The sequence below is a fragment of the Sciurus carolinensis genome, chromosome 3 (assembly GCF_902686445.1).
Source record: "Sciurus carolinensis chromosome 3, mSciCar1.2, whole genome shotgun sequence".
Taxonomy (NCBI): Eukaryota; Metazoa; Chordata; class Mammalia; order Rodentia; family Sciuridae; genus Sciurus; species Sciurus carolinensis.
The window spans coordinates 21,397,863-21,469,669 of record NC_062215.1 but is presented as its reverse complement, the minus strand read 5'-3'; the positions used below and the strand labels follow the sequence as shown (position 1 = coordinate 21,469,669).

Sequence of the window (71,807 nt, the reverse complement as noted above, 5' to 3'; positions counted from 1 at the left end):
AATCCATTGGATTTATGAGCATTGATCTTATATCCCACTACTTTACTGAATTCACTTATGAGGTCTAAGAGTTTTCTGGTGGAATTTCTGGGTTCCTGTAAATATATAATCATGTATCAGCAAATAGGGATAGTTTGAGTTCTTCTTTTCCTATTCGTATCCCTTTAATTTCTTTGGTCTGTATAATTGCTCTGGCTAGAGTTTCAAGGACAATGTTGAATAGAAGTGGTAAAAGAGGGCATCCCTGCCTTGTTCCAGTTTTTAGGGGGAATGATTTCAGTTTTTCACCATTTAGAATGATATTGGCCATGGGCTTAGCATAGATGGTCTTTACAATGTTAAGGAATGTTCCCACTATCCCTATTTTTTCTATTGTTTTGAGCATAAAGGGATGCTGTATTTTATCAAATGCTTTTTCTGGATCTATCGAAATAATCATGTGATTCTTGACTTTAAGTCTGTTGATATGATGAATTACGTTTATTGATTTTCGAATGTTGAACCAACCTTGCATCCCTTGGATAAAACTCACTTGATTTTGGTGCACTATCTTTTTAATATATTTTTGTATGTGATTCGCTAAAATTTTGTTGAGAATTTTTGCTTCGATGTTCATTAAGGATATTGGCCTTAAATTTTCTTTCCTTGATGTGTCTCTGTCTGGTTTAGGTATCAGGGTGATATTGGCTTCATAGATTGATTTTGGGAGGGTTCCCTCCTCTTCTATTTCATGGAATACATTGAGGAGTATTGGAATGAGCTCTTCTTTCAAGGCCTTGTAGAACTCAGCTGAGAACCCATCAGGTCCCTGACTTTTCTTTGTTGGTAGGTTTTTGATGACTTCTTTTATTTTATTACTTGAAATTGATCTATTTAAGTTGTGTATGTCCTCCTGGTTCAGTTTAGGTAATTCGTATGTCTCTGGAAACCTGTTGATTACTCGAGATTTTCTGATTTGTTGGAGTATAGATTTTCAAAGTAGCTTCTAATTATATTTTATATTTCACTCATGTCTGTAGTGATATTTCCTTGTTCATTCCGAATTTTAGTAATTTGAGCTTTCTCTCTCCTTCTCTTTGTTAGTGTGGCTAAGGGTTTATCAATTTTGTTTATTTTTTCAAAGAACCAACTATTTATTTTGTTAATTTTTTCTATTGTCTCTTTTGTTTCAATTTCATTGAGTTCAGCTCTGATACTATTTCCTGTTTTCTACTACTTTTGCTGTTGTTCTGTTCTTCTTTTTCTAGGGCTTTAAGTTGTAGCATTAAGTCATTTATTTGTTGATTTTTTTCTTCTTTTATTGAATACGCTCCATGAAATAAAATCTTCCTCTAAGTCCTGCTTTCATAGTGTCCCAGAGATTTTGATATGATGTGTCTTTGTTCTCGTTTACTTCTAAGAATTTTTTTTATTTCCCTCCTGATGTCTTCTGTTATCCATTCATCATATAATTCGTATTATTTAATCTCCAAGTGTTTGAGTAGTTTCTGTTTTTTATTCTGTCTTTTATTTCTAATTTCAATCCATTATGATCTGATAGAATAAAAGGAAGTATCTCTGTCTTCTTGTATTTGCTAACATTAGCTTTATGGCATAAAATATGGTCCATTTTAGAGAAGGATTCATGTGCTGCTGAGAAGAAGGTATATTTGCTCTTTGTTGGATGGTATATTCTATAAATATCTGTTACGTGTAAATTATTGATTGTGTTATTGAGATCTATGGTTTCTTTATTCAGTTTTTGTTTGGAAGATCTATCCAGTGGTGAGAGAGGTGTGTTAAAATCGCCTAGTATTATTGTGTTGTGGTCTATTTGATTTCTGGAATTGAGAAGGATTTGTTTGCCATATGTGGATGAGCGAATGTTCAGGGCAGAGATATTTATGATTGTTATGTCTTGCTTATTTATGCTTCCCTTAAGCAGTATGTAATGTCCTTCTTTATCCCTTCTGACTAACTTTGGCTTGAAGTTCACATTATCTGAAATGAGGATGGATACTCCAGCTTTTTTGCTGTGTCCATGTGCATGGTATGTTTTTTCCCATCCTTTCACCTTTAGTCTGTGTGTATCTCTTTGTATGAGATGAGCCTCTTGCAGGCAGCATATTGTTGGATCTTTCTTTTTAATCCATTCTGCCAGTCTATGTGTTGTGATTGATGACTTTATGCCATTAACATTCGGGGTTATTATTGAGATATGATTTGTATTCCCAGTCATTTGGGTCATTTTTGGTTTTTACGTTGGCTTGGTTTCTCCTTTGAGTGGTTTTTCTCTAAGGTAGTTCCTCTCTTTGCTGACCTACATTGTTGGTTTTCATTTCCTCCTCATGGAATATTTTTTTGAGAACATTCTGTAGTGCAGGCTTTCTATTTATAAATTCTTTTAACTGTTGTTTATCATGGAAGGATTTTATTTCATCTTCAAATCTGAAGATTAGTTTTGCTGGGTATAGGATTCTTGGTTGGCAAACATGATCTTTCAGGACTTGAAATATGTTGTTCCAGGCCCTTGTAGCTTTTAAAGTCTGGGTTGAGAAGTAAACTGCTATCTGTATTGGTCTCCCCCTATATGTAATCTGATGCTTTTCTCTCATGGCCTCAAAATCCTGTCTTTATTTGGTATGTTAGGTATTTTCATTATAATGTGCCCTGGTGTGGGTCTGTTGTAATTTTGTGTATTTGGAGTCCTATAAGCCTCTTGTACTTGATTTTGCATTTCATTCTACAGATTTGGGAAATTCTCCGATATTATTTCATTGACTAGATTGTTCATTCGTTTGGTTTGTTTCTCTGTGCCTTCTTCAATCCCAATAATTCTCAAATTTGGCCTTTTCATGATATCCCATAATTCTTGTCAATTCTGTTCATGATTTCTTACCATCTTCTCTGTCTGGTCAACTTTGTTTTCAAGATTAAATATTTTGTCTTCAATGTCTGAGGTTCTGTCTTCCAGGTGTTCTATCCTATTAGTTATTCTTTCTATGGAGTTTTTAATTTGGTTTATTGTTTCCTTCATTTCAAGGATTTCTGTTTGGTTTTTTTTTTTTTTTTTTAGTATCTCTCTTTATTGAAATGATCTTTTGCTTCCTGTATTTGCTCTTTTAACTGTTGATTGGTGTGATCATTTAATGCCTGCATTTTCTCTTTCATCTCATCCTTCAATGCCTGCATTTGCTCTTTCATCTCGTTTCCTTCTCTGATTGTTTTAATTATGTACATTCTGAACTCCCTTTCTGACATTTCTTCTGCCATGCTGTCATTGGGTTTTATTGATATAGCATCTACGTTTGTTTGGGACATTTTCTTCCCTTGTTTTCTCATATTGGTCAGATATCAGTGGGACTCTGAGATATTGCAGATTTCCTCTATTGGCTTATGGTGTCCCTATAGATTTCCAGTATATCACCTCCTAACCTTCAGTAGCCTGAAGTCATGGAGGAACTTGATAATGCAGTGCTTCCTACAAAGCTGCCCCTAGCCCACCGCTGGTTGGGGGTTTGGGTGATGGGTGTGCTCTGAAAGCCTCTCACTAGGTGGGCCTGCTCTAAGAAGCCTGCTGTGGACCGGGCCTGCCACCGGATGGAACCGGGCTGCTCAGGAAAGCCTTAGGCTCCCCTGTCCTGGTCTGAGAAGCTGCCTGCAGACGGGACCAGAGCCCACCACTGGGGACTAGGTGTGTGCAGAAAGGCTCTCACTTGGCGGTTCTGTTCCGAGAAGCTGGCTGTGGACCGGGCCTGCCGCCAGATGGAGGTGGGCTGCTCGGGAAAGCCTCTCGCCCTGGTCCGAGATGCTGTCTGAGGACCAGGACCCACCGCAGGGTGTGGGATTCGGGGCTGGGTGTGCTCAGAAAGCCTCTCACTGGGTCTGCTCAGAGAAGCTTGCTGTGGGCCTGCCGCTGGATGGAGGTGGGCTGCTCGGGAAAGCCTCTCGTCACCCTGCCCTGCTCCAAGAAGCTACCCACTGTCTCGGCCTCCTGCCCAGGCCGAGCCTCACCCAGTGGGAGTGACTCACCCAGCGTCTCTGTGTTCATCGAAGTCTCTCAATAACTCCCCTTCTTGAATCCTGAGTTCCCTTTGTCCTCTGCTGGCAGCCTGTTAGTATGAATCACAGTACGCTTCTTGTATTGAGGAAATCCCACCAGCATTGTTGCGAAATCTCCAGTGAAATGTAAAGCTCCATAAAGAGTCTCGGTCTGTGTTTATAGTTGTTACTCTCTAGTGAAAAGAACAATGTTTAATGGGTCCGGCTATGTAACTGTGGGGCACAGACAGGGCACTGGGAACTCACAGGCTTATTCAGCTGGGCCTCGATGGTGAACAGCGCCTGGGCCCTTCTTGGGGAGTTTGTTTTCAGATCTTTTTTGTTCTCCCTCCGGCTACTCCTGGGTGGACAGGAGAGCCACACGTCTCTCCCTCCCCCACCTCCTCTAAGCTTGCGTGCCCAGCTGGCTTCTACTGGCCCCCAGACCCTCCCTGGTGAGTCTGCGGAGACCGCTCAGGCTTCAACCTTGAGGAGCTGGGCAATGTGCCCAGCGCCCATGCCGATGCGGCGAAGTCGAGTCCCAGTGGTCCCGCTGGCCCGAAAACAGGGTGCAGCGAGTTGTTTCCCGTTGCTTCTAACCGCCGTGTGCCTTCCGGTGCAAAGTGGGAAGGCTCCCCTGCCACTGGGCCCTAAGTTGAAAAATGACTCCCAGCTCCGGTCGTCCATGTGATTTAATTTTACATGCCTTTGGATTTTACATAAATAGAACCTTACTATATGTCTTTTGCATTTTATTCTTGGCTCCACATTATATACTAACTGAGAGTGGTAGCCCATATGGCAGCCCCAGTGATTTCCACCTCCCAGTGTTCATGGTTTTTTGCTTTGTATATGGATGGTGTACCGCCAATGTTCCATGTGGCTAAGGCTTGGCTACCAGGGTGGTCAAATTGGGAGATGATGCAGACATGAGGGTTCATGGTAGGCTCTTAGGTCATTGGGGGCATGCCCTTCAAAGGGATCTTTTTTTTTTTTTTTTTTTTTTTTTTTTTTTTTTTTGCGGTGCTGGGAATAGAACTCAGGGCCTTGTGTGCTTTGCAAGGCAAGCACTCTACCAACTGAGCTATATCCCCAACCCTCCAAAGGGATCTTGTGACTCCAGCCTTTTCTGTCTTTCTCATCTTCCTAGCTGGTGATGGGAGTATTTTACTCTAGGATGTGCTCCCTGCCACTGCCAACCAGTGCCCTCACCAGAGGCTGGAAGGACAGGGCCCTACCACATCTTGACTGAACCCTAAAGAATGGTGAGCAAAATGAAACTTTACTCTTTGTATTGATTTTGAATTGACTCAGGTGTTTTATTCCATTAATGTGAAGCTGACTGATACGGTGGTCTAAGTAATTGCCTCCCCCGGCAGAACTTACTTCTAACCAATAGCATATGGTGACATGCAGGGATTAAGTTACAAAACTCTCTGACTTTCCTCTAGCTAGTCAATCTTCTCTCACAGCTTCTACCTCCGTCACTGGCTGTGATGAATCCAGCTGCTGTGTGGGGGGTGATGCTTTTGGGAAAGAGCTGAGGACAAAACAGCCAACTGAGACTCCCATTCCCATGGCCTCCAGGATATTCTCAGCAACCACAGGAGTGGACTGAGTAGTAGATCCTTCTGAATCAATGCCTTCCATGAGACCCCAGTGTGTGCTAACTCCTTGATTGAGGCCTTGTAAATACTATGAAGTAGAAAATGCAACCTAACTGTACCTGGATTGTTGATGCACAAAAACTGTGAGATAACAAATGTATTTTAAGGTCCTAAGTTTTGAGATAATTGCATGAAAAACGAACAACTCATCCAGATTTACCTGTTTCTGCACAACACACAGAAGAGACAGAAAAGTCAAAGGGTGGAAAAAGGAGGATATTTTAGAACATATCTAATCATAAGTCCTGAAAATCCAACAGGCTTACTGTGTTCCCAGCTGAGACTCTGTTTACCAGCACAGTAAGGAAAGACCGAGCAAGAAAGTCACCGAAAATCATCCGTGACAAATTCAGTAGTGCCTTTTCTCTAAAATGGGAGCTTGTGGTAAGATTATGGTCAGAACTGAGCACCTCAAGGACAATGGGAATTGTTAAGATTAAAGAATAGCAAAGACCAGAGGGACTCATTTAAATGTAAGAATTAACATGGATATAGCCATGGGATGGGCAGCAAGTGAGGAATGGCAACTGGGGCAGCAGAGCATGTAACTTACAAGGATCCATGAGTAGCAATAACAGAATATGGGTTTCTTCACTATAGGATATAGGAGGCCCAGACTGGTACAGCTATAACCGTAGACTCTGTGACTCAGTATCTCTACTAGAGTATATGTATGTGTATATGTAAATGTAAAAGAATTTAAGATAAAATGAACAAAGGGTTCAAGAAAGTTGTCCCAATGGAAAGCCAGTCTGGCATCTTCATACAGTTGTCAGATCTATGACTCATTACCTGAAACAGAGGCCAGTCCTCTAGGAGAAAGGACCATAGCAAACATATATTAGCACTAACACCATTGCTAAGGTTCCTTCAGCAATCTATTCAGGAATACCCATATATATGGATACTTCCAGATGGCAAAGGGGGATTGATACTGACAACTGGAATCCAAATGCCAACATGGCTTCCATTAGAATATGGCTGTAATGGTCAGAAAATATATGGAGCCTTGCCCAGGTGAATGTCACATTTTGTCCACTGAATCCACAGAAACATCTGATGGTCATTTAACCTGTTCACAAACATAAACCCCAGCACATTCTTTCCTTGAACTACAGAGTAAGAATATTATACAGAGAAGGTAGATGAAACCTTAGGTACAGCCCAACCCTCACTACCATCCTACAGGAAAGCCAGGAAATAAGAATTGGAGATTAGTGCTACCATCAAAAATTTAAATAATGAAGGGGCATTGAAACCCATATTATTTGCAGAGAATTCACTAGTTCAGGATCCAAAAAAATCAGATTCATCATAATTACTTACAGTGCATGACCACAAGACTTGTCAAATAAAAAATCCAAGTGAAGGGGATGTGATGATGTAGAATCTTGGCTACAGTCGATTAATACAGTCTCTGGAATGGGTTATGTGGAAACTGAACTTGAAAATAAAACCTTCAGAATTCCTAAGGAAGGAGAGGTTGGAGTGGATCCAGTTCACATGGAACCAACAGCAGTATCAACTCACTGTCTTAACCCAGGGCTAGATGAATTCTCCTGGTTACAAGGCAGTTCACAATGAAGTGAGCATTCTGGACACAATACAAAACACCATACTGATCTATGATATTGAAGGCATCAGGTTATACCATAGACACTCCATAAGGTGCCCATACCCCTGAAGATGAAAGATAAATCTGACAAAGCTTTCAAGTCTTGCCACGTTCCTGCCATATTCAAGAGTCCCAACTGGAGAGAAAGCCAGGACATCTCATCTGAATACCTAACCATCCATCAAGAGTCCAACACAGAGACTCTAGTAAGGTACCACCCCTGGGACATTAGTCAGTTATTTGTTTCTGACTGATGTTGACATCTAGTGTGGGCAAGTGTCTGCCTTTTTGCTTTGGCCTCCTCAGTCAGCACCATGGTACTGGCCTTCAAAAGCATCTGCTTAGCACCATGGAATCTTAAATCACTGCATCTGAGATTAACATACCCAAATATATAGCAAAGGATGTAGGACAATTAATATGTGACCACTGGCATCCACTGTTCCTGTGTTATTCCTCACCACCTGGAAGCAGTTGAATGGATAATGTGATGCCAGCATTTCTGCATCATGGCTTTTGGTGATGACCTCCTTGGAGGAGGGAGACTTATTCTTCAGGATGAAGTAAACATGTAAACCAATGACCATCATGTAGGGCTATGTTTCCAATAGTTAGAATACACTAATACAGAAAAGCAAGGCATGGAAAGTTGACCTGTGCAGAGTCCAGCCACCTGGCATCTAGGAGAGTCAGAACTGTGTTCCCGCTCACACTCCAGAGCTTTCTTGTGGATAACGGGGAGATGAGGTAGAATTCACTGATAGCACACTTCGACTCAGCTGCTTCTATTGGTTTAACTTGCTTCCCACAGTTTCTTCCAGATTTCTCCAGAGAGCATTTCTTTGTTCAGCTTTTCTTCCAAAATACCTGTTTCTAATGCTGCCTTGAGTGAATTGCACTGAATGCAAAAACCACAGATGACACCTCCCTAAATACGGCTTTTCTTTTTTTTTTTTTTTTTTCGGATGGCGGTTGTTTCCTAGCCCTCAGATATACTGATGTTCTGGGCCAGGGATGTATCTCAATGATAATCCTGCATTTAATCTCCAGCACTACACACACACATATGCACATACCTACACACAAAAAAATATATACTGATAGGGAAAAACAACCACCAAAAGATCAAAGACAACTAGTGTAAAACTAATATTTTTACAAACGTTAGAAGAAACAGTAAGATTCAGACCAAGGTTAAGAGTTTATCATTCAGTAACCCAAGACTTGACCCTGACACTATGGCAACCATCCCTACAGTATGAAAAATATGTTGAAAGGCCGACATCGAGATTAAGGTGACTTAGTTGGGGTGCCCCTAGAGTAACCTAGGATACAGGGGTTTGACAGCAAGTAGTTTGGGAAATGATCCCAGGAAGCACTGTAGGACACTTGGGAAATGATCCAGGGCAGTGAGGGAAGCCAGTAGAGCATGCCATAATGAGCAGAACACCACAGGAGGTGCTGAGGCCCAATCCCATGGAGGACCTGTGAAGGACTGGAAGGACTCACTCCAAGGGATTTGAGCCAGACAGAACATTTGTTCACCAACACCCTGTCACTGGTTTAGCTCTGCTCCTATTGGCTTCACCTTCTCAGAGAAAGTCCTCAGGCAGGGAGTATACATTAGATGCATACTAATACATCTTCCTGTTTTAGGAAGCATGGTGCTCACAACACAGGTGGAGCACCTCAAGTTGTCTGCTATGGTCTTTTCATTCTTTAGAGATGAACTACCAAAAAACTGTCGGAGGACAACAATTGAAGAAGGAAAAATAAGGAGACACGATGCCATTAAATCTGTATGACTGCAAAATTCCGATTTATTTAAGATGGAGGAATATTATCATATGAGAAAATATGACAGAGAACAAATATTTCCATGGGAATATGATAATTGACAGGCTTTAGGGAAAATTCAAACTTGTGTTCAGCTGGGAGAGTGATAGTAGCCTGGCAGGGCAGAAGACAGCGTATTTGGAAACCAAAAAGTCAATCCTAGTTGAAACAGAGGTTTTACAATTGGCCTTTCATGATTGGCCTCATAAATGGATCACAAAGAGAATATTGGTTGATGAAGAACAGGAGAGGACATGTCAGAGCACTCAGCAGGAAGAACCACTAGAGCAGGTGGGGCGGCAGCAAGTAGTCTGGCAACAAGTAGGTCGACAGCAGCTGGACACACAGCAGCTGGGGCGGCAGCAGGTGGTCTGGCAGGTGGTCTGGCAGCAGGTGGGGTGACAGCAGCTAGAGCCACAGCCACTGGAGCCACCACAGCCACTGGAACCACCACAGCAGGGGCTGCAGCAGCTGGAGCCACAGCAGCTGGGGCGGCAGCAGGTGGTCCTACAGCAGGTGGTCTGGAGGCAGGTGGGGCGACAGCAGCTAGAGCCACAGCCACTGGAGCCACCACAGCCACTGGAGCCACCACAGCAGGGGCTGCAGCAGCTGGAGCCACAGCAGCTGGGGCGGCAGCAGGTGGTCCTACAGCAGGTGGTCTGGAGGCAGGTGGGGCGACAGCAGCTAGTGCCACAGCCACTGGAACCACCACAGCCGCTGGAACCACCACAGCCACTGGAGCCACCACAGCAGGGGCTGCAGCAGCTGGAGCCACAGCAACTGGGGCGGCAGCAAGTGGTCCTGCAGCAGGTGGTCTGGAGGCAGGTGGGGCGACAGCAGCTAGTGCCACAGCCATTGGAACCACCACAGCCACTGGAACCACCACAGCAGCTGGGGCGGCAGCAGCTGGACACACAGCAGGTGGGGCGGCAGCAGGTGGTCCTGCAGCAGGTGGTCTGGCAGCAGCTGGGCTGGCAGCAGGTCTCCTGGCAGAGACCTTGACCACAGCCCTGATCAGAGCTGATGGAACCAGAACAGGAGTTGACCATGGTGTCAGAGGGTGGAGGTTCTAGATGGATTTGCAGGAGGATGAGTTGTTAGTTTTGGAGTCTTCTTGGTACCTGTCTCCTTTTATACCCAGCTGAGGAATTTCTATGATTATGAAAAGATAATTTTCTTGTTTTTGTTTACATAACACAAATGCACTTAGTAAATTGTATTTTTTTTCTAGTAAAATTTCCCAACGTATAAAGATAATTATTTCCTCTTTCTCAAGTTCCCTAATGTTCCCCCATGAATCATCTCTTCTCTTTCCTCCTTTGGGTGTAGTGTCACATGACTTCAGACTCTGGGTATCATGTTACATAACTGAGTCTCTGGTCTGATTCTCATCTTGATGTGATTTTGGAGAGCTCCTGATAGGTCTAGGATCTCTAGTGGATAAATGCAAGATTCTATCAGATGGAATGCCAAAAGGAACAAAGGAAGTAGAAGCTCAACTTCCTCAGTAGGAGACATGAGGAAGCTCACTATTCATGTGATGTTTTAAGTGGTCAGTCAACTAATGAAATTCCTAGGACATTCTAAGCTGGGTTTATTCTCATCACCCAGAGATGCACCTTGAAACAGTTAACAGTGACTCAGTGTCTGAAGGACTACAGAGTCATCTGGGAGCAATCTGTGTCTATCATCAAAATTGTCCTCCAGGCTGAGATAGAGTAATTTAGACAGTAGTTTTTAATCTATGTTTTGGGAACATAAAACTATGTCATCATTATGCTTTATTGACATGTTATTAAGTATTTTCATATGTTCTGAGTTAAAAATTCTAGCAATTTTCTAGTATCACTTATTAATATATTTTAATTCTAATTCTAATAATTTTTTACACATTAAGGATAGTATAAAATTTTTTCATACCTTTATGAAGCTACAGAGAAATTGCATCCATGAAGGTTTGTAAATCAAAGCCTCATATGATTATGGTGCTATGTAAGGATTCTTTTTAGTGCCACAAGGATTCAGAGCAATATCTATCTATCCATCTATATGTACATATATGTATATGCTGAATATAGATATTGAATATATTGAATATATATTAACTATATATAGAATATAAATATATTGAATATATATTTATTTATTTTTTTCAACATATTATGAAAAGACAATTCCATATATATAGAAAAGAAGAAATTATCTTAGGAATATTCCCTTTGCCTGGAGAGGGGGTAACTTGTGAACACAGTATTTTCTTAGTTACCTTTTATTGGTGAATTTGAGTGCTGTTTTCCTTCAGTATCTTCCTTGGCCCCACACAAAACAAAGTCCTTTCTTCATTGCACTTTTTTGTGTTTTATGTATTTCATGAGTTCTATGATTTAGTTTTCTATCAGAAATGCAGAAAATAATAATAATAAAATAATATCAAGGAAAGATTTGGCAGAGGCTTGGAAGAAACAGAAAAGAGAGGTATGAGGAGGTGTGTTGGTCAGCTTTACATTATTATAATAAATACCTGTAATAATCAACTTATAAAGATAAAGAGGATCACAAGTTCAAAGCCATCCTCAACAACTTAGTGAGGCCCTGAGCAACTTAGCAAGACCCTTTCTCAAAATAAAAATAAAAATGGGCTGGGGATATAGCTTTTCTATATGAAAAGGACAGCAAAGTAAAATTTTAAGTATAATTTACAGGAAACAAAATCAGTACATCTATGGAATGATGTGTCAGTAATAAAGAAATTTAAACAACCTGGTTATACCATTTTACACCTCAGTGGTGACAAAAATTGAAACATCTGACCATATCAAATGTCAACAAAGACCTAGCAACAGAAAAAAAAAAAACAAAAAAACAAGCAAACTGCATGCTCTTAACTGGAGGTTAAATTTATAGGCTTATTGGAGAGAACTGTTTCCTAGTTTGCTATTGTTGGTTTTGTACACACTCTGACCCAACAATTCCACTTCTGAAAATATGCTTGAGAAATTCTTTCACATGTTCTTGAAAGGGTTGTTCACAGCTTCGTTGATTATGATTGCAACATCTGAGAACTAAGAACCCATGGAAGGGAATACAAATATAATAAATAGCACTGGAAATTAACAATTGGGGTTTACTTCTTTCCAAGTGGGTAAATGTCAAAGCACTGTTGAGTGAATAAAGGAAGTTCCACAATTAAAAAAAAAAAGTTATTTTGTTTCATCATCTTGGAGGTTCTAACCCATAATCAGTTGACCCTGTTGCTTTTGTGCCTATGGTGAGGCAGTACTTCATGGCAGGAGCACATGACAGAGCAAAAACTACTCACCCCGTGGACAGAAAGCAAAAGATAAAGGGAAAAGGGTTGGGGGTCCCACAGTTCCTTTCAGGAACAGCCCCCAATTATGAAAGAACCTCCCAATAGGCCCCATCTCTCAAAGATCCCACCACCTCCCAATGACAGCCCCACGGACACCAAGACTTTAACATATGGGTCTTTGGAGGTCATTCAAAGTTCAAACTACATAGCAAGAGGGTTCTTTGTAAGATATCCCAGTTTAACTGTTTGTTTATATATTTCATGACTAGGTATATGGTTTATAGCTCCTCCCTCCTAACAGCCAATAATCTAAAAATTTTAAAAAGATAAATAGATCGGAAAGGGAAAGTTGTGCCTAAAAAGGAAGAATGTAAAAAAAAAAAAAAAAAAAAGGCTACTTAGAGACAAAGAAGAAATAGTTACATCAAAAGATGAGAATGGGGTATTTGCATGGTTATTTGCTAACTCTGTTCTCCCAGAAGCCTAAGTCAAAGGGAAATACAGAGAGTGAAAGAAATCCTGCTCTTTTCTTCCCTTCTGCAGGCTCTGAGTGTTGTTGCCTGGGCACTTTGTTGTTGGCTGAAACCACAACATAACAACCACAATCTTTGCAGTTGTTCCAGTGTGTTACAGGTAGTGGTTCATTTACTAGTCTCAACAGTCCAGGACAGTGAATTCCATTGCAACCCTCTTCCAGATGAGGATCTGAGGCCCAGGGAAGATCAAAGCCAGTAAGTAGGAGAGCAGCAATTTGATCCCTGCCAGGCCAGCACTGGGTCCAAGTTTCCAATCACTTACAATACATTACCTTTCTGCAAAATTAGACGTGAAAGAAATTTTCTTTGCTTGCATCTGATGCAGTCAGATTTTATGGTTTCTGGGGTTTGTGTTCTATTTTGAAAAGCCTTTCCAGTTACAAACTTAGATACACAATGTCTCATAAAGTCTGTTAATTTCAAGGTTTGATGTTTTGTCTTTTTCAAATATTTTCTCCATCAGGAATGTATACAGGTATAAGATATGAGGTTTAAATATTTTGAAATTGGGTTTGACCACAACCCCAAACCACTCATTAAATAATACATCTCTTCCCTAATGATTTGAAATGCCACCTTTCCATATACTAAGTTCCTGTATGTATTTTGGTGTATTTCTGGAGTAAATACCTACAGAGTTCCTGGCCATGAGCATGTAACTTGCCTCTGACTGGATTGAACTGGTACAGCAGTTTTGCTGGGCTTCTCCTTCCTGTAAAGTTCCTACACATTAGGTCAACCTAACCAATCAGAGGAACCAACTTGTTGGTTCCATTAGTAATCTCCTTCCTTATCTCCTGGCCATACAGGAATATCAGTTATGAGTTTAAGGGAATTAAGACTCCTGCTTCAGCTGTTTCCTACACTTAAAGCATCTCTCATTGCCCTTCTGTAATTCTGTATGATTCAGGATGTAGTACTAACAGGACTTGAGCAAATTCCAAAGGTGCATGGCCAAATAAGAATGAGTGAAGGGCTGAATTAGTTCATGTTGTATTCAGTTAAAAATCAACCCCCATTATACATTTAGATAAAGTTTTTGTGAACATAAAATAATCACTTCACTTACTTTCCCTTTCATAACTTTATCTGTACCTTGATTTCCTCTAGCATCACGTTAACTCTCCCTGAAAGCAATTACTGTACTTAAGTGCCTGTATGTACTAATTCTAAGATACGTTGCATGCCACCCTCTGGCTACTTTACCCAAATTATGGCATAGGGCTTCTGGTCTCCTCCTTGTTATTATAAACTATCCTTGTTATTACTGAGCTTTCCCTTAACTGTATTGACACCTTTGCAAATGGATTCAGCATTTCTTCTCATTCCTGCTCTTGTAAAAATCAGGAAATTATAAGCCTTATATACTTTGATACTGAAAAGAACATATAAAACTTCTATTCTTTGATTTAGCTCAAGTTAATGATGCATCATGTTAAAACCAGAACTTGCACCCTATAATTAGAGGTTGTCAAAGAAGAACATAAGGAAGGATAAAAGATTTGTTAATTCTGGTGAATGCAAAGACTGGTCTGTTCTCTGTAGAACAATTTAGATCAAGTGGAAGGGGTGGAGCTGAAAATGACTATGAGACATTTCTTTGATATTCAAATAATATAACACCCAACTTGTGTTGAGGTGAAACCCACTTTATGCCAGTTTGTATTTGTTTGGTCTTTTGATACCTTAAAATTTATTTGTTTATTCATTTTTAAATTTTAGAAATAACAATCAATTCTTAGTTGATTATACTTGTTTTTTGGAAATATTACTCTGCTAATATATAATGTATGGAAACTTATTGTATTGCATTTAAAATGTTTTTATCATATTTTGGGTTATGGAACCCAAACTTAAAAACCCCTTTATTTGTATAAACATAATATTATTGTACATCTTGTGACACATTTTCCCAGCTAAGGAAGATCATTCTTACCTGAGTTTCAGTGATGAGAAAACTGAAGTCTCAAAGAAAAATATCCTGCCCATGTTCTCTTTTTATTGTGGGAGGTGTGCAAATTTTATATTTAAAGTGCTATTGAATATTGAATGCTTTACCACTCATACATCAGGCTACTGCAGACTGGGCAGTATGAATACTATATACTGTTATAGTGTAGATTTTCTTTCTTCTCCTTATTGAACAATTTTAAGTTTTTATTTCTGAACTTTTCTTGCTCTTTTTTCCTTTTGTTTACCTGTTCCCTCAGAGTCCTTTCTCACTTTTTGCTTGCTAACATCCTATTTCTTTTGATTATACACTTACCCTTTCTATTATCTGGAACTTCTGTATATTCTTTTCTTAACCCATTAACAGCTATATGCTATATCCCACTGCATCCTCTTTGTCCACCATTAGAAACTGCAGAACTTATTGCAAATCTGTTTGTTATACTGAAGATAATATTTGAACTCATTCTGTTTATTATGACAATATTGTTAATGTCCTCATAGGGGCTATTTGGTCTAGGACTGCATAGTGTCTGAATTGGGCACTGCTAATATTGATCTCCCCTTAAAGAAAAGGTTTTGGAAACCTATAGGGCCACTATAAGCCTATAGGGGGGAATCTGCAACACCCCAGATCTGCACTGCTAGAGGGGAAGATACATGAACAACACGAAAAAACAAGGGAAGAAAATGATCCAAACAAATCTAGATTCTATATTAATAGAATCCAATGACAGTATGTTAGAAGAAATGTCAGAAGAAGACTTCAGATTATACATGATTAAGATGATTCGCAAACCAAAGGATGAGATAAGAGAGCAAATGCAGGCAATGAATGTTAATACCAATAAGCAGTTGAAAGAGCAACTACAGGAAGAAAAAGATCATTTCAACAAAGAGATAGAGATTCTCAACAAAGAAACAAACAAACAAACAAAAACAAACAGAAATCCTTGAAATGAAGGAAACAATAAACCAAATAAAAAAACTCAATGGAAAGCATCACCAAAAGACTACACCACTTGGAAGACAGAGAATCAGACAATGAAGATAAAACATTTAATCTTGAAAATAAAGTTGCCCAAATAGAGAAGATGGTAAGAAATCATGAACAGAATCTCCAAGAACTATGGAACATCATGAAAAGACTAAACTTAAGAATTATTGGGATTGAGGAAGGCACAGAGATACAAACCAAAGGAATGAACAACCTATTCAATGAAATAATATCAGAAAATGTCCCAAACATGAAGAATGAAATGGAAAATCAAATACAAGAGACTAACAGAACACCAAATGCACAAAATCACAACAGATCCACACCAAGGCATATTATAATGAAAATACCTAACATTCAAAATAAAGATAGGATTTTGAAGGCCGCGAGAGAAAAGCATCAGATTATATATAGGGGGAGACCAATACGGATAGCAGCAGACTTCTCAACCCAGACTCTAAAAGCTACAAGGGTCTGGAACAACATATTTCAAGCTCTGAAAGAACATGGTCGCCAACCAAGAATCCTTTACCCAGCAAAACTAATCTTCAGATTTGAAGATGAAATAAATCCTTCTATGATAAACAACAGTTAAAAGAATTTAGAAATAGAAAGCCTGCACTGTAGAATGTTCTCAACAAAATATTCCATGAGGAGGAAATGAAAAACAACAATGTAGGTCAGCAAAAGGAGGAACTACCTTAGAGAAAAACCACTCAAAGGAGAAACCAAGCCAACTTAAAAACCAAAAATAAGCCCAAATGACTGGGAATACAAATCATATCTCAATAATAACCCTGAACATTAATGGCCTAAAGTCATCAATCAAAAGACATAGACTGGCAGAATGGATTAAAAAGAAAGACCCAACAATATGTTGCCTGCAAGAGACTCTTCTCATAGAAAAAGACATCTACAGACTAAAGGTGAAAGGATGGGAAAAAACCTACCATGCACATGGACTCAGTAAAAAAGCAGGAGTTTCCATCCTTATATCAGATAAAGTGGACTTCAAGCCAAATATAGTCAGAAGGGATAAAGAAGAACATTTCATACTGCTTAAGGGAACCATAAATCAGGAAGACATAACAATAGTAAATATTTATGCCCCTCCTTCTCAATTTCAGGAATCAAATAGAACACGCCACAATAATCCTGGGTGACTTTAACACACTGCTGTCACCACTGGATAGATCTTCCAAACAAAAACCAAACAAAGAAACCATAGAACTCAATAACAATCAACAACCTAGACTTAATAGACATATATAGAATTTTCCATCCATCAACGAGTGGACTCACTTTCTTCTCAGCAGCACATGGAAACTTCTCGAAAATAGATCATATGTTATGCCACAAAGCAGCCCTTAGGAAATGCAAAAAAATAGAGACACTGCCTTGTGTTCTATCAAATCATAATGGACTGAGAGTAGAAATCAATGACAAAATAAATAATAGAAATTACGCAAACACCTGGAGACTAAGTAATATGCTATTGAATGAAACATGGATAGCTGAAAACATCAGGGAAGAGATAAAAATATTCTTAGAGGTTAATGAGAATGGCAATACAACATATCAAAATCTCTGGTACACTATAAAAGTGGTACTAAGAGGAAAATTCATTGCATGGACTGCATTCCAGAAAAGAATGAAAAGTCAACAACTAAATGACCTAACATTACAATGCAAACCTTTAGAAAAAGAAGAACAGAATAACAGCAAAAGCAGTAGAAGACAGGAAATAATTAAAATCAGAGCTGAAATCAATGAAATTGAAACAAAGGAAACAATTCAAAAAATTGACAAAACAAAAAGTTGGTTCTTTGAGAAAGTAAACAAAATACAGAAACCCTTAGCCACACTAACAAACAGGAGAGAGAAAACTCAAATTACTAAAATTTGTGATGCAAAAGGAAGTATCACGACAGACACCAATGAGATACAGAAAATAATGAGAAGCTATTTTGAAAATCTGTATTCCAACGAAATAGAAACTACCGAAGACATTGACAAATTTCTGGAGACATATGCTCCTCCCAAACTGAACCAGGAGGACAACACAATTGAAACAGATCAATATCAAGCAATGAAATAGAAGAAGCCATTAAAAACCTACCATCCAAGACCAGGACCAGATGGATTCTCAGCTGAGTTCTACAAGACCTTCAAAGAAGAACTCATTCCAATACTTCTCAAAGTATTCCAGGAAATAGAAAAGGAGGGTACCCTACCAAACTCATTCTATGAAGCTAATATCACCCTCATACCCAAATCTGGCAAAGATGCATCAAGGAAAGAAAATTTTAGACCAATATCCTTGATGAATATAGATGCAAAGATCCTTAACAAAATACTGGCAAACCATATTCAAAAACATATTAAGAAAATTATACACCACGATCAAGTGGGATTCATCCCTGAAATGCAAGTATAGTTTAACATCCGTAAATCAATAAATGTAATCCATCATGTCAACAGACTTAAGTATAAGTATCATATGGTTATTTCAATTGATGCAGAAAAAACATTTGACAAAATACAACACCCTTCATGCTCAAAACACTAGAAAAAATAGGGATAGTAGGAACCTATCTGAACATTGTAAAGGCTATTTATGCTAAGCACATGGCCAACAGCATTCTTTTTTTTTTGTCTTTAGCATGATATTTTCCAACTTCATCCATTTACCAGTAAATGCCAGAATTTTACTGTTCTTTATGGCTGAGTAATATTCCATTGTGTATATATACCACAGTTTCTTTATGCATTCATCAATTGAAGGGCATCTAGATTGGTTCCACAATCTAGCTATTGTGAATTGATCTGCTATGAACATTGATGTGGCTGCATCACTGTAGTATGCTGATTTGAGTCCTTTGGGTATAGGCCAAGGAGTGGGATAGCTGGGTCAAATGGTGGGTCCATTCCAAGCTTTCTGTGGAATCTCCATACTGATTCCCAGAGTTGGTGCACCAATTTGCAACTCCACCAGCAATGTATGAGTGTGCCTTTTCCCCCACATCCTCGCCAACACTTATTATTACTTGTGTTCTTTTTTTTATTGTAAACAAATGGGATACATGTTGTTTCTCTGTTTGTACATAGAGTCAAGGGATACCATTTGTGTAATCATACATTCACAAAGGGTAATGTTGTTTGATTCATTCTGTTATTTTTTTCCTTCCCCCCACCCCTCCCACCCCTCTTTTCCCTCTATACAATCCTTCCTTTCTCCATTCTTGCCCCCCTCCTTAACCCTAACCCTAAACCTACCCCTAACCCTAACGCTAACCCCTTCCACCCCCCATTATATGTCATCATCCACTTATCAGCGAGATCATTCATCCTTTAGTTTTTGAGATTGGCTTATCTCACATAGCATGATATTCTCCAATTTCATCCATTTGCCTGCAAATGCCATACTTTTATCATTCTTTATGGTGAGTAATATTCCATTGTATATATATACCACAGTTTCTTTATCCATTCATCAATTGAAGGACATCTAGGTTGGTTCCACAATCTGGCTATTGTGAATTGAGCAGCTATGAACATTGATGTGCCTGTATCTCTGTAATATGCTGATTTTAAGTCCTTTGGTATAGGCCAAGGAGTGGGATAGCTGGGTCAAATGGTGGGTCCATTCCAAGCTTTCTGAGGAATCTCCATACTGCTTTCCAGAGTGGCTGCACTAATTTGCAGCCCTACCAGCAATGTATGAGTGTACCTTTTTCCCCACATCCTCTCCAACACCTATTGTTGCTTGTATTCTTGATAATCGCCATTCTAATTGGGGTGAGATGGAATCTCAGGGTAGTTTTGATTTGCATTTCTCTTATGACTAGAGATGTTGAACATTTTTTCATATATCTGTTGATTGCTTGTACATCTTCTTCTGTGAAGTGTCTGTTCATTTCTTTAGCCCATTTGTTGATTGGATTATTTGTATTCTTGGTGTACAGTTTTTTGAGTTCTTTATAGATTCTGGAGATTAGTGCTCTATCTGAAGTATGAGTGGCAAAGATTATCTCCCACTCGGTAGGTTCTCTCTTCACATTGCTGATAGTTTCCTGTGCTGAGAGAAAGCTTTTTAGTTTGAATGTGTCCCAGTTATTGATTCTTGCTTTTATTTCTTGTGCTATGGGAGTCCTGTTCAGGAAGTCTGATCCTAAGCCAACAAGTTGAAGATTTGGACCTACTTTTTCTTCTATAAGATGAAGGGTCTCTGGTCTGATTCCGAGGCCCTTGATCCATTTTGAGTTGAGTTTTGTGCAGGGTGAGAGATAGGGGTTTAATTTCATTATGTTGCATATGGATTTCCAGTTTTCCCAGCACCATTTGTTAAAGAGGCTATCTTTTCTCCATGGCATATTTTTGGCACCTTTGTCTAGTATGAGAAAATTGTATTTATTTGGGATTGTGTCCATGTCCTCTATTCTGTACCATTGATCTACCTATTTTTGTACCAATACCATGCTGTTTTATTACTATTTCTTTGTAGTATAGTTGAAGGTCTGGTATTGTGATACCCCCTGCTTCACTCTTCCTGCTAAGGATTGCTTTAGCTATTCTGGATTTCTTATTCTTCCAGATGCATTTCATGATTGCTTGTTCTCTTTCTTTTTTTTAAGGTTCATCATTGGGATTTTAATTGGAATTGCATTGAATCTGTATAGCACTTTTGGTAGTATGGCCATTTTGACACTATTAATTCTGCCTGTCCAAGAACATGGGAGATCTTTCCATCTTCTAAAGTTATCTTTAATTTTTTTCTTTAGTGTTCTGTAGTTCTCATTGTAGAGTTCTTTCACCTCTTTTGTTAGATTGATTCCCAAGTATTTTATTTTTTTCGAGGCTATTGTGAATGGGGTAGTTTTCCTAACTTCTCTTTTTGAAGATTCATCACTTATATATAAAAATGCATTGGATTTATGAGTATTGATCTTATATCCTGCTACTCTACTGAATTCACTTCTGAGTTCCAAAAGTTTTCTGGTGGAATTTCTGGGTTCCTCTAAATATATAATCATGTCATTAGCAAACAGGGATAGTTTGAGTTCTTCTTTTCCTATTCATATTCCTTTAATTTCTTTGGTCTGTCTAATTGCTCTGGCTAGAGTTTTAAGGACCATATTGAATAGAAGTGGTGAAAGAGGCATCCCTCCCTTGTTCCATTGTTAAGGAGGAATGCTTTCAGTTTTTCACCATTTAGAATGATATTGGCCATGGGCTTAGCATAGATGGTCTTTACAATGTTGAGGAATGTTCCCTCTATCCCAATTTTTTCTAGTGTTTTGAGCATGAAGGGATGCTGTGTTTTATTGAATGTTTTTTCTGGATCTATCGAAATAATCATGTGATTCTTGACTTTAAGTCTGTTGATATGATGAATTATGTTTATTGATTTTTGAAACTTGCATCCCTGGGATAAAACCCACTTGATCATGGTGCACTATCTTTTTAGTATATTTTTGTATGTGATTTGCTAAAATTTTGTTGAGAATTTTTGCGTCGATGTTCATTAAGGATATTGGTCTGAAATTTTCTTTCCTTGATGTGTCTCTGTCTCGTTTAGGTACCAGGGTGATATTGGCTTCATAGAATGAGTTTGGGAGGGTTCCCTCCTCTTCTATTTCATGGAATACTTTGAGGAGTATTGGAATGAGCTCCTCTTTCAAGGCTTTGTAGAACTCAGCTGAGAACCCATCTGGTCCCTGACTTTTCTTTGTTGGTCCGCTTTTGATGACCTCTTCTATTTCATTACTTGAAATTGATTTATTTAAGTTGTGTATATCCTCCTCATTCAGTTTAGGTAATTCATATGTTTGTAGAAACTTGTTGATGTCTTCGAGGTTTTCTGTTTTGTTGGAATATAGATTTTCAAGATAGCTTCTAATTATGTTCTGTATTTCACTCATGTCTGTTGTGATATTTCCTTGTTCATTCCGAATTTTAGTAATTTGAGTTTTCTCCCTCTTTCTCTTTGTTAGTGTGGCTAAGGGTTTATCAATTTTGTTTATTTTTTCAAAGAGCCAAGTATTTATTTTGTTAATTTTTTTGACTGTTTCTTTTGTTTCAATTTCATTGATTTCGGCTCTGATTTTAACTATTTTCTGTCTTCTACTATTTTGGTGTTGGTCTGCTCTTCTTTTTCTAGGGCTTTGAGCCCTATTTTGAAGAGAAAATATTTAACCTTGAAAACAAAGTTGAACAAACAGAGAAGATGGTAAGAAATCATGAACAGAATCTACAAGAATTATGGGATATCATGAAAAGACCTATTTTGAAGACAAAATATTTAGCCTTGAAAACAAAGTTGACCAAATAGAGAAGATGGTAAGAAATCATGAACAGAATCTACAAGAATTATGGAATATCATGAAAAGGACAAATTTAAGAATTACTGGGATTGAGGAAGGCTTAGAGAAACAAACCAAAGGAATGAACAATCTATTCAATGAAATAATATCAGAAAATTTCCCAAACCTGAAGAATGAAATGGAAAACCAAGTACAAGAGGCTTATAGGACTCCAAATATACAAAATTACAACAGACCCACAATAAGGCACATTATTATGAAAATACCTAACATACAAAATAAAGACAGAATTTTAAAGGCCGCCAGAGAAAAGAATCAAATTACATTCAGGGGGAAACCAATAAAAATATCAGCAATTTTTCAATCCAGACCCTAAAAGCTAGAAGGGCCTGGAACAACATTTACCAAGTCCTGAAAGAAAATGGGTGCCAACCAAGAATCTTATACCCAGCAAAACTTACTTTCAGATTTGATGACGAAATAAAATCCTTCCATGATAAACAAAAGCTAAAGGAATTTACAAAAAGAAAGCCGGCATTACAGAACATTCTCAGCAAAATATTCCATGAGGAAGAGATGAAATACAATGATGCAAATCAGTAGCAGAAGAAACTAGCCTAAAGGAATAGCCAAGTAAAGGAGAAACCAAATCATGTCAAAAAACAAAAATGAGTCAAATGACTGGGAATACAAATTATATCACAATAATAATCCTGAATGTTAATGTCCTGAACTCATCAATCAAAAGACAAAACTGGCAAATTGGATTAAAAAGAAAAATCCAACAATGTGCTGCCTGCTAGAGACTCATCTCATAGAAAGAGATACCCATAGACTACGGGTGAAAGGATGGGAAAAAACATACCATGCACATGGACTCAGCAAAAAAGCTGTAATATCCATCCTCATTTCAGATAATGTGGACTTCAAGCCAAAACTAGTCAGAAGGGATAAAGAAGGACATTACATACTGCTTAAGGGAAGCATAAATAAGCAAGACATAACAATCATAAATATCTATGACCCGAACATTGGCTCATCCATGCACATCAAATAAATCCTTCTCAATTCCAGAAATCAAATAGACCACAACACAATAATACTAGGCGATTTTAACACACCTCTCTCACCACTGGATAGATCTTCCAAACAAAAATTGAATAAAGAAACCATAGATCCCAATAACACAATCAATGATTTAGACTTAACAGACATATACAGTCTATACCATCCAACAAGAACGAATGCACTTTCTTCTCAGCAGCACATGAATCCTTCTCTAAAATAGACCATATATTATGCCACAAAGCTACTGTTAGCAAATACAAGAAGATAGAGATTCTACCTTGCATTCTATCAGATCATAATGGATTGAAATTAGAAATAAATGACAGAATAAAAAACAGAATCTTCTCCAATACCTGGAGATTAAATAATACACTATTATATGATGAATGGATAACAGAAGACATCAGGAGGGAAATAAAAAATTCTTAGAAGTAAACAAGAACAAAGACACATCATATCAAAATCTCTGGGACATTATGAAAGCAGTACTTAGAGGAAGATTTATTTCATGAGGCGCATTCAACAAAAGAAGTAGAAATCAACAAATAAATGACTTAACACTACAGCCCAACATCATTCTTAATGGAGAAAAACTGAAAGCATTCCCTTTAAGAATGGGAACAAGACAGGTATGTCCTCTTTCACCACTTCTATTCAACATCGTTCTTGAAATACTACCCAGAGCAATTAGACAGACTAGAGAAATTACAAATAGGAAAAGAGGAACTTAAGCTCTCACTACTTGTTGATAACATGATTCTATATTTAGAGGATCCAAAAAACTCCTCCAGAAAACTTCTAGACCTCATCAATGAATTCAGCAAAATAGCAGGCTATAAAACCAACATGCATAAATCTAAAGCATTTTTATATGCAAGCAACGAAACATCTGAAAGGGAAATGAGGAAAACAACTCCATTTGCAATAGCGTCAAAAAACATAAAATACTTGGGAATCAATCTAACCAAAGAGGTAAAAGATCTCTACAATGAAAACTAAAAAAAAAAAAAATGAAGAAAGAAATTGAGGAAGACCTTAGAAAATGGAAAGATCTCCCATGTTCTTGGATAGACAGTATTAATATTGTCAAAATGGCCATATAACCAAAAGTGCTATACAGATTCAATGCAATTCCAATTAAAATCCCAATTATGTACCTTACAGAAATAGAACAAGGAATCATGAAATTCATGTGGAAGAATAAGACACCCAGAATAGCTAAAGAAATCCTTAGCAGGAAGAGTGAAGGAGGAGATATTGCAATACCAGACCTTCAACTATACTACAAAGCAATAGTAACAAAACAGCATGGTATTGGTACCAAAATAGGTAGATCAATGGTACAGAATAGAGGACATGGACACAATCCCAAATAAATACAATTTTCTCATACTAGACAAAGGTGCCAAAAATATGCAATGGAGAAAAGATAGCCTTTTCAATAAATGGTGCTGGGAAAACTGGAAATCCATATGCCACAGAATGAAACTAAACCCCTATCTCTCACCCTGCACAAAACTCAACTCAAAATGGATCAAGGACCTAGGAATCAGACCAGAGACCCTTCATCTTATAGAAAAAAAGTAGGTCCAAATTCTCACAATGTCAGCCCAGGATCAGACTTCCTTAACAGGACTCCCATAGTACAAGAAATAAAAGCAAGAATCAACAACTGGGATAGATTCAAACTAAAAAGCTTTCTCTCAGCACAGGAAACTATCAGCAATGTGAAGAGAGAACCTACCGAGTGGGAGAAAATCTTTGCCATTCATACTTCAGATAGGGCACTAATTTCCAGAATCTACACCAAGAATACAAATAATCCAATCAACAAATGGGCTAAGGAAATGAACAGACACTTCACAGAAGATCTACAAACAATCAATAGACATGAAAAAATGTTCAACTTCTCTAGTAATAAGAGAAATGCAAATCAAAACTACACTAAGATTCCATCTCACCCCAAGTAGAATGGCGATTATCAAGAATACAAGAACAATAGGTGTTGGAGAGGATGTGGGGAACAAGGTACACTCATACATTGCTGGTGGGGCTGCAAATTAGTGCAGCCACTCTGGAAAACAGTGTGGAGATTCCTCAGAAAGCTTGGAATGGACCCACCATTTGACCCAGCTATCCCACTCCTTGACCTATACCAAAGGACTTAAAATCAGCATATTACAGAGATACAGCCACATCAATGTTCATAGCTGCTCAGTTCACAATAGCCAGATTGTGGAACCAACCTAGATGTCCTTCAATTGATGAATGGATAAAGAAACTGTGATATATATATATATATATATATATATATATATATATATACCATTGTGTGTGTATATATATATATATATATATACACACACAATGGCATATTACTCAGCCATAAAGAATGATAAAATCATGGCATTTGCAGGCAAATGGATGATATTGGAGAATATCATGCTAAGTGAGATAAGCCAATCTCAAAAAACCAAAGGAGGAATGATCTTGCTGATAAGTGGATGATCACACATAATGGGGTGTAGGAGAGGGAGAAGAGTGGAGGAAGGAGGGACAATATAGAGGGAAAAGAGGGGTGGGAGGGTTGTGGGGGAAGGAAAACATAACAGAATGAATCAATCATCATTACCCTATGTAAATGTATGATTACACAAATGGTATGGCTTTACTTCATGTACAGAGAAACAACACGTATCCCATTTGTTTACAATAAAAATAAATTTTAAAAAATCAATAAAACTATATATTTATGGGTCTAAAATAATAATGAATGCTTAGTTCATTTTTCTTATAAATGGGTTTAAACCAATTTCAGAATAAGTCCTTTGAGAGCCAGTACATCTCAGAACCAGGACACGTTGATGCTTCAATTTCATCCTACATTGCAGTTGCAGTTTTTGAAGTATCAAATTCCCACACCATATCAAACTCAAACCATGGACGACTACACTTCCAAGTTTCTTTGATTTGTTCTTCAGTCAAACAAAGATCAAATGTGATTCCTTTAATATTCCAATTTTGGCATTCCCAGTGTTTGGAGCAGGACTTACAGTTCATTTTTACTTTCAGCTCATTAACGGAATCTCTTGGCGAGGCTCTGATATCACTGACTTTATCTTCATATCTAAAGTGCAGTTTTCAGGAAGGGCATCTCGGAAGTATCCTAAGGTACCATCCAGGCCTTTCTCTAGGTTGACCACTTGGATCTTGTGGATTTGAGGATTATACAGGTCAAAACGAATTTCAACAGCTTGTCCTACAATATTGTCCCTAGGGATGAAAAGAGCACCAGGTCCTTTTCCTGATCTCCGAAAGCAAATCCCCAGAAACAGGTTGGTGTTTCCATTGGCATGTGGGCTGGCTAAGGTAATATGTGGTATATGCTTCCAACATGGAACTCTGGAATGTGGAGCAAGCTCTCCTTCTTTCTAATGTATCTTTTCTTTCCACTTAAAATTTCCAGATTTGTCTTTTCCCTTGGAGGAATGAATTCAAACTCAAGAGTGCCAGGAGGCAGAGGCAAGCACAGGGAGCAGTACCCTGGCGCTCCAACACTCTGACCCAGGTCCTTTGCAGTTCCACAATGCAGGCAGGTTGCCATGGCGGCTTCCCATGTTCTCTTAGGAAAGGCCGAGAAGGTGAGGGAAGCCCCAAATGAGAGAGTGAAGTGATCGAGAAGATGTAAAAACCTCAATAAATTTAGAGGCTAAAATGATGAAGGAATTTCAGTCAGGCAATTCTAAAATTTTGAACATCTATTAATGAAGCTTTAAATTTTTATGAGAAAGTTGCCATGAAATCCATAAATTTCCAGAAATGTTGATTTAGAAGGTACATTTTGTATGCTGAAAGAAACTTTATGTTTAGAGAGGAAGGAAGAGAGGGAGGGAGGAGAAAGCACTGGAAATTGATACAATTAATATGGAGCCTACTGGAAGAAAAAAATTAGTCAGGTGAAATGGAGGTGCCTTCCTAATGTTCAATTTACAGAATTTTTAGGAGACATTAGATTAGGTTCCCTTCGAAGCTCATGTGTGAGACAAGGCAAGAAAGTTTAGAGGTGGGACGATTGGGGTTATGAGATTTTTCACCTAATCAGTGCATTAATCCCTTTGTAGGGATTAGCTGAGTGGCCACCACATGCAGGTAGGGTGTGGCTGTGGGAGGTGGGTGGCTAAAGGTGTGTCTTGTGGGGTTTTATTTTGTCGATGGTGAGGGGAGTCTGCTCTCTCTCTCTCTCTCTCTCTCTCTCTCTCTCTCTCTTACTCTCTTTCTCTCTCTCTCTCTCTCTTCTTCCTGGGGCCATGTCCTGAGCTATTTCCCCTCCTGCCTCTCCTCATGCACAGAGCAATGGAGTTGGTTTTCTAAGGACTGAGACCTCTGCAACCATGAACAACACATAAGTCTTTCCTCTTCTAAATTGTTTTGGCAAGTCTTTTGTTCATAGCAACAGAAAAGCTGACTAAAACAGACATTTGAGAGACATTCCAGACCTCCATTTTAAGTTATAAAGGACAGAAAAACTGTTTCACAGATTTTCCTATTGTTTTGTCAAAGAGAACACTATGCTAAGATTTTATTCCGGTCCAGAGTAATAGTTCAGTAATAATAAAAATTATTCTGAGAGCCTATATTATATGACAGGCCTGTGATAACTATGTTACATGAATTAGGTCCTTATACCTTCAAACAATGTAATGTATTATTCCTAATTCCCAGAGAAATAAATCTTGAGTTCTGAAGAGGTTAATAATTTCTTCCATGCCAGGTTCCTCAAAAAAAATAGGAATGGACACCATTTGACCTAGGTACCCCATTCCTTGGTATATATCCAAAGGATTTAAAATCAGCAGTGATGCAGCCACACCAATGTTTGTAGCAGCTTGATTTACAGCAGATGAGTGGATAAAGAAAATGTAGTATATATAGATGTAGTATATATAGGTGATGGAGCATTACTCAGTTATAAAGAATGACTTTATGGCATTTGTCAGTGAATGAATGAATCTGGAGATGATTATGCCAAGTGAAATAAGCCAATTCCAACAAAGTAAAGGTCAAATGTTTTCTCCGATATGTGGAAGCTAACCCACAATAAAGGAGGGGCAGGACTGAAGTTCAGTAGATCAGACAAGGGGAATGGAGAGAAGAAAGAAGGGGCTAGGAAAAGGAAAGAGAATGGAATGAGTCTGACATAACTTTCCTATGTACATGTATGAATACACCACAGTGAATCCCCCCATCATGTATATCCACAAGAGTGAGGTCCTGTTTAGAATAAGACACATTCCACGCTTGTTTAAATATATCCAAATGGATTCTACTGTCATGCATAATTAAAAAGGACCCATAAAAATAATTTCTCCCATGTCATAACAAGAAGTACCTAGTGCAGCCCCTATTCCAACACGGGTGGCATAAATCAAGAGCCACTGCTCTTAAACATGCCCTCTTGCACTTGGAGCAAGATGGACCTTGGAGTGAAGTGACACATCAACACACATGTACAATCTAATCATTAACAAACCAGGGGATGTCAATATCAGGAACTGGCTCTTTAATGAGAATACGTGGAAGCAACACCACCTGAGATCATCGCAATTAGCATACACTTAGAATGAAGACATTGCTTGTCTAAAAATAGATGCACTGGGGCCTGGGTTCAAGTCTTGCCAAATGTGTTTACATTTGTTATTTCCTGAAGGAACTGAATGAACTCTGAATGCCCCATCAGAGGAGGGATCAGCAGGTTAGGAGTCTTTTTTTCCCACTCACTGGCTGGCGATGTATTTTATGAATCTAATAAAGGCATCCACTGTGCGACAGGCATTCCAGGAAGAGATCAGCAGTCGGGGACGGCACAGCACATGGGACGGGGGCAGGTGGAGATGACGCAGGTGGGGCGGTAGCAAGTGGTGTGGCAGGAGACATTGCCACAGACTGGACGCAGGCGGCAGCAGGTTTGGCAGCAGCAGGAGTCACAGGAGGGGCGGCAGCAGCTGGAGATGCAGCAGCAGGGGCGGCAGCAGCTGGACCCACAGCCGCTGGACCCACCACAGCAGCTGGAGCCACCACAGCAGCTGGAGCCACCACAGCAGGGGCTACAGCAGCAGCTGGGGCGGCAGCAGGTGGTCCTGCAGCAGGTGGTCTGGCAGCAGCTGGGCTGGCAGCAGCCACAGCCCTGGCCGGAGCAGCAGGATCCACAACAGGAGTTGCACATGGTGTCAGAGGATGGAGGTTCTGGCTGGGTTTCCAGGAGAGTGAAGTTCTGGAATTTAGAAGTTCTCTTGTGCCACTGCCTCTTATACATGGCCCATTTTCCTGTTGTTGATAGATTTTCCTTGTTTTTATTTCCTGAATAGCTAAGTAATGATCAGATTCCATAATAATGTTTGTCTATTTAATGACTTAATTTGTTAGAAACACAATTTTCTGTCTAGTAGTAATAAGCTCTGTCCATCTGTTTTTCCTTTTGACTCTACCGGTTGATGTCTTCTAGACCCCAGTCTCTTCCTCTCCCCCACCGAGGGCTGGCATGTGATGCTCCGCATCTGTAATTACATTCTTCACTCTCTCCTCCTGAATCCCTTATCACAGTGAGAGCTGGTCAGTCATACTTTCTGTTTTGCATTTCTTCCACTGATGGGGAGGAAGCCCATCTGCTTCAAGAGCCATCTTCAGGGACAAGAGGTGAAGGCGCTCTAGTATGGATCATTTTTAAACAATGAGGAAGGGAACTGCTCTATGTTTGTGAGGTTGGTGACCTCTGCATCACTGGAATGGGTTTCTTTGGATGTTTTTCAAACTTCAGATTGTTTTTTATATCCTTAAATGCTGACAGGCAATTTCTCTGTGGGTTAGTGTCACAGTTTCTTAAATTGCTACTTTGATGTCTTATATGTTTATGTTTCTCCAACTGGGCTCTTAAATTCTGAAAAGCATAGCCTCATTTTTATTTACCCTGTTAATTAAAACATTCCTTCAGTGGAGGAAAAAAATTTAAAATAATCAGAATATACATCTCTTCAGAACTTACTTCCAGAGCTGAGAAACTCATGACACAAATTTTTTGAATCAATCTAAAAACATCAGTGAATTTTAGCAAATTCTACCTTATTGAATTACTATTTCACTTATATTTCTTCTATATTGTGATAGTTTAACTTGTGCATGTATCAAAATCATCCAGAGGGTGTGTGAATACTGAGTTCTGGGTCTACTCCCAGAATTTCTGATTGTTGGGAGGAACCTCAGGCTCTGACTTTTTAGCAAGTGCCCAAAGACTGTTAATATTGACGGCCCAAGGACCACACGTGGAGACCACAGCTTACACTGACCATTCAAGTTTTGCAAAAAACACCTAGGTCAAGTTCCTGCTTTGTTTATAAAATAGATTGACCGAAGAGATCATCTATGAGACACATATTGGTGTTAGAAATAACAAAGAGTTCACAGTATGCAGGGAGGACCACACACACATAATTATACTAGTCTGTGGTGAAGTAACATCAAAGAGCTCATCACGGTGTCATGCCACTAAAATAGTTTTCCTTAGAGCAAATTAGCGAACGTGCAATTTGGTAGATGTATTCCAAAATTAACATTTCTTGTCAGTTTTTATGTTGTATGATTAGATAAAATTCACATACACTGAAATGTACAACTTCTAAGTGTACTGTTTTTGTTGCTGTTTGTTTGTTTTTCATGATGCTGGGGATAGAACCCAGGGTGAAATGCCTATCAGGCAAGTGCTTGACCACTGAGCTACACTTCCAACTCCTAATGTGTACTACTTAGTTTTGATAAGTGAAAGCATCTGCCTAACTTCCACACCCATCAAGATAGAGAACATTGTACATGATTCTAGAAGGTTCCCAAATGTCACTTCGGTAAGTTCCACCAACATAGAGGCAGCCCATTGTTCTAATAAATTTTCTTCATAAATTGGTTTTGATCTAGAATTGAAATAAATGATATGTAATATCATTTCTTTTCTGTCTTTGGATTGGCATATGTCTGTGAGAATTTCTGTGTTGATGCATAACTCACCAGTTCATTCAAGCAAAACTAAGAACACCAATATTTCACTTTAATGATTCCTAACAAATTAGATCATATAGTGATTAACTGAACTGATTACCCAGGACTGAGGGAGTTCCCAGAAATCAGAACTCACAATACAAAGAGAGTAGGAAAATCCCAGGAATACAGAGACAAATTTTTCATCCTACAATGACATCTTTAAATTAATGAGAACAATGTAAGGACCAAGCCCCTTGTGGCATTTTTATTACATTAACGTTCTCAGCAAACACGTGATTTACTTATTCTTATTTTTATGATTTGTGTTTGCAAACTGGGAAAACATGAAACAGAACAATCATGTAGTGAGGCCATATTGCATGAAAAATGTGTTGAAAATCACCAATGCTGAGATTAGGAACATGGGTGTCTTAGACTGGGTGCCCCCTGGAGAAACCCCAACATTCAGAGGATTAAGAGCAAGTCATGTGCTTGGTAAATAATGCCAGGAAAGACTGTAGGGAATTTGGGAATTGATTGAAGCCAGTGAGAGGAGGCAGTAGAGAGTAACATAATGAGCAGAATCCCCTGAGGTTCAGTCTCACTGAAGACCTCTGGAGGGCTGGAAGAACTCACTCAGGGGAAATTGTGCTACAGTTTCTGTGTTCAGCTCTCATTCACTGGTTGAGCTCTGCTCCGAGGGGTTCTTAACCCTTTTGCCCATCCAGAGAAAGTCCTTAGGCACCAGAGATCCAGATTTGGGTCTTGAAATCATCTTTCTGCATCAGGAATGTTCACAAAACATTCCTTAGAGAATGAACTACAGAAAAATCGACAGTAAGAATAATAATTTAAGAGGATAAATAAGGAGACATGATGCCCATTTTTTTGTAAGCCTACAAAATTCAGATTTTATTTAAAATGCAAGAATATCTTCATATGAGACAATATGACAGAAGACAAACATTTCCAGAGGGACGACATGATAGTTGACAGGTCTTAGAGAAAATTCAAACTTGTGCTCAATTGAGAGACAGTTACCTGTAGGGATGAGGGAAGTAGTTTGCAGTCCAAAATCAATCTCTGTTGGAACTTTGGAACTGAGGTTTTACAATTGGTCTCTCATGACTACATCCAGGATATTGGTTGAAGTAGACAGGTGAGTGCAGGTCAGAGCACTCAGCAGCAAGAACCTCTAGGGCAGATTGGACAGCAGCAGGAGGTTTAGCAACAGCTTGGGCGGCAGCAGCTGGACACACAGCAGCAGGGGCGGCAGCAGGTGGTCCTGCAGCAGGTGGTCTGGAGGCAGGTGGGGTGACAGCAGCAGGAGCCACAGCCACTGCACCCACCACAGCCACTGGAACCACCACAGCCACCACACCCACCACAGCAGGAGCCACAGCAGCTGGGGCGGCAGCAGGTGGTTCTGCAGCAGGTGGTCTGGCAGCACCTGGGCTGGCAGCAGCCACAGCCCTGGCCGGAGCAGCAGGATCCACAACAGGAGTTGCACATGGTGTCAGAGGCTGGAGGTTCTGGGGATGTTTCCAGGAAAGTGAGTTTGGAAGGATTGGAGTCCTTTTGACCCACATCCCCTTTTGTACCCTGCTATGGGACTGCTGTCCTCACATACAACACCTTTTCCTTGTTATTGTTTTTTTGTTTTTTGAAAAATAAGTGATTATCAAATTAGACAAGATTGATTTCCTCATTATATTTTCAAGATGAATTGAAAACATGATTTCCTTTTTCTTATTCATCTGTCAGCTCTTCCAAATCTTTCTTTAACTTCTTCAAATGCAGGTGTCATGTGACATTCTGCCTCCTGGTACTGTATGCTTCCATCTCATTTTGCCTAGTATATTAGGACTACTCTTGGGTAATAATTATTCTTATAGGCTCATAGTCCTTTCTGATGATCTAAAGGGTAACTTGTCTTTGAGTCAGATGGTTCATTCATTAAGGGTCTGGTGAGCCAAGACTTGAATGTGAAATGCAAACCATTTGCTCGAATACAAGTTTATTTGGACACATTCCCTCTCTACTGTAATCATGATCCATTTTCTAGATATTTTATGGGAATCCTGAACTGTTTCAAGGTGTAAAATCAAAGGGTGATATTTTAATTTTTTCCACCAGAAACAAACCTTGAAATCATTTTTGGACCTCTTTGGGGATGTTGGCTGTAGAGTTTAGCCATACCATAATGTTCAGATCCCTGGATTCTATACTGTGGGAATATTTTCCCTCTGTCTTTGACCACCTGTATTTTTGATACATGTCCACTATTTCCTGAATTAACTGCCCAATTAAGCTGTGTCATTGCCTTGTTATGGTTTAGATATGAAGTGTCCCCAAAAGCTCATGTGTAAGACAATGCAAGAAAGTTTAGAGGTAAAATGACTGGGTTATGAAAATCTTAACCTAATCAGTGCATCAATCCACTTGAATGGGTGGATTAACTAGGTGGTAACTATAGGCAGGTAGGTTTTGGTTGGAGATGGGTCACTGAGTGTGTGCTTTGGGGCTTTTATTTTGTCCTTGTTGAGTGGAGCTCTCTCTCTCTGCTTCCTGATGTTGTGTCCTGAGCTACTTTCCTCTGCCGCACCCTTCTGCCTTACCTCAGCCCCAAGGAATGGAGTCTGCCATCTGTGGACTGAGACTTCTGAAACTGTGAACCCGAAATAAAGTTTTCCTTCTCTAAATTTGTTATTATTGGGTCTTTTGGTCACAGCATTAAAAAAGTTAACTAAAACATGCCTCTTCCCACCTTACTACTCCATGTTTGGTAAATAAGCTCTGGAGATGCACTCTGTAGACTAGGGCTCTGCTTCATTTTTCACATGGTTGATTAGATATCACTCTTTGAGTCTATTTTATTTTATTCTATTTTATTTATTTTATTTTACTGGAGGGGGGTTACTGGGGATTGAACCCAGAGATGCTTTACCACTGAGTCACATTCCCCATTTATTTTGAGGTAGGATTTTGCTGAGGTGCCAGGGTGGTTCTCAGACTTGTGATCCTCCTGCTTCAGCCTCCTGAGCTTCTGGAATTTAGGTATTTATTTAAAAAAAAGAAAAAGAAAAGGGAAAAAAAAAGATAGAGATCAGATATGTAGATCAAAGGACATTAGCTCCTTAGTGTGTAGTGGAGATGAGTGAAGGCTTAAAGGCAGCACATGGACAGCAGTACTAAGCCTGCAGCAGCTGGACACAGCTGGGACAGCAGCAGCAAAAATGCCCGTATCATTGACTAGGTGACTCATGTTCAAAAATGAGCAGTGTTTTCCATCTGGTCCCACAGATGACAGAGACTCATTGGTAACCAACCCTGTGACAACATCCTTAAATGTCTTAATTAAGACCACTTAAAGACCAAATACCTTGTAACATTTAAATCACATTAACTTATTGGAAAACACTTGATTTACTTGTTCTTACAGGTTTGTGTTTGTAAAGCTAAAGAACATGAAAGAGAGAGAGAGAGAGAGAGAGAGAGAGAGAGAGAGAGAGAGAGAAAGACTTTTTTATTATTAGAGGAGAGGTTGCTACATAAACTTGGAGAGGTCAAGAAAAGCTTCACCACAGCTAAAAATGGCAGAGTACATTCTCATTTACAGCCCACTGTGTAGACAACCTGCTGTCCCATGCAGAACAACTCTGATTTAATTGCTCTGGGCAGGGCCTGGGCATCAGAAGTTTTCACGCTCTTCAGGTTTTCTTGGTGGGCAGCAAAGTTTGAGGCCCAGCTCCTTAAATTGTATTACATGCACTTGCACTAAATTCAGTTGAGAACAGAAGTTGTAAAAATAATTACATTTCAACCGATGTTATACAAATAATAGAGCAAATGATCCTGAATTGGAAACACTGAACTTTGAGCAACTCAAACTGAAATGCTGATTATTCTCTTCCATATTTTAGATTAATACTGAAACCAACAGACTCACACAGATGAGATTGAGCCAATTAACCATAGATGAGCATGAAGTGCATGGGAAGTTACTATAAATAGCACAATGGATTTTTTTAAAGAGGGAGTTTAAAATAAATGAGACATCATTCTGTGTACTCCTGGCTAAATTTTGGAAAGAAGTGTTAACATGGGGGTTATGCATGCAAATTATGTGAGGTCTACCTCAACTGTGCCTCTTTTATTATATATGATAGTAGGTACAGTGTACTTATTTTGCTACAAGATTTTATTTCTTTTTAAACTTTCATTTTTTTTTTGTCTTTTTAGAATGCCATGAGATAAAAAGAATTTAGCGAAGTAAACATTAAAAAAATTTTAATTGATTTGCTGCAATTATGTTTGCATACACCATCCAGGAACTGGGTTCTGTCTGTGTGTAACTTCGGCACATGATAGTATATCCTTTAAAGAGTGACATGCACACTGGACCTCTCTTTTTAGTATCAGTCAATGTAATTACACAATTATATTTTATAAATACCTAGTATGTGTTTGTCTGTAGTTAAAATGTATTAGCATTAAGTGAATTACAGTACCTGATTTATAACAACAAGAATGCAAGTAGGGACTCCTGTAATGTACATGTCCAATTGATAGAAAAATTAACATATATCCAATCAATTCGGTTACTGCATAATAAAAACCAAGCTTTATTTAAATATTTAAGAATATATATTAAATAGTATTATATTTTCAATATGAAGTAGTACACAGAATCGGAGCAATTTTTAAAGTCATATTAAATATAGTAATGCCCACAGAGCATTTATTGAATGTTTTTGTTTTTCAACTATCTTCATTGATTGCCAAATATTACCTTGCTTTTTAAATATTTGGTAAGCATTTTACTAGAATTTTAAAAACACATTATTATTATGAAAAACATGCATATAGTGAAAAGTGTACAAGTTATATGTGTATAGTGTTACAAATAATTACTTATATCTACATGCAACTATCTACATGCAAAAAGTCCAAGTCCAGAAAGAGAAAGTTACCATCAGGAAGAAGGCCTCCTGAATATCTTTCTTGTTTTTAACCTCATGGCCTTCCCTGTACCATGGAGAATCATATTGTAATTTTTGAAGTAGAGATTTTACAGCCACAAGATTGGGATTCTAATTAGAATAAGTTACACTCCATGTATGTATATCATGCTAAAGCACACTCTACTGTCATGTATATCTAAAAAAAAGAACAAATAAAAACGGACTTTTCAGTGCTTTTCTTTGTTCTTTAACCACCAACACATGCATTTATAAAGAACACAATTTAGTTCTACATGTTTTTGAACTTTATATAAATAGACTCTCAATATGTCTTTTGCGTTTTTTTCCCCTCTTGGCTTGATATTATGTACTACCTAGGAAGGCATTATCTATGGTGGCCCCCATCTACCTCCTGATGTTCATGATATATGCAATTTCATAACCTTGACAAATGACTCCAAACCAAAAGCATATGGCATCATTTGATGATTAAGTTATAAGAGTTTGTGATGTCCCTCCTATTAGACATCTTTCTGGGTGGGCCCCCCTCTGTCAGTGGCTTTGAAGAAACTGTGCTATGTGGGAGAGATCCATGTGGCAATTATGGAATAGTCTCTATTCACCAGTTGACAAGGCACAGAGGCCATCATCCAATGACCTTAAGGAACCATATCTCTTGATCAAGCACAGAAGTGATCTTGCAAAGGCATCTTTCCCAGCTGATGTTTCAAGTGAGAGCCCAGTGCTAGCAGACACCTTCACCAAAGCCTTTAGAAACACTGGGAGGTATACAAGGCAACCAATTCTTGATCTTTGGAAACTGTGAGATGATAAAAAAAGTGTGGTGTTTTATGCTGCTAAGTTTTGAGGTAATATAACCTAAGAACAGAGAACCAGTTCAGAGTATCTGATGCCTCAACACCCACAAAAGATGAGGAAACAAACAAAAGGAAAAGAGAGATAGATATGCTAGAATATATCTAGGCATCAGGCCTTAAGACCCAACAGATGGGTTGTGGTCCCTTAGTGGGTCCAGGAAACACTCTGTTTATTAAAGCAGAAAGGAAGAAGCAGGTGAGGGTCCCCAGTATCACTGAGAAGTTCATGATTACCTTTTCTCTAAACTTGTGGTAGGAAACATTGTTGCTGAACTTATCTGCCCAAGGGCAATGGGGATGTTAAGATCACAGAACAGTGGAGTCCAGAGGGGTCATTTAACTCTAAGATTATGTGTGTAGAGCTATGTGATGGACAGAAATTTAGGTATGGCAACTGGGGAAGAGTGGCATATAACTCAAAGATATCTATAGATAGACACAAGAGAACTTGGAGTTTTTCATAAAAGGATGTAAGAAACCAGTCATAACATCAGGATCTGTGGGTCAATATCTATGTCAGTGTATTTGTATGTGCCTATGTGAATTTAAATGAGCTTAAGAATTAATGAGTGAGAGATTGGAATAAGTGGTTCCAATGAATAGCCATGATTTCTCTTCAAGAGAAGAGACTCCTTCAGTCGCTTCCTAAGGGCATCTACAGTCATCCAGTCCAAGGAAAGTAGAGTAACCTATATTTGGAAGCTACTGGATAGAAGACTGGGGTGACATTGATATTGGATATGACATTGCCAGCAAAACTCCCATTAGAATGTGGTAATAATGGTCACAAAATAAGTGGAATAGTGGCCCAGGTGAGTCTTACAGTCTGTCTGCTGAATCCACAGACCTGCCTGCCCTCCAGCACATTTATTCCTTTAGTTGCAGAGTAAGGATATGACAACAGAAAAGGCCAAGTGAAGCCCCTGAAACTGCTTGTCCTATCACCTCATTTCCCGGGTAAACTAATAAATAGAATTCAGAGACGAGAGCCACGTTTAAAACTGAATGACAGAAAGGAGATGAATGTAATCCTACTTTCAGAGACTTCACTAGTGTAGGCCCTCCAACCCACAAAAAAAGTCCCAAACGGATAATAACTTATACCAGAGGATGACCACAAGACCTATCAAATAAAAGAATCAATTGTAGCTGATATCATGGATGAAGAATTTTGGTAAGAGCACATCAACACAGTTTCCGATTTAGTATGTATGGAAAATGAACTGGCAAATGGAGCCTTTAAAGTACCTATCAGGAAGAAAAGAGAGAAATGAATTCAGTTCACAGGGAACTGACAGCAGTATCAATGCACTATCTTGACCAGGGAGGGGTGAATTCTCCTGTGAAGAATAATTCAATGAGGTGATTCAGCAAGGCATTCAAAAGGAGGCCTATACTCTGCACACACCCTAGACCATGTTGTAGACACAATTTAAAAAAAATTTTTATGTGTTCTAATTAGTTATACATGACAGTAGAATGCGTTTATACATTTAGATAGCTCATACATGAATGGAGTGTAATCTCTCATTTTCTGATTATACATATTGTAGGATCACATCAGTCATGCAGTCATGCGTGTACATAAGATAATAAGGCCTGTTTCACTCTATTATCCTTCCTACCCCCATACCCCTTCCCCTCCCTTAACTCCCCTCTGTCTAATATAAAGTAACTCTATTTTTCCCTATCCCCACCCCTTATCGTGAATTAGCTTCCACATGTCAGAGAAAACATTTGGCCTTTGTTTTTTTGGATTTGGCTTATTTCACTTAGCATGATATTTTCCAACTCCATCCATTTACCAGAAAATACCATAATTTACTTCTTCTATATTATTTTGATGACATCATGTTCTTCAGACTTGATCAACAAGAACCACAAGCACTGGGGATAACTTGGTCACATACATAGAATGTTCCAGAACAAGAACAATATAGTTGATAAAGCTTCCTAGGGCTGGCCACAGTAGTACCATGTTCAAGAATCCTAGCTGGAGAATACCAGGACATTCTCTGATGAATACCTGACTAGCTAGCAAGAGTCCAATGGGAGCCCCTAATAAGCAATTATCTCTTGAAGATAAAGCAATTCTGATGGGATGGAAATATAGTCTGGGCATGGGTTTGTCTTTTCTGATTACCACACCTCAGTCTGCACTATTATATGGGGGTTCGAGAGTGTTGAATCTAGCACCATGAAATCCTACATAGCTGTACTTTGACACAATGGGAACTTTATATAGGAAAAGATGTAGAACAGGGAACATATAAACATGGAATCCACTCTTCCTACTTAAATCTTCACCATCTCAAAACACTTGAACTGAGAGTGTGATGCTTCCAACTCTTCAAGAAATAACTGAGGTGCCTACTTGGAGATGACATTCTAGGAGTATGGATCACTGTCCCTCAAGATGCAGTGTACACTTTATTTTTTTATTTTATTTTTTAAATTTTATTGTAAACAAATGGGATACATGTTGTTTCTCTGTTTGTACTTGGCGTAAAGGCATACCATTTGTGTAATCATAAATTTTCATAGGGTAATGCTGTTTGATTCATTTTGTTATTTTTTCCCTTCCCCCCACCCCTCCCACCCCTCTTTTCCCTCTATACAGTCCTTCCTTCCTCCATTCTTGCCCCCCTCCGTAACCCTAACTCTAACCCTAACACTAACCCCTCCCACCCCCCATTATGTGTCATCATCCACTTATTAGCGATATCATTCGTCCTTTGTTTTCCTGAGATTGGCTTATCTCACTTAGCATGATATTCTCCAATTTCATCCATTTGCCTGCAAATGCCATAATTTTATCATTTTTTATGGCTGAGTAATATTCCATTGTATATATATATACCACAGTTTCTTTATCCATTCATCAATTGAAGGACATCTAGGTTGGTTCCACAATCTGGCTATTGTGAACTGAGCAGCTATGAACATTGATGTGGCTGTATCTCTGTAATATGCTGATTTTAAGTCCTTTGCGTATAGGCCAAGGAGTGGGATAGCTGGGTCAAATGGTGGTTCCATTCCAAGTTTTCTAAGGAGTCTCCACACTGCTTTCCAGAGTGGCTGCACTAATTTGCAGCCCCACCAGCAATGTATGAGTGTACCTTTCTCCCCACATCCTCGCCAACACCTGTTGTTGCTTGTATTCTTGATAATCGCCATTCTAATTGGGGTGAGATGGAATCTTAGGGTGGTTTTGATTTGCATTTCTCTTATTACTAGAGATGTTGAACATTTTTCCATATGTTTGTTGATTGCTTGTAGATCTTCTTCTGTGAAGTGTATATTCATTTCCTTAGCCCATTTGTCAATTGGGTTATTTGCATTCTTGGTGTAGAGTTTTTTGAGTTCTTTATAGATTCTGGAGATTAGTGCTCTATCTGAAGTATGATTGGCAAAGATTTTCTCCCACTCTGTAGGCTCTTTCTTTGCATTGCTGATAGTTTCCTTTGCTGAGAGAAAGCTTTTTAGTTTGAATCTATCCCAGTTATTGATTCTTGCTTTTATTTCTTGTGCTATGGGAGTCCTGTTGAGGAAGTCTGGTCCTAAGCCGACATGTTGAAGCTCTGGACCTACTTTTTCTTCTATAAGATGCACGGTCTCTGGTCTGATTCCAAGGTCCTTAATCCATTTTTGAGTTTAGTTTCATGCATGGTGAGAGATATGGGTTTAGTTTCATTCTGTTGCATATGGATTTCCAATTCTCCCAGCACCATTTGTTGAAGAGGCTATCTTTTCTCCATTGCATATTTTTGGCCCCTTTGTCTAGTATGAGGAAATTGTATTTATTTGGGTTTGTGTCCGTGTCCTCTATTCTGTACCATTGATCCACCGTTCTATTTTGGTACCAATACCATGCCATTTTTGTTACTATTGCTTTGTAGTAGAGTTGAAGATCTGGTATTGCAATACCCCCTGCTTCACTCTTTCTACTGAGGATTGCTTTAGATATTCTGGATTTTTTATTCTTCCAGATGAATTTCATAATTTCTTTCTCTATTTCTGTAAGGTACATCATTGGGATTTTAACTGGAATTGCATTGAATCTATATAGCACTTTTGGTAGTATGGCCATTTTGACAATATTAATTCTTCCTATCCAAGAACATGGGAGATCTTTCCATCTTGTGAGGTTTTCTTTAATTTCTTTCTTTAGTGTTCTGTAGTTCTCACTGTAGAGGTCTTTCACCTCTTTTGTGAGATTGATTCCCAAGTATATTATTTTTTTCGATGCTATTGTGAATGGGGTAGTTGACTTTTATGTGAGACTATGTCCTCTGTAGTTAGAATACACTAATACATAAAACAAAGAAATCAAAAGATGAGTGACTTTGCTTGCCTACACTCCATTGGAAAGATCTGCGGTTCCTTACTGGTATGACTTTAGGCTCCCTGGCTATCAAGATCAAGGATCAAAAAGCAGGGGAATCACCTACAGAGGATCCACTGGAATGAAAGTTAAAAATGTAACCTTATCAATCTGGGTTTCTTCTGCAAGGGGATCACAGAAAACATAACGAGCTATTTTCACTGCCAACTGAACTCATTGTCATGAGGAAGCAGGATTGCTTCTGTACAACGAGGGTGCTAAGGAATACATCAACACTTGGGAGAAACACTGGGGGTATTTCTGTCATTTTTTTGCTCCAGTTTTAATTGCAGGTCAACAAGTTCAACAGCTAAAGGCTAATGAGAACCTAGTGCTAGAACCGAGGGCTCAGAATTCTTAGGCTGACACCTGGGTGGCTCTATCAACCAAGTCACTTAGATCAACGGAATCACTGTCCATGAACACTCCTAAGAAAACTTTCTCAAGTAATATGGATTAATCAATTGGAGTGAGATAAAGAGAAATAGGTGGATATGGTGGACAATATGATTCTCCGTACACACACTACCTAAAATGTCGCTCCCACCCTCAATCTAGTGTGAGCACAATACAGCTGACTCACACTGTTCATCTGCTCTGTCCTCCAGAAAATTGTCCTCAGATATACATGCCACGTCCCCTGAACTTTCTGCCCTATCTGTACCCTCCCTTCTGGGGTGGCCCACAGCTATTGACAACAGAATAGGGGTGCTATTCACCTCTAGGAGAAGCAAAGCTGTGCTACCTCTCACATTCCAGAACTTTCTGTGGAGTGAGATAAGGTAGCGTTCACTGAAACCACAGTTTGGTTCAGCTGCTTTTACTAATCAAACTTGTTTCCCACAGTGTCTTCCAGAATTCTCTGGACAGCATTTATGTATTCATCTTTCCTACAAAAAAATCCCTGTTTCACGTTCAGTTACTAGTGAATCCCAGTTAAAACACATCTCAAAGTGGCACATCCTTACACACAGCCTTATCACACACAGCTTGGGTGGTGTCCCTAAAGGATGAGTTACACAGTATTAAAGCATACCCCTCAGATCCACTGATGGAGGAGAGAAAGCATTCAAGAAAACCATTCTAAAAGGTACAGAGGAAACATTGGAAAGAAACAGCAACTGGTTCAGAAGATTTACCAGGTCGGTGGACAGTAAAACCTAGAGATAACCTAACGTCATATTATAGGAGAAGGTATACACAGGAACCCACACTGAGAATAGGAATCCAGGTATAATAGTCTGGGTGCCTTTGCAACTCCACCCAGATGTAGTTTGTTTGGGAAGCCCTACAGAGCACTTGGAGGGGGGGAATGTGAATAGTGAGGGAAAGCAATAGAGAGTGATATAATGAGCAGAACACCACTGGAGGAGGTGAGAACCACTCACACTGAGGACCTATGGAGGCCTGGAAGGACTCACACCAGGGTAATTAAGTTAGAGCATTTTTGAACCAACTCCTTTTCACTGGATGAAGTCTGCTCTTGGACACTTCAACCCTTCTGCCCAGAGCTTGCTCTTCATTGCAGAGAAAGTATTAGACACAGACAGGAGCTTCAGCAACTTGCTATAAAAACCATTTTCCTGTATTAAAATAAAGAATGCTTACAGAACAGAGGGGGGAACCTTAACTTGTGTGATATGATCTCTGAGTCATTAGAGATCTACTACAAAAATTTTGACAGAGAAGGACAACAATTCAACAAAGCAAAATACGGAGATGAGAGGTCTTTATGTTTGTATGTAAGTAGAATTCATTTTATTGAAGATGTAGGACTATATCTACTTGAGAATATATAACAGATAGCAATTATTTGCAGGGGAAAATGAGATAGTTGACAGATTACAGAAAAATTCAAACATCTTTTCATTTGGGAGAGAGATAGTAACCTGGTGGGCAATGGGCAGTGTTTGGAGGGCAACAATCATGGGAAATGAGATTCTAGTTGGTCTCTCATGATTGGGCTCACAGATAAACTGCATCAAGAATATTGGTTAATGAAGCAGAGGAGAGGGAGCAGGGGAGAGAGCTCAGCAGCAAGAACCACTAGAGTATACGGGGTGGCACCAGGACGTCTGACAGCAGGTAGTATGGCAACAGCCAAAGGCAGCAGGTGAGGGGAAGCATTGGGTTTGGCAGCAGGTGGACTGGGAACAGGAAGGCTAGTGGTAACTGCAGATGAAGCCGAGGGGCTAGAGTAGCTGTGCATTCAGCCTCTGGAGTGACTGGCAGCAGCTGGGCTGGTAGTACAGGCTAGCAGCAGGTTGGGTGGCATCAGCAGGAGCTACAGCAGCTGGGGCGGCAGCAGGTGGTCTGGCAGCAGGTGGTCTGGCAGCAGGTGGGGTGACAGCAGCAGGAGCCACAGCCACTGGAGCCACCACAGCCACTGGAGCCACCACAGCAGGGGCTGCAGCAGCAGGAACCACAGCAGCTGGGGTGGGAGCAGGTGGTCCTGCAGCAGGTGGTCCTACAGCAGATGGGGCGGCAGCAGCAGGAGCCACAGCCACTGCACCCACCACAGCCACTGGAGCCACCACAGCCACTGGAACCACCACAGCAGGGGCTACAGCAGCAGCTGGGGCGGCAGCAGGTGGTCCTGCAGCAGGTGGTCCTACAGCAGATGGGGCGGCAGCAGCAGGAGCCACAGCCACTGCACCCACCACAGCCACCGCATCCACCACAGCCACTGGAGCCACCACAGCCACTGGAGCCACCACAGCTACTGGAGCCACCACAGCAGGAGCTACAGCAGCAGCTGGGGCGGCAGCAGGTGGTTCTGCAGCAGGTGGTCTGGCAGCACCTGCGCTGGCAACAGCCACAGCCCTGGCCGGAACAGCAGGATCCACAACAGGAGTTGCACATGGTGTCAAAGGATGGAGGTTCTAGGGATGTTTCCAGGAAGGTGAGTTTGGGAGGTTTGGAGGTCTCTCTTCCTCACATCCCCCCTTATACCCTGCTAAGGGGCTGCTGTCTTCACATGTAATACCATTTCCTTGTCCTTGTATGTATTAGTAAATAGGCAATTATCATATTGGCCAGTTTGTTTTGGATTTCAATTTCAGGTGGCCAGGAAAACATGATCTCGTTTCCTGATATGATTGGATTCATTGGTCAGTGCTTCCTGAGTCGTCTCTGAAGTGTCTTTCTATTTCTCCTTCCTCACAGAGAGGATGTCACATGACATTCTGCCTCTGTCTGGTGGGCATTATTGTCAGTGTGGGTAGGAGGTCAAGCCTGCCCTTGGTAAAGATTGACTTCAGTGTCCCATATGTTTTCTGGGGACGCAGGAGTAAACAGCTGGATTTTTCAACACATGCATCCTCATTATGTATCTGTTGGACAAAGAAGCTTGGAATGTGCAACACAGACCCCTAGCATGAGAGCAGGAAGGTCCCTCGGACTCTTCCCCTTTCATTACCTCTCTTCTACATCTCTTAATGGGATATACAGAACTTTGTGAGTGGAAACACACATAGTGAAACTTGGATGTTTGGTTTCCCCAAGAAACAAACGGCCAAAATGTTTTTTAGGGGCCCTCTGAGGAGATATGGCTGCAGAGATCAGCAACACCGTGAGGTTCAGATTCCTCAACACTCCACTTGGTTGAGAATTGTTTCCTACTGTTTCTGTCTCCCTGTGTTTGTGCTTTGAACAGGCCGTGTTGACTCAAGTCTTGTTTCCAGAACAACCTTGCCAATCCACATGAGACTCCAGGGAACCTGCCATTGTACAACACATAACCTGCCACCTGGTGAAAGAGGGCATCCCTGTCTGGTTCCAGTTTTTAGATAGAATGGTTTCAATTTTCTCCATTTGGAATTATGTTGGCCTTGGGTTTAGCATACATGGCTGGCTTTTACAATGTTGAAGAATGTTCCTACTATCCCTAGTTTTTCTAGTGTTTTAAACGTGAAGGGATGTGCAGTATTTTGTCAAATGCTTTCCTACATCCTGAGATGGTTTCCTACATTGAGATGATCATATGATTCTTGTTTTGATGTCTATTGATATTTTGAATTTTGTTGATTGTTTTCTGTATGTTGAACCAACCCTCCATCCCTGGGTGAACCCCACCTGATCTTGGTGCTCTATCTTTTGAATATGTTTTTTTATTGTGGTTTGCCAGAATTTTATTGAGAATTTTTTTGTATCTATGTTCATCAGGGATATTGGTCTGAAGTATTCTTTCCTTCATGTGTCTTCATCTACTTTTGGTATCAGGGTAATACTAGCTTCATATAATGTGTTCTATTTCTTGGAATCATTTGAGGAGTATTGGTATTAATTCTCTTTTGAAGTTCTTGTAGAACTCAGCTGTGAGTTCTTCTGTTCCTTGACTTTTCTTTGTTGGTAGGGTTTTGATGGCATATTCTGTTTCATTGCTTGAAATTGATCTGTTTAAATTGTGTATTTCCTCCTGATTCAGTTTGAGTAGATTATATATATATATAATTATAATATGTGTATATAAATCTGTTGATTTCTTTGAGATTTTCTATTTTGTTGAAGTATAGTTTTTCAAAATAGCTTCTACTTATGTTTTATGTTTCAATAGTACAATAGTCTATTGTATTTCCTTTTTCATTACAAATTTTATTAATTTGAATTTTCTCTCAGCTTCTTTTCATTGGTGTGGGTAAGGGTTCATCAATTTTATTTATTGTTTCAAAGAACCAATTTTTGTTTTGTCATTTTTAAAAATTTGTTTCTTTTGTTTCGATTTCATTGATTGCAGCTCTGATTTTAACTATGTCCTTTTTCCTCCTCCTTTTGATGTTGATATGTTCCTTTTCTAGAACTTTGAGATGTAATGTTAGGTCATTTATTTATTGACTTTTTATTCTTTTATTGAATGAGGTCAATGCAATAAATTTTCCTCATAGAAGTGTTTTCATAGTGTCTCAGAGATTTTGATATGTTGTATTGGTGTACTTGATTACATCTATGAATTTTTTTATGTCTTCCATGCTGTCTTCTGCTATCCATGCATCATTCAACAGTATATTATTTAGTCTCTAGGTGTTGAGGAAGTTTCTGTTTAATTTTGTCATTGATTTCCAATTTCATTCCATTGTGTTCTGATAGAATGCAAGGTAGTATCTCTATTTTTTTGTATTTGCTAAGATTTGCTTTGTGGCATAACATATGGTTTATTGTAGAGAAGAATCCATGTGCTGCTGATAAAAAAGTGTATTCACTGGTTTATGGATGGAATACTGTATAAAAGTCTGTTAAGTCTAAATTATTGATTGTATTATTGAGTTCTTTGGTTTTTGTGTTCATTTTTTAGAAAATCTATACAGTGGTGAGAGAGGTGTATTAAAGTCACCCAGTATCATTGTGTTGTGGTGAAATTGAGAAGGTTTTTTTTTTTTTTTTTTTTTACTTACATAGATGCTCCATTGTTTGGGGCATAGATATTTATGATTGTTATGTATTTTTGACTTATGTTTCCCTTAAGCACTATGAAATGGCCTACTTTATCTCTTCTAACTTACTTTGATTTGAAGTTCACTTCATGTGATATGAGGATGGCAATCCCTGCTTTTTTACTGAGTTTGTGAGCATGAAATGTTTTTTCCCATCCTTTCACCTTTCGTCTGTGGATGTGCTTTCCTGTGAGATTAGTCTCCTGAGGAAGCATAATGGTGGGTCTTTTATAAAAATCCATCTGCCTGTCTATGAATTTTGATTAATGAGTTTAGGCCATTAGCATTTAGGGTTATTATTGAGATATGATGTGTGTTCCTGGTTATTTTGTCTTATCTTCAATTTTTAACTTGATTAGGTTTCTAGTTTGATTGACCTTTACTTTAGTGTATTTCCTCCCTTTGCTGTCTTGCATCGTTGTTTTATACTTCCTCCTCATGGAATATTTTGCTGACAATGTTCTGTAGTGCAGGCTTTGTATTTGTAAATTCTTTGAACTTTTGTTTATCATGGAAGGATTTTATTTTGTCATCAAATCTGAAGGTTAGTTTTGCTGGGTAAGAGATTCTTGGTTGGCATCCATGTTCTTTCAGAACCTGAAATATGGTGTTCCAGGTCCTCCTAGCTTTTAGGGTCTGGTCTGAGAAATCTGCTGATATCTGTATTGGTTTCCCCCATATGTAATCTGATACTTTTCTTTTGTGACTTTTAAGATTCTATCTTTGTTTTGTATGTTGGACATTTTCATTAAAATATGTGTTGGTGTGGATCTATTGAAATTTTGTGCATTCAGTGTACCATAAGCCTCTTGTATTTGATTTTCCATTTCATTCTTCAGGTTTGGGAAATTTTCTTTTATTTCATGGAATAGATTGTTCATTCCTTTGGTTTGTATCTCTGTGCCTTCCTCTATCCCAATAATTCTTAAATTTGATCTTTTTATGTTCTGCTCATGATTTCTTACCATCTTCTCTGTGTGGTCGACTTTATTTTCAAGATTTTGTCTTCATTGTCTGAGTTTCTGTCTTCCAAGTGATCTAGTCTGTAGTTGATGCTTTGTATCGAGTTTTTATTTGTTTATTGCTTCCTTCATTTCAAGGATTTCTGTATGGTTCTTTTTCTGAATCTCTATCTCTTTATTGAAATAATCATTTGCTTCCTGCATTTGTTCTTTTAACTGTTTATTGTAGTGATCTTTTGTTGCCTGCATTTGCTGTCTTATATCATCCTTTACTTCACAGATCATTTTAATTCTGTACATTCTGAACACCTTTTCTGACATTTCTTCTACTATGCTGTCAATGGATTCTATTAGTATAGCATATTGGTTTGTTTGAGGTGCTTTGTTCCCTTGTTTTTCATGTTGTTCCTATATCTTCCCCTCTTCCAGTGTGGATCCAAGGTAATATAGATTTCACTGTATAGATTTATAATGTCCTGCAGGTTTCTAATACCTTGCCTTTAATGGGGAGATCAATATTAATAGTACCCAATGCAAACAATATGTAGACTTAAAACAAATAACCCCTATTAAGATATTGACTATTGTTGTAATAAACAGAGAGGGTGGTTTAGATTATTATCTACAACATAAACAATGGGTTTGCAATAAGTTCTACTATTTCTACACAGTGGAAAAAGAGAGGAGGGCAGAAGAGTGTAGTATGTGATGTTAGTGAGGTAAGAAGTGAAAATATAGAGGTACTAGATCATAGGAAGAGTGAAAGAGGAATCTAAAGAAGTTGGTTGTTAGCAAGACAAAAGGGAGAAAGAGATTCTGAGGAAACAGGTAAATAGGAGGAAAATAGAGAGAGTAAAAAAAAAAAAAGAATCTACAACAAAACTGTAATATACTATTCAATCCTCCCAGTCTTCAGTAGCCTGATACATAAAAGCTACTTGATTTAAAAAATAATGGGGATGTGAGAGTGGGAAACAAAACAACAACAACAAAACAAAACAAAACAAAAACAAAAAAGTAAAGAAAAAAGGGGAAAAAAGTCTTGAAGGAAAATTGAATAATTGTTTCTGTTGGGGTTCAGTATCTTCTCTGCTTCCCTTCTCTTCTGAGAGGTGGGGTTGTCTGGAGTTTGCTGGTAACTCCATCCTTGGGTGGTGAAAGCTACTAAGGTGAGAGGATTAGATACAGAGGTGGGACTCCTGGAGGCAGGCTATAGCAACTGCCAGTCCTCTGGAAGACTGCACCCAGGACTCTCCTTTGGTATCCACTCATGTGATACAGGAGCCTGGTCTTGCTCCTTTCTTCACTTGTGGACACCACAATTCCTGGTCTATAATTTAGTCTCTAAATTGTATCTCTCCTTCCCCTGCCCTTTTGAGTTCCCAGTGAGGGACCTCTGTTCTGGAGGTTCTGAATGTTGAGTGCTGAGAAATTTATGCTGGTCTCAGAAAGCTATTCTGTATTGAGAAAATCAGGACCAGTCATTGAAAGCTGTGGGCCAGTCATGTAACTGCAAGCACTGGGTCAAATTGGTGGCTAGGGGATGGTTAGGAGACTGTGGGTTGAGTAGCCAGGGGGACCTTTAGATGGTCAAACCAGTTGGACCAGGTAATTGGTGAAGTTGTGGACCAGGCTGATGTTGGGTCCCAGCGAGTGCTGCCTAAATTGTCTCTGGGATCCAGGTGGGCACCAGATTGTTGACTGCATGAGCCAGGATCAAGATGCCTTCACACATTCTTCCCACCTACCAACCCCTTGCAATGCTCTCTCCTGCCTCTGTAACACGATGGTGGTTATTAACACACCCCTCAGGGATACCTCAGATGTATCCAAGCCTGCTGGATCCCTTTGGTGATGATCTTTCAGGTCCTGACTCTTATCCCTTGATGAAAGGGACCACATTCCAGGTTGGTGACTACAGCTATGGCTAACATGTAGGTATCTTGAAAATGAACTTCTAGTTCTTGGAAGGTGTCCCAAGATGGAAGTTGCCCCAATTAAGATGGCAGCAGCAGCAGGGATAATTCAAGATGGTAGCAGAGGTGACCCAACCTGTTGGTAGTTGGGAACTGGATCCACACAGAGCAGGCACTGGACTGGATCCACACAGAGCAGGCATGTGGCAGCCCTGGATCCACACAGAGCAGGCACTGGGCTGGATCTGCTCTCAGTGGGGGTGGGTGCCAGCCTGCCACCACATTTTCTTTATCCATTCATCTATTGAAAGGCTCGTAGGTAGGTTCCATGGATTAGTTAATGAGATTCAAGCTGCTATAAATATGGATGTGACTGCATCTCTGTAGTATGGAGATTTTAAGTCCTTTGGGTATAATCAGAGGAGTGAGATAGCTGGGTCAAATGGTGGTTCCATTCCAAATTTTCTGAGGAATCTCTATGATGCTCTTCAGAGTGGTTGCACCAGTTGGCAGTCCCGCCAGCAATGTATGAGTATACCTTTTCCCCACATCCTTACCAACATTTATTATTGCTTCTATTCTTGATAATTGCCATTCTGGCTTGAGTGAGATGAAATCTTGGAGTAGTTATGATTTGTATTTTTTTAATTGTTAGAGATGTTGAACATTTTTTTCATATATTGTTGATCTAATTCAAACTATCCAAGAACATGGGAGATCTTTCCATCTTCTAAGGTCTTCTTTAATTTCTTTCTTTAGTGTTCTGTAGTTTTGATTGAAGAGGTCTGTTACCTCTTCTTTTAGACTGATTTTCAAGTATTTTTTGATGCTATTGTTAATGGGGTAGTTTTCCCAATTTCTCTCTCAGTGGGTTCATCATTGATATATAGGAACACGACTGATTTATGGGTGTTAATTTTATATCCTGCTACCTTGTTGAATTCATTCAATAGTTCTAGAAGATTTCTGGTGGAATCTTTAGATCTTCTAAATATGGAGTTAGTATAGATCTTTTATATTTCTATTTTGTGGCTCAATGATCTGAACTAACTAGGGATTGCAGTCTGTAGGTGGCTCCACCATTTTCTCCTTCTTGGTGTTCACAAGTACTGTGCCTTGAACATGGATAGTGACTCTCATGCTTATTGTCAATGTTAGCCTCCTAGACTGACCAAATTGGGAGGTGCTGTGGACCTTGAAAATGTAAGGTTTCCAGGGAATCCATTAGGCCACTGGAAGCAGACCCTACAAAGATACTGGGAGACTTCAGCTCTTTCTTTTTCTTTCAGGGGGTGAGGGATGCAGTGTAATCTATGAGATGCTTCTAGCCTTTGTCACTCAGTGTCCTCAGCAAAGACCCATAGAAAGGGTACCACTTGGTCACAATTGGAACCACCAGAATAATGAGAAAAATAAACCTGGTTTCTGTATATGCTTTGGTTCAGCTGTTTCATTCAATTAATATGAAGGTAATAATAAAGAGGATGCTCTTCATCCAGAGAAAGTCCTCAGGCAGGGAGTCCCAGGTGCTTGCTTTCCAAACCATTACTGGAGATCATAATGACAAATGCTCACAGAACAGAGGTGGAGCCTCTCAGATGGTGTGCTGTGGCATTTAAATCTTGATAGATGTCCTATCAAAAAAAGGCAGAGTAGGACAGCTACTCAAAAGGGAAAAATAAAGAGACACGATGCCAGTAAATGTGTATGCCAGTAAAATTTAGATTTATTGAAGATGTAGCTCTGTCTCCACATGAGACAACATGCCAGAGAGCAATAATATCCAAAGAGGTAATGAGACAGTAGAGGAAAGATAGAGAAAATTCAAACTTGTTTACATCAGTAAGAGACAGAGGAAGCCAGTGGGGGAGGGGCAGTGCATTTGGACGCCAAACTCTCTCATATAATCAGTTGGAATTGTGTCCAATTGTTCCATCATGTAGGGGCTGATAGATGGAGTCCATGGAGAATATTGGTTGAGGAGGAACAGAGATGAGGTCAGAGTGCTCAGCAGTAGGAACCACTGGAGGAGACTGGGGAGGGTCAGGTGGTGTGGACAGAAATGGGGTGGCAGCAGTTGGAAAGGCAGCAGGTGAGGGGGCAGCACTGGGTTCTGCAGCAGGTGTTCTAGAAGCTTTGGATGATACAGCAGGAGGTCCTACAGGGCCAGGCCATTAGGGACCTGGGGTGGGTGCCAGCAAGAGTGCTGGCAGCATCCAGACTCTCAGCAGGTTGGGTGGCATCAGCAGGAGCCACAGCAGCTGGGGCGGCAGCAGATGGTCCTGCAGCAGGTGGTCCTACAGCAGATGGGGCGGCAGCAGCAGGAGCCACAGCCACTGCACCCACCACAGCCACTGGAGCCTCCACAGCCACTGCATCCACCACAGCAGGGGCTGCAGCAGCAGGAGCCACAGCAGCTGGGGCGGCAGCAGGTGGTCCTGCAGCAGGTGGTCCTACAGCAGATGGGGCGGCAGCAGCAGGAGCCACAGCCACTGCACCCACCGCAGCCACTGGAGCCACCACAGCCACTGCATCCACCACAGCAGGGGCTGCAGCAGCAGGAGCCACAGCAGCTGGGGCGGCAGCAGGTGGTCCTGCAGCAGGTGGTCCTACAGCAGATGGGGCGGCAGCAGCAGGAGCCACAGCCACTGTACCCACCACAGCCACTGGAACCTCCACAGCCGCTGCCCCCACCACAGCAGGGACTGCAGCAGCAGCTGGGGTGGCAGCAGGTGGTCCTGCAGCAGGTGGTCTGGCAGCACCTGCGCTGGCAGCAGCCACAGCCCTGGCCAGAGCAGCAGGATCCACAACAGGAGTTGCACATGGTGTCAGAGGATGGAGGTTGTGGGAATCTTTCCAGGAAGATGAGTCTGGGAGGTTTCGAGGTCTCTCTTCCCACATCCCATTTTATACCCTGCTAAGGGGCTGCTGTCTTCACATGTAATACTCTTTCCCTGTCCTTGTATGTATTAGTAAATAGGCAATTATCAAATTGGTCAGTTTGTTTTGGATTTCAATTTCAGGTGGCCAGGAAAACATGATTTCCTTTCCTGATATGATTGAATTCATTTGTCAGCTCTTCCTAAGTCGTCTCTGAAGTGTCTTTCTATTTCTCTTTCCTCACAGAGAGGATGTCACATGATATTCTGCCTCTGTCTGGTGAATATTAATGTCAGTGTGGGTAGGAGGTCAAGCCTGCCTGTGGTAAAGATTGACTTCAGCGTCCATATGTTTTCTGGGGACACAGAAGTGAGCAGCTGGATTTTCACCACCTGCGTCCTCATTATGCAACTGGTGGACAAAGAAACTTGGAATGTGCAACACAGACCCCTGGCATGAGAGCAGAAAGGCCACTAGGTCCCTTCCCCCTTCTCTACTCAATCATTACCTCTCTTCTACATCTCTTAATGGTATGTACAGAATTTTTTGAGTGGAACCACACAGTGAAACTTGGATGTTTTGTTTTCCCAAAAAACAAGTGGCCAAAATATATTTTTATATGTCCTCTGAGGAAATACGGCTGCAAAGATTAGCAACACGAGAGGTTCAGGTTCCACAATACTTCACTTGGTTGAGAAGTGGTTTTTTTGTTTCTGGCTCCCTGTGTTTGTGGTTTGAACAGGTCCTGTTGACTCATGTCTTGTTTCCAGAACACCGTTGCCAATCCACATTTGATGCTCAAGGGAACCTGCCCTTATACAACTCATAACCTGCCACCTGACTGTCTCACTGGAGTTGCCCCACTCTTTTATTTTTATTAATTTTTAAAATTCTAATTAGCTGTGCATGAGAGCAGAATGCATTCATACATTTTGTTAGGCCATACATAAATGGAGTGTTAATGTCTCATTTTTCTTATGATATATATTTTAAGATCATGTTGGTTTTGTAGTCATGTATGTACATGAGATAATAATGTCTGTTTTAATGTACTATCCTTCCAGCCCCTTACCCTTTCCCCTCCCCTTACTCCCCTCTATGTAATATAAAATAACTATTCTTCCCTAACTCCCCCACCCCTTATTGTGAATTACTATCCTCATATTAGACAGAACAATCTGCCTTTGGGTTTTGGGGTTTGGCTTATTTCACTTAACACATGATATTCTCCAACTCCATTCATTTACCAACAAATGCCATAATTTCATTCTTATTTAAATCTTACTAATATTCCATGATATATATATATGTATATACACATATATACATATATATATATATATATATACATACGTATATATCTCACATTTTTTTAATCCATTCATCTGTTGAAGGGCACCAATGTTGGTTTCATACTTTAGCTATTGTGAATTGAGCTGCTATAAATATTGATGTGGTTGTGTCACTGTAGTATATTGATTTTATATCCTTTGGATGTAAGTCGAGGAGTGGGATAACTGGGTCAAATGGTGGCTCCATTCCAAGTTTTCTGAGGAATCACCATACTGTTTTCCATAATGGTTCCACCATTTTGCAATCCCACCAGCAATGTATGAGTGTACCTTTTTCCCCATATCCTCACCAACATTTATTGCTGCTTGTATTCTTGATAATTGCCATTTATTTGGAGTGAGATGAAATCAGAGTAGTTTTGATCTGCATTTCTCTAATTGCTAGAGTTGTTGATCCTTTTTTCATATATTTGATGATGGATTGTCTATTTTCTTCTGTGAGGTGTCTGTTCAGTTCCTTAGCCCATTTCTTGATTGGGTTGTTTCTTTGTGTGGTGTTAAGTTTTTTGATTTCTTGGAATAGCCTAGAGATTAATGCTCTATCTGAGGTGAATGTGGTAAAAATTGTCTCCCAATCTGTAGGCTTTCTCTTCACATTATTGATTGTTTCTTTTTCAGAAAAAAAGCTTTGTACTTTGAGTCACTCCCATATATTGATTCTTGATTTAACTTCCCTTTAGGGGTCTTGTTAAGGATATCAGATCCTAGGTGAACATGGTGAAGATTTGGGCCCACTTTTTCTTTTAGTAGTCACAGGGTCTGTCTAGTGGCTGAGTGTTTGATCCATAGTAAGTTGAGTTTTGTGCAGGGTGATAGACAAAGGTTTGATTTCATTTTGTTACATATGGCTTTCCATTTTTCCCTGAACCATTTGTTTAATAAGCTATATTTTCTCCAGTGAATGATTTTTGGCACCTTTGTCTAGCATGAGATACCTGTATTTATGTGGGTTTGTCTCTGTGTCTTCTATTCTGTACCAATGGTGTCTATATGTCTGTTTTGGTGCCAGTACTATGCTGTTTTTATTACTATAGCTCTGTAGTATAATTGAAGTCTGGGATTGTGATGCCTCCTGCTTTACTTTTCCTGTTGAGAAATGCTTTGGTTATTTTGGGTCCCTTATTTTTCCAAATGAATTTCATGATAGCTTTTTCTAGTTCTATGAAGAACATCATTGGGATTTTAATAGGAATTGCATTAAATTGTATAGCACTTTTGGTAGTATGGCCACTTTGATAATATTAATTCTGTCTATCTAGGAGCATGGGAGGTCTTTCCATCTTCTAAGGTTTTCTTCAATTTCTTTCTTTATTGTTCTGTAGTTTTCATTATAGAAGTCTTTCACCTCTATTGTTAGATTGATTCCCAAGTATTTTTTTTATTTTTATTTTTTTGGGCTACTGTGAATGGGGTAGTTTTCTTTATTTCTCTTTCAATGGATTCATTACTGATATATAGGAATGCATTTGATTTATGGGTATTGATTTTATATCCTGGTACTTTGCTGAGTTCATTTATTAGTTCTAGAAATTTTTTGGTGAATTTTTTGGATTTTCTAAATATAGAATCATATCAGCAAATAGTCATAGTTTGTGTTCTTCTTTACATATTTGTATACCTTTAATATCTTTCTTCTGTCTAATTGCTCTGGCTAGAGTTTCAAGGACAATGTTGAATAAAAGTGGTGAAAGCGTATCCTTGTCTTGTTCCAGTTTTTAGAGGAAATGCTTTCAATTTTTTCTCTGTTTAGAATTATATTGGTTATGGGTTTAGCATATATGGCTTTTGTGTTGTTGAGGTATGTTCCTACTATCCCTAGTTTTTCTAGTGTTTTGAACATTAAGGGATGCTGTATTTTGTCAGTAATACATGTATTACTGTATCTATTGAGATGATCATATAATTCTTGTTTTTAAGTCTTTTGATATGATGAATTAAGTCGATTGTTTTCCAAATGTTCAACCTACTCTGCATCCCTGGGATGAACCCCAGTTGATTGTGGCACACTATGTTTTTAATATGTTTTTGTATGTGATTTGCCAGAATTTTATTGAGAATTTTTGCATCTATGTTCATCAGGGATATTGGTCTGAAGTTTTTTTTCCTTGATTTGTTTTTGTCTGCTTTTGGTATCAGAGTGATATTAGCCTCATAAAATGAATTAGAAAGGGTTCTTTCCTTTTCTATTTCATGGAATAATTTGAGGAATATTGGTGTTAATTCTTCTTTTGAAGACCTTGTAGAACTTGGCTGAGAATCCATCTGGTCCTGGGCTTTTCTTGATTGATAGGCTTTTGATGGTGCTTTCTATTTCATTACTTGAAAATGTTCTGTTTAAATCATGTATGTCCTCCTGATTCAGTTTAGGTAAATCATATGTCTCTTGAAATTTGTCAATGTCTTCAACACTTTCTATTTTATTGGAGTATAAATTTTCAAAATAGTTTCTCATTATCTTCTGTATTTCAGTTGTGTCCATTGTGATGTTTCATTTTTCACCAGGAGTTTTAGTCCTTTGGGTTTTCTCTCTCCTTCTCTTTGTTAGCATGAGTAGGCGCTTATCAATTTTGTTTATTTTATCAAAGAACCAACTTTTTGTTTTGTCTATATTTCAATTGTTTCTTTTGCTTTTATTTCATTGATTTGAGCTTTGATTTTAATTATTTTTTGTCTTCTATTTTTGATGTTGATCTGTTCTTTTTCTGAGGCTTTGACATGTAATGTTAGGTCATTTATGTGTTGACTTTTTATTATTTTATCAAATGAACTCAATACAATGAACTTTCCTCTTAGTACTACTTTCTTAGTGTCCCAGAGATTTTGATATGTTGTATCATGTTTTCATTTACCTTTAAGATTTATTTTTATCTCCTCCCCGATGTCTTCTGATATTCACGCATCATTAAATAGCTTATTATTTATTCTCCAGGTGTTGGAGTATTTTCTATTTTTTAGTTTATCATTGATTTCTAATTTTATTCCTTATGATCTCATATTCAGAATGCAAGATAGTATCTCTATTTTTTTTTGTATTTGGTAAGAGTTGCTTTGTGGTATAAGATATGGTCTGTTTAGAGAAGTATCCAAGTGCTGCTGAGAAAAAGTTTATTCATTGGTTGATGGATGGAATATTCTATATATTTCTGTTAATTCTAAATTATTGATTATATTATTGAGTTCTATGGATTTTTATTTTTTGTTATCAATATTTTTTATTTGTTCTAATTAGTTTTACATGACAGTAGAATGCATTTGTACATTTTGATAGATCATTCTTAAATGGATTGTAATGTCTCATTTTTTCTGCTTATACATATTGCAGGATCTCATCAGTCATGCAGTCATATATGTACATGAGGTAATAATGTCTGTTTCACTCTACTATCCTTCCTACCCCCATACCCTTCCCCCTCCATCAATCCCTTCTACCTAATATAAACTAAATCTATTTTATATGGTCTCTTTATATTTTTCTTTTTTGAAGATATATCCAATGATTAGAGAGATGTATTAAAGTCACCTAGTATTATTGTATTGTGGTCTATATGATTCCTGAAATTAAGAAAGTTTTTTTTTCTTCTGCATAGATGTTCCATTGTTTGGGGCATAAATATATACAATTGTTATGTCTTGTTTACTTATGATTCCCTTAAACAGTATGAAATGTTTTTCTTTTTTCCTTCTGACTAACTTTGGCTTGAAGTCCATTTTATCTAATGTGAGAATGGAAATCCCTGCTTTTTTACTGAGTCTGTGAGCATGAAATGTTTTTTCCCAACCTTTCACCCTCAGTCTGTGGATGTGCTTTCCTATGAGATTAGTCTCTTGAGGAAGCATAAAGCTGGGTCTTTTACAAAAATCCAATCTGCTTGTCAATATCTTTTGATTAATGAGTTTAGGCCATTAACATTCAGGGTTATTCAGAGTAATTATTGAGATATGATTTGTATTCCAAGTCATTTTGGCTTATTTTTGATTTTTAACTTGACTTGGTTTCTCCTTTGACTGACTTTTCCTTTAGTCTATTTCCTCCCTTTGCTGACTTGCATTGTTGTTTTTCACTTCCTCCTCATGGAATATTTTGCTGAGAATGTTCCGTAATGCAGGCTTGGTACTAGTAAATTCTTTGAACTTTTGTTTATCATGGAAGGATTTTATTTTGTCATCAAATCTGAAGGTTAGTTTTGCTGTGTGTGAGATTCTTGGTTGGCATCCATGTTCTTTCAGAATTTGAAATATGTTGTTCCAGGCCCTCCTAGCTTTCAGGGTCTGATCTGAGAAATCTGCTGATATCTGTATTGGTTTCCCCATATGTAATCTGATACTTTTCTCTTGTGACCTTTAAGATTCTATCTTTGTTTTATATGTTGGGAATTTTCACTATACTGTTCCTTGGTGTGGATCTGTTGTAATTTTGTGTATTTGGTGTCCTTTAAGCCTCTTGTGTTTGGTTTTTCATTTATTTTTCAGGTTTGGGAAATTTTCTGATATTATTTCATTGAATAGATTGTTCATTCCTTTGATTTGTATCTCTGTGCCTTCCTCTCAAATTTGATCTTGTTATGTAATCCCATAATTCTTTGAGTTTCTGTTCATGATTTTTTACCATCTTCTCTGTGTGGTCAACTTTATTTTCAAGATTAAATAGTTTTTCTTCATTGTCTGAGGTTCTGTCTTCCAAGTGATCTAGACTGTAGTTGATGCTTTGTATTTAGTTTTTATTTGGTTTATTGCTTCGTTCATTTCAAGGATATCTGTATGGTTCTTTTTCTGAATCTCTATCTCTTTATTGAAATAATGCTTTGTTTCCTGCATTTGTTCTTTTAACTGTTTATTGAAGTGATCTTTTGTTGCCTGCATTTGCTGTCTTATATCATCCTTTACTTCACACATCATTTTAATTCTGTACTGTCTGAACTCCATTTCTGACATTTCTTTTGCCATGCTGTCAATGGATTCTATTAATATGGCATCTTGGTTTGTTTTAGGTGCTTTCTTCACTTCTTTTTTCATGTTGTTATTCTATCTTCCCCTCTTCCAGTGTTTATCTGAGGTATTAAAGTTTCCACCAAATAGATTTAGTGTCCCTGCAGGTTTCCAATATCTTGCCTTTAATGGGGAGGTCAATATTAACAGCAACCAATGCAAAGAATATGCAGCCTTAAAACAAATAACCCCTATTAAAATTTTAACAGTCTTGTAATAAACAGATATGATGTGTTCAATTATTATCTACAGCACAAACAATAGGTATGCAATCAGGTCTAAAATTTCTAAATGATGGAAAAAGAGAGGAGGGCAGAGGCTGTAGTATGTGATGTTAATGAGGTAAGAAGTGAAAATACAGAGTACTAGATCATAGAAGAGTGAAAGAGAAATCTAAAGAAGTTGGTTGTTAGCAGGAGAAAAGGCAGAAAGAGATTCTGAGGAAATAACTAAATAAGAGGAAACTAGAGTGAGTTAAAAAAAAAAGAATCTAAAACAAAACCGTAATATACTATTCAATCCTTCCAGTCTTCAGTAGCCTAGTGCATGAAAGGTACTTGAGTTGAAATAGGATGGGGATATGAGAATGGGAACCAAAAGCAGAAAAAATAAATAAAAAATAGGGGAAAAACGTCTTGAAGGAAAATTGGGCAATTGTTTCTGTTGGAGTTCAATATCTTCTCTGCTTTCCTTCTCTTCTGACAGGTGGGTTGTCTGGAGTTTGGTGGTAATGCCACCCTTGGATGATGAAAGCTACTAAGGTGAGAGGATTACACATGGAGGTGGAACTCCTGGAGGCAGGCTATAGCAACTGCCAGTCCTTCTAGGAGAGTGCACATGGGGACTCTCTTTGGTGTCCATTCGTATGATTCAGGAGCCTGGTCTTAGCCCCTTCCCTCACTAATGGACTGCACAATTTCTGGTCCATAATCTAGTCTTTAAATTGTATCTTTCCTGCCCCTGCCCTTTTGACTTCCCAGCGAGGGACTTCTGCACCAGAGGTCCTGAAGGTATAGCACCATGACCTGTATGTCTGACACAGAAAGCTGTTTTGTACTGAGCAAGTCAGGACCAGTTATTGAAAGCTGTGGGCCAGTCATACATCTGCAAGCACTGGTTTGGATTGGTAGCTAGGGGATGGTTAGGAGACTGGGATTGAGAAGCCAGAGGGCCCTGTTGATTGTCAAACCGGCAGGACCAGGTGATTGGTGGAGTTGTGGACCAAGCTGATGTCAGGTCCCAGCAAGTGCTGCCTGAGTTGTATCTGATATCTGGATGGGTGCTGGATGGTTTGCTGGATAAGCAAGGATCAAGATGCCCTCCCACACTCTTCCCCCGTACCAACTCCTTGCAACCTCTCTCCTGCCTCTGCAGCAAGATGGTGGTGATTAGCACACCTCTCAGGGATACCTCAGATGTAACTAAGCCTGCAGGGCTTTGGTGATGATCTTTCCAGTCCTAGCTCTTATCCCTGGATGAGAGTGACCACTTCCAAAGTTGGTGACTACAGCAGTCGATAACCTGTAAGTACCTTGATAATGAGCTTCTAGTCTCCAGCAGGTGTCCCAGGATGGAAGCTGGCCCAAATAAAGATGGCAGTGCCAGTGTTAGGGATAATCCAAGATGGTGGCAGAAGTGTCCCAAGGTGTTGGTAGATGGGGAGCCACGGCCAGCAGGTGGCAGTGTTGGAACCCCATGGAGTGGATGCCTGGCTGCATCCACGCATGGTGGGGGTGGGCGATGGTCTGATCCAACACCATGCTTTCTTTATCCATTCATCTGTTGAAGGGTATCTCGGTTAGTTCCATAATTTAGCTCTTGTGAACCAAGTGGCTATAAACATTTACGCAGCTGCATCAATTTTGCATGTGAATATTAAGTGCTTTGTGTATAAACAAAACACTGGGATAGCTCAGTCAAATGGTGGTTCCATTCCAAGTTTTCTGAGGACTCTCCATACTACTTTCCAGAGTGGTTGCACCAATTGGCAGTCCCACCAACAATATATGAGTATACCGCATCCTTACCAACCTTTATTGTTGCTTGTAATCTTGATAATTGCTATTCTGACTGAACTGAGATGAAATCTTGGAGTAGTTATGATTTGAATTTCTTTAATTGTTAGAGATGTTGAACATTTTTTCATATATTGTTGATCAATTGTATATCTTCTTCTGTGAAGTGTCTGTCCAGATTCATACCCTGTGTATTGATTGTGGTTTTTTTTTTTTTTTTGGTGTTGAGTTTTTAGTTCTTTGTATGTCCTACAGAATAATGCTCCATCAGAGTTTCATGTGGTAAAAATTTTCTCCCATTCTATAGGCTCTCTCTTCATGTTATTGATTGTTTCCTTTGCTGAGAAGAAGCTTTTTAGTTTGAATCCATCCCATTTACTGATTCTTGATTTTTCTTCTTGTTGCTCTAGGGCTCTTGTCAAGGCAGTCAGTTCCTAAGCTGACATGGTGATGATTGGGGCCTACATTTTTTTCTATTAGGTGCAGGGTCTCTGTTCTAGTGTCTAAGTACTTGAACCACTTTGAGTTGACTTTTGTGCTTGGTGAGAGATACATGATGAATTTTATTTTGATACATATGGATTTCTAGTTATCGCAGCACCATTTGTTGAAGAGGCTATCTTTTCTCCAATGTATGTTTTTGATGCGTTTGTGTATCATTAGATAACTATTTATGTTGATTTGTCTCTGTGTCTTCTTCTCTGTACCATTGGCCTATGCTTCTGTTTTGGTGCCAATGTAATTTTTTTTTGTTACTATGACTCTATAGTATAATTTAAGTTCTAGTAATGAAATGCCTCCGACTTCACTTTTCTTTGAAATGATTGCTTTGGGTGTACTGTTGACTTATTTTTTCAAATTAAATTTTGGTTGCCTTCTCTAGTTCTATGAAGAATGTCACTGGGATTGTAATAGGAATCGTGTGAAATATGTATAGCACTGTTGGTAGTATGGCCATTTTGACAATGTTGATTGAAAGTATCGAAGAGCATGGAGATCTTTCCATCTTCTAAAGTGTTCTTCAATTTATTTTTTAGTTTTCTGTAGTTTTTTTTTTTTTTTTTTTTTTTTAATGATGTTTATTATATTTTTCCCCTCCCCCCCACCCCTCCCACCCCTCCCACCCCTCCCACCCCTCTTTTCCCTCTACACAGTCCTTCTTTCCTTCATTCTTACTGCTCTCCTTAGCCTAACTCTAAACCTAACCCTAAACCTAATGCTAGCCCCTCCCACCCCCCATTATATGTCCTCATCCGCTTATCAGCGAGATCATTTGTCCTTTATTTTTTTGAGATTGGCTTATCTCACTTAGCATGATATTCTCCAATTTCGACCATTTGCCTACAAATGCCATAATTTTATCATTCTTCATTGCGGAGTAATATTCCATTGTATAAATATGCCACAGTTTCTTTATCCATTCATCAACTGAAGGGCATCTAGGTTGGTTCCACAATCTGGCTATGGTGAATTGAGCAGCAATGAACATTGATGTGGCTGTATCTCTGTAGTATGCTGATTTTAAGTCCTTTGGGTATAGGCCAAGGAGTGGGATAGCTGGGTCAAATGGTGTTTCCATTCCAAGCTTTCTGAGGAATCTCCACACTGCTTTCCAGAGTGGTTGCACTAATTTGCAACCCCACCAGCAATGTATGAGTGTTCCTTTTTCACCACATCCTCGCCAACACCTATTGTTGCTTGTATTCTTGATAATCGCCATTCTAATTGGGGTGAGATGAAATCTTAGGGTGGTTTTGATTTGCATTTCCCTTATTACTAGGGATGTTGAACATTTTTTCATATATCTGGTGATTACTTGTACATCTTCTTCTGTGAAGTGTCTGTTCATTTCCTTAGCCCATTTGTTGATTGGATTATTTGTATTCTTCGTGTAGAGTTTTTTGAGTTCTTTATAGATTCTGGAAATTAGCGCTCTATCTGAGGTATGGTTGGCAAAGATATTCTCCCACTCTGTAGGCTCTCTCTTCACATTTCTGATAGTTTCCTTTGCTGAGAGAAAGCTTTTTAGTTTGAATCTATCCCAGTTGTTTATTCTTGCTTTTATTTCTTGTGCTATGGGAGTCCTGTTAAGGAAATCTGATCCTGAGCCAACAAGTTGAAGATTTGGACCTACTTTTTCTTCTATAAGATGCAGGGTCTCTGCTCTGATTCCGAGGTCCTTGATCCATTTTGAGTTGAGTTTTGTGTAGGGTGAGAGATAGGGGTTTAGTTTCATTCTATTGCATATAGTTTTCCAGTTTTCCCAGCACCATTTGTTGAAGAGGCTATCTTTTCTCCATTGCATATTGTTGGAACCTTTGTCCAGTATGAGAAAATTGTATTTATTTGGGTTTGTGTCCATGTCCTCTATTCTGTACCATTGATCTACCTGTCTATTTTGGTACCAATACCATGCCGTTTTTGTTACTATTGCTTTGTAGTAGAGTTGAAGATCTGGTATTGCAATACCCCCTGCTTCGCTCTTGCTACTGAGGATTGCTTTAGCTATTCTAGGTTTTTTATTCTTCCAGATGAATTTCATAATTGCTTGCTCTATTTCTGCAAGGTACATCATTGGGATTTTAATTGGAATTGCATTGAATCTGTATAGAACTTTAGGTAGTATAGCCATTTTGACGATATTAATTCTGCCTATCCAGGAACATGGGAGATCTTTCCATCTTCTAAGGTTTTCTTGAATTTCTTTCTTTAGTGTTCTGTAGTTCTCATTGTAGAGGTCTTTCACCTCTTTTGTGAGATTGATTCCCAAGTATTTTATTTTTTTCGATGCTATTGTGAATGGAGTGGTTTTCCTAATTTCTCTTTCTGAAGATTCATCACTTATGTATAAAAATGCATTGGATTTATGAGCATTGATCTTGTAACCTGCTACTTTACTGAATTCACTTATGAGTTCTAAAAGTTTTCTGGTGGAATTTCCAGGTTCCTCTAAATATATAATCATGTCATCAGCGAACAGGGAGAGGAGGGAACCCTACCAAACTCGTTCTATGAAGCCAATATCACCCTGATACCTAAACCAGACAGAGACACATCAAGGAAAGAAAATTTCAGACCAATATCCTTAATGAACATCGATGCAAAAATTCTCAACAAAATTTTAGCAAATCGCATACAAATATATATTAAAAAAATAGTGCACCACGATCAAGTGGGTTTTATCCCAGGGATGCAAGGTTGGTTCAACATTCGGAAATCAATAAATGTCATTCACCATATCAACAGACTTAAAGTTAAGAATCACATGATTATTTCAATAGATGCAGAAAAAGCATTTGATAAAATACAGCATCCCTTCATGCTCAAAACACTAGAAAAAATTGGGGTAATGGGAACATTCCTAAACATTATAAAGGCCATCTACGCTAAGCCCATGGCTAATATCATTCTAAATGGTGAAAAACTGAAAGCGTTCCCCCTAAAAACTGGAACAAGGCAGGGATGCCCTCTTTCACCGCTTCTATTCAACATCGTCCTTGAGACTCTAGCCAGAGCAATCAGACAAACCAAAGAAATTAAAGGGATACGAATAGGAAAAGAAGAACTCAAACTATCCCAGTTTTCTGTAGTTTTGATTGCAGAGGTCTGTCACCTCTTCTTTTAGATTGATTTCTAAATATTTTTGGATGCTATTGTGAATGGGGTAATTTTCCTAATTTCTCTTTCTTTGAGTTCATCATTGATTTATAGGAACATGACTGATTTATGGATGTTAATTTTATAACCTGCTACTTTGCCGAATTCATTTAGTAGTTCTAGAAGATTTCTGGATGGAATTGTTTGGATCTTCTAAATGGATAGACAGTATAGATATTTCATATTTCTGCTCTTTGGCTCAATTCTCTGGACTAGATGGGATTAGCAGTCTATAGGTGGTTCCACCGTTTTCTACTTTCTGGTGTTCAGTTACTGTTTCTTGAACATGGATCACGACTCTCACGTTTATTGTGAACATTGGCCTCCTAGACTGAGTGAATTGTGGACCTTGCAAAGGTGAGGTTTCCAGGGAAGACATTAGGCCATTGGAAGCAGGCCCTATAAAAGTAGTAGGGGAACCCTGGACTCTCTGTCTTTTTCTTTCCAGATGGTGATGGGTGCAGTTTGTTCCATAACATTCTTCTTGCCTTTGGAAATCTTTTACTCGGTGTCCTCTGCAAACATCCATAGAAACTTGGTCATGACTGGAACCTCCAGAAGGATGAGAAAAATAAACCTAGTTTCTGTGTATGCATTAGTTCAGCTATTTCATTCAATTAATATGAAAGTAATAATAAAGCAGTTTATGTCTTTGTTTATATCTTTGAAAATTACCTTCTAATCAATAGCATTTGGCAACCTTCAGCACTGAAGTTAAAATGACACAAAATTTTCTGTAGTTAACCAACCTTATTTTACAGGTTCTGCAATGTGACAGTGATGCATTAAGGAAAGAGCTGAGGACGACCTCCACTCAACAGCCAACAGGCTGAGACCCATCACTCTGAGGCAAGAGTGGAGGAATGCCAACCTTCAGATCCAGTGATACAGTGATATATCCACTGATATCTTAAAGGAATATGTGAAGACAGTGGTTAGAAATAGCAACTGCTGGGCTGGGGATATAGCAGAGTTGGTAGAGTGCTTTCCTCATAAGCACAAGGTTCAATCCTCAGCACCGAAAAAAAAAAAAAAGGACAATTACTTCAGAAGATTTATCAGTTCAGTAGATGGGCCAACTAAGATCTGATCTTTATTCATGTTTATTGAAATGTTGTTGAAGAATACCAACTTTGAGAATGGGAGTACATGGGTCAAAGTCTCTGCTCCCTTGAAAATATACCAGATAGAAAGAACCTAGAAGTAGAAGTTTGGGAAATGATCACAGGATGCACTGTGGAAAATTTGGAAATGAATTCAGGATAGTCAGAAGGCAGTAGAGAGTGAGCAGAACAACACTGTCATCATAGGAGTTCCAGGTCCCAGAGGAACTACAGAGGACTGGAAAGACCACACAGGGGAGACTGACCTGGGGCTTCTGTGCACCAATTCCCATTCCCTGCTGAGCTCTGCTCCTGGACACTTTAGCCCTCTTGCACAGGGGATGCTCCACATCCAGAGAAAGTCTCATACAGGTGACAGCTTTCCAATTCATTACTGGGCATTAAAATGATAAATGCTCATGGAACAGAGGTGGAGCCTCTCAGATTATCTGTTATGGTTTCTAAAGCTGGATAGATGTCCTACCAAAAAACAAACAAACAAACAAACAAAAAAACCAAAAAGGCAGAGTGGGACAGCAACTCAAAAGGGAAAAATAAAGAGACACGATGCCAGTAAATGTGTATGCCAGTAAAACTCAGATTTATTGAAGATGTAGCTCTGTCTCCACATGAGACAACATGCCAGAGAGCAATAATATCCAAAGAGGTCATGAGACAGTAGAGGGAGGATAGAGAAAATTCAAACTAGTTTACATTGGTAAGAGACAGAGCAAGCCAGTGGGGGAGGGGCAGTGCATTTAGATGCCAACCTCTCTCATATAATCAGTTGGAATTGTGTTCAGTTGTTCCATCATGTAGAGGCTGACAGATGGGGTGCATGGAGAATATTGTCTGAGGAGGAACAGAAATGAAGTCAGAGTGCTCAGTAGTAGGAACCACTGGAGCAGACTGGAGAGGGTCAGGTGGTGTGGATATAAATGGGGTGGTAGCAGCTGGAAAGGCAGCAGGTGAGGGGGCAGCTCTCGGTTGTGCAGCAGGTGTTCTGGCAGCTTTGGGTGATGCAGCAGGAGGGCCTAGAGGGCCAGGACATTAGGGAGCTGGGGCAGGTGCCAGCAAGGGTGCTGGCAGCACCCAGACTCTCAGCAGGTTGGGCGGCATCAGCAGGACCCACAGCAGCTGGGGCGGCAGCAGGTGTTCCTGCAGCAGGTGGTCTGGCAGCAGGTGGGGCGACAGCAGCAAGGGCGGCAGCAAGATGAGACACAGCAGCAGGGGCGACAGCAGCAGGAGCCACAGCCACTGCACCCACCACAGCCACTGAATCCACCACAGCCACTGCACCCACCACAGCAGGAGCCACAGCAGCTGGGGCGGCAGCAGGTGGTCCTGCAGCAGGTGGTCCTACAGCAGATGGGGCGGCAGCAGCAGGAGCCACAGCCACCACACCCACCACAGCCACTGGAGCCACCACAGCAGCTGGAGCCACCACAGCAGGGGCTACAGCAGCAGCTGCGGTGGCAGCAGGTGGTTCTGCAGCAGGTGGTCTGGCAGCACCTGCGCTGGCAGCAGCCACAGCCCTGGCCGGAGCAGCAGGATCCACAACAGGAGTTGCACATGGTGTCAGAGGATGGAGGTTCTGGGGGTGTTTCCAGGAAGGTGGGTTTGGAAGGTTTGGAGGCCTGTCTGCCCCACATTCCCTTTTATACCCTGCTAGGAGACTCGTGTTATCACATGGAACACACTTTCCTTGCAATTGTTTGTATTAGTAAATAGTCAATTATCAAATTAGTCCTGTTGTCTTTATATGAATTTTCAGGTTCTATGGAAACATGATTTCCTTTCCCTGATGTGATAGCATTCACATTCTGCTCTTCTTAAGTCATCTCTGAAGTTTCTTTCTATCTTCACTTCCTCATAGTACCTGTGTCACATGACATTCTGCCTCTGTCTGGTGGGCATCAATGTCAGTGTGGGTAGTAAGTATTATGTGCCCGTTGCAAATATCAACTTCAGTTTCCCTTATTTCTATATGGGGACAGAAAAGTAAAAAATTGAATTTTCATCTCATGGCTCATTCTTGATGCCTCTTGTGGTCAAAGAAGTTTTGAATGTGCTGCACAGACTCCTGGCCTGAGAGCAGGCCGGCCTTTAGGACACTTCCCCATTCCCTACCCAATCATTATGTCAATTCTAGAACTCTTAATGGGATCTATGCAACTTTTCTGAGTGGAAACCCTCACAGTGAAAATGGATATTTTGTTTTCCCAGGAAACTAATGACCAAAGTGTTTTTTATGGGTCCTCTGAGGAGATATGGCTTCACAGATCGGCAACACCAGGAGGTTCAGATCCCTCAACATTCCACTTGATTGAGAATGGTTTCCTTCTGTTTCTGGCTTCCTGTGTTTGCCGTTTGAACAGGCCATGTTGACTCATGCCTTGTTTCCTGTACGCCCTTGCCAATCCACATTTGATGCTCCCAGGAACCTGCCCTGTACAACTCATAACCTGCCACCTGGCTGCCTGTATTGAATTGTCTCTGCATTCTTAAGATGAACTGTACTCTCCTTTGTAATTTTTGAAGTCATCAATCGGATTTTAGTGATTAGGTGTTATTTTAGAAAAAACACACAGAAAGAAATCAGAAAATGGAAACAGATCTCTCCATGAACAGATATTAGCTGACACATATTCCTATAGAGTCAAAGCTTAAAGGGGCCAAAACTGTGATTCCTAATGGCCATGTGACTACTGTTCTTAAAAATGAGGAATGCTGTTCCCCATCAGTTGGTCCTCTGTATGTCAAGAAAGTGGCAGACAGAGACTATGTGGTATCTCTGTGATGGCATCTGATGTATCTTTGTTATGTCTTAATTCAATCGTTTAAAGAATAAGGCCCTTGCCATTTTTCTGTCATGTTAGCTTGGGTGGCAAACACCCATTTCACTGGTTCTTATTGTTAAGGCATGTATTGGTAAACATGGATAATATGACATAGATAAATAAAGAAACCTTTGAGTGTGGACTTATTTCACTGGATTCATTATTCAAGAAAGAGGGGAAAATAAGAAATAGAAGTTTCGCTTTTTGATTCCTAGAAGAAACTTTTTGTATAAATTGAGGAAGTTTGATAATACAGTTTTGCACAGCTCAAAAGCCAGCATGAAATACCATGATAAGCCAGTTAATATCATAGTTTCAAAACCTGTGGGTTCTCAAAGTTGGCTCAAACTGGAATCACCTGGGGAGCATTAAGAGCTGCCAATGACTGGCTCCTGCCAGGAACATTTTGGACTGAATTGCTCTGGTGAAGGGTCTTTGCATCACAAGTTTTAATGCTCCTCAGTTTCTTCTGACAGGATGCAAAGTTGAGACCCTCCCCATTACATGAATTGATGTTCATTTCAATTTAGCACAGAAGTCACCCAAATCAATAAAATTCAATTGATGGCATCTGAAAACAGAGAAACTGATTCTGAACTGGGACCACTGAAGTGTGAGCAGTGCAGAGGTAAACATTTCATACTCATCTTTCCTGTTTTAGATCATTCTTCTCGAAATCAAAAGACGGACAGACTCACCTAGATGCATATGGACCACTCGAGCACAAATCACTGTGGTATATCACTGTAGACAGCATCCTGCACTCTGAAGAAGGAAATTCAAAAGAGGAGAGAACTCACTCCATGCATTCCTTGCTAAATTCTACCCTTAGTTTGGTGAAATTTAATGGATAATCACTCTCTGGATCACATTCAATGATTTTACCCAGGGTCTAACAAAAACTCACTTCTTTTATGACATGGAATCATAATGAGAGTGTAATGTCTTCCCTCCTTGTAATTTTGTTTCAAGTGCCATAAGATAAAATAATCCATATGATGAAACACCAAATAAAATTAAATGAGATAGACACAATTGACATTTGCACACACCATCCAGGAATTAGGTTATGTCTATGAGCACCCTGTGCACATCACACTAGTAGATGATAGAGAATGCTATGCAAAGCAGAGTTTTCTTTTCAGGTGTTACTTATATAGTGTTAATGCACAACTTTTTAAAAATAAATACATACCATATATTGTGTCCATAGTTACAATGTACTATGTTTCCTTGAATCACAATATTTTAGTAACAGCATCTTAATTGTGTTAATAAACTTTCATCACTGTGACCAAAATACATGATAAGAAAAATTTAATGGAGGAAAGATAAATTTTGGCTCCTGATACCAGAGATTCAGTCCATGTTGAGCAGATGCTATGACTCAGACTGTTTGGGTTCAAGATAAGGCAGAACACCATGGCAGAAGGGTATGGTGAAGATGCTTCAATCTGCTCCATTAGTTTCAGCCAGGTTCCAAAGAGAGGGAAGGAGCCACAGGGAAGGGGAGCCTTCTGGGATACCCGCAGTGTCCCACCTCCACAAGTCTTGCTTCAGCAGCCTGAAGTTATCACTCAGATCTTTCAAACTGGGATGAAAACTTTAGTTTACACTCATGACAATCCACTTATTTTACCTCTGAACAATGTTACCTAAACACAGGAGTTATGGGGAGGCTACTTATCAGTTTACATTGAACCCATCACCGTACTCTAAGAAGAGTCCCCTACAATAACCATGTAGGTTGATAGGAAAATTAATGTACTTTGAATTAAACTCTATTACTTTACAATGAATATTCAGTTGCTTTCAAATATTTACGAGTATGTTAAGCAGTATTACCAGATTGGTATGAAGTGGTACATGTAATCAGAGCAGTATTTAAAGTAACAAAAAGGGCCACCTAGCATTCATTGACTGACTCTGTATTTGTCCTTGAAATATCTTCATTTATTTCTCATCTGAAATTGAATTTTAATTTTTGAGGGAATATTTCAGTTATTCTGACTTCTTTTTTGTTATTATTTTTATTTAGCTTTTAATTTTTTACAGACTTCATTTTGTCTTTGTACAAAAATGGGGTATATAATTTCGTTTCTCTTAACAACATATTTTTGTGGGGCTGAAGGGCTCATGCCAGCAATACCATACCCTTAGAATGCCGAGGCAAGAGGATCCCAAAAGTGAAGTCATCCTGGACAGCTTAGTGAGAACCTATATCCAAACAAAAATAAGAAAAGCTGAAGGTTTGCTCAGTGGTAAAGCACCCCTGGATAATACTTCCAACCCAGAGAATACGAAAAGAATGATAAAAGAATTCAACAGTTTTTATGATGGAAAAGACATTTGTGGTGAAATGTGTACAAGATGTACAAGTTTAGTGTTACAAATAATTAGCAAAGAAAAAAAGTTGGCATCACCAAGGACTCTTGTATATCTTTTCTTGACTCTATCTCCCTCCCTCCACCAGGGAGAATCACCACCCTATTTTTTAAGGAAGTTTTATCATCATTTTTTCTTTGTACATTATCCATATATGTATATATTTCTAAACTGTACTGTTTAGTTATGCATGCCTTTGATTTTATGTACTTTTCAAGTGTGTATTCTTGGGTTCAATACTCTGGACTAGCTGGAAATAGTAGTCTGTAGGTGGCCTCATTGTTTTCTACCTCCTGATGTTCATAGTTACTGTGCGTTGAACATGGGTAGTGCCTCTCATGCTATGGTCAAGGATAGCCTCCCAGACTGACAAAATCAGGAGATGCTGTGGACCTTGAAAAGGTGAGGTTTCCTGGAAAACTTTAGTCTATTTGGAGCAGGCCCTACAGAGAGAATGGGACTCCATTGTCTTTTCTGTCTTTTACTTTCTAGCTGGCGATGTGTGCAGTTTGCTCTACCATAAGCTTCTCACCTCTGCCGCTCAGTGTCCTCAGCAAAGACCCATAGAAATGGGGCCACTTGATCTTGATTGGGAGCTCCAGAATGGTGAGAAATATAAATCTGCTTTTTGTCAGTGCATTGTTTCAGTTATTTTCTAAAAAAAATCTAAAGAAGTTGGTTGTTAGCAGGAAAAAAGGCAGAAAGAGAT

At 39.3% G+C, this 71,807-nt stretch overlaps 4 protein-coding genes and 2 pseudogenes across 7 annotated transcripts; all 6 read right to left on the bottom strand.

Annotated features, from left to right (window-relative positions):
- Positions 1 to 9,404: 9,404 nt before the first annotated feature.
- On the bottom strand, positions 9,405 to 10,187 carry LOC124979266 (keratin-associated protein 4-12-like). Its single transcript, XM_047543784.1, has one exon. It carries the CDS (start codon positions 10,185 to 10,187, stop codon positions 9,405 to 9,407), a length of 783 nt encoding a protein of 260 aa, XP_047399740.1.
- A 15,949-nt stretch (positions 10,188 to 26,136) lies between these two features.
- Positions 26,137 to 26,926, bottom strand: LOC124979264 (39S ribosomal protein L19, mitochondrial-like; annotated as a pseudogene).
- Positions 26,927 to 29,167: 2,241 nt separating this feature from the next.
- LOC124980036 (keratin-associated protein 4-12-like) lies at positions 29,168 to 32,859 on the bottom strand (annotated as a pseudogene).
- A 10,988-nt stretch (positions 32,860 to 43,847) lies between these two features.
- Positions 43,848 to 44,435, bottom strand: LOC124980038 (keratin-associated protein 4-4-like). 2 transcript variants are annotated; one of them, XM_047545140.1, is made up of 3 exons: positions 44,314 to 44,435; positions 44,149 to 44,208; positions 43,848 to 44,049 (listed from the first exon to the last, which is right to left on the bottom strand). In XM_047545140.1, exons 1-3 carry the CDS (start codon positions 44,433 to 44,435, stop codon positions 43,848 to 43,850), a joined length of 384 nt encoding a protein of 127 aa, XP_047401096.1. The 2 variants fall into 2 exon arrangements, with proteins under 2 accessions (XP_047401096.1, XP_047401095.1); XM_047545139.1 differs by having other exon boundaries at positions 43,848 to 44,065; positions 44,150 to 44,208.
- Positions 44,436 to 52,122: 7,687 nt separating this feature from the next.
- Positions 52,123 to 52,704, bottom strand: LOC124980037 (keratin-associated protein 4-4-like). Of its 3 annotated transcripts, XM_047545138.1 has the most exons (3): positions 52,587 to 52,704; positions 52,454 to 52,553; positions 52,123 to 52,342 (listed from the first exon to the last, which is right to left on the bottom strand). In XM_047545138.1, the coding sequence occupies exons 1-3, from the start codon at positions 52,702 to 52,704 to the stop codon at positions 52,123 to 52,125; spliced, it is 438 nt and encodes a 145-aa protein (XP_047401094.1). The 3 variants fall into 3 exon arrangements, with proteins under 3 accessions (XP_047401094.1, XP_047401093.1, XP_047401092.1); XM_047545137.1 differs by having other exon boundaries at positions 52,123 to 52,553; XM_047545136.1 differs by having other exon boundaries at positions 52,123 to 52,704.
- A 14,287-nt stretch (positions 52,705 to 66,991) lies between these two features.
- LOC124980385 (keratin-associated protein 5-4-like) lies at positions 66,992 to 67,447 on the bottom strand. Its single transcript, XM_047545886.1, has 2 exons — positions 67,173 to 67,447; positions 66,992 to 67,130 (listed from the first exon to the last, which is right to left on the bottom strand). The coding sequence occupies exons 1-2, from the start codon at positions 67,445 to 67,447 to the stop codon at positions 66,992 to 66,994; spliced, it is 414 nt and encodes a 137-aa protein (XP_047401842.1).
- Between the last annotated feature and the right edge of the window lie 4,360 nt (positions 67,448 to 71,807).

What these genes read in the sequence shown, in the direction of transcription:
- LOC124979266 (XM_047543784.1), bottom strand. Translation starts at nt 10,187, where the DNA reads ATGGTCAACTCCTGTTCTGGTTCCATCAGCTCTGATCAGGGCTGTGGT.
- LOC124980038 (XM_047545139.1), bottom strand. Translation starts at nt 44,435, where the DNA reads ATGTGCAACTCCTGTTGTGGATCCTGCTGTTCCGGCCAGGGCTGTGGC. An exon ending in CCCAGCTGCTGCTGTAGCTC is followed by an intron (nt 44,209 to 44,313) that starts CTGCTGTGGTGG and finishes CTGTGGCTCCTG; the next exon opens with CTGCTGCCGCCCCATCTGCT. An exon ending in GACCACCTGCTGCCGCCCCA is followed by an intron (nt 44,066 to 44,149) that starts GCTGCTGCTGTA and finishes GCTGTGGCTCCT; the next exon opens with GCTGCTGCCGCCCCATCTGC.
- LOC124980037 (XM_047545136.1), bottom strand. Translation starts at nt 52,704, where the DNA reads ATGTGCAACTCCTGTTGTGGATCCTGCTGCTCTGGCCAGGGCTGTGGC.
- LOC124980385 (XM_047545886.1), bottom strand. Translation starts at nt 67,447, where the DNA reads ATGTGCAACTCCTGTTGTGGATCCTGCTGCTCCGGCCAGGGCTGTGGC. An exon ending in TGTGGCTCCTGCTGTGGTGG is followed by an intron (nt 67,131 to 67,172) that starts GTGCAGTGGCTG and finishes TGGTGGGTGCAG; the next exon opens with TGGCTGTGGCTCCTGCTGCT.